Consider the following 64,908-nt stretch of genomic DNA (forward strand, 5'->3'; position numbering starts at 1 on the left):
ATTTGGGAATGTCGTCACATAGACCAATCTTTCTTTCATCCTAAAAGACCCTATAATGGTCAAAATAGGAGAAGTTATCCTAATAGGCAAAGCTCAACTAGAACCCCACCAAAAGTATAAAGACCACCGAAGAACTAAGGACCCTATAAAGCACCTCAAAGCCAAAGACCTTGAAAACCTCAATCATACACAAATTGGTATGAGAACCAAAAGGAAAATGGTAACCAAATGGTTTGGAAACCAAGAGGAATGTATGATACTAACAATTATGGACCCAACTCTCAATGGGGACCAAAATTTTATTGAGTAGCTCTTGTTTTGTAGAGCAACATGAATGGTACAATGACAATGGCTGCTCAAAACATATGACTTCCAACCCAAAGTTGTTCTCCGAGCTCAAGAAGCAAAAAGGAGGATGGGTATCCTTTGGAGACAACAGCAAAGGTAGAATCATCGGAAATGGATCGATCAAGTTTGGAGGTACAGTGATTTTTAACGTCAGTCTAATTGATAACCTCAAGTACAATTTACTTAGTGTAAGTCAACTATGCAACATTGGCTATTATATAAATTTTAATGCCTCTAAATGTGAGATCAAGGATTCAAAAGATAATGTGATTCTTAAGGGTTGTACGAAGAATAATGTGTACACTTGCATATTTAGTGTAAATTCTGTTGATACATGCTTTATTTCTAAATCTGATGATGTTATTTTATGGCATAGGAAGTTGTGACACATTAATTCTAAGACTATTAGATCCCTATCCTCGAAAAATTTGGTGAGAAACCTACCTAAGTTGAACTTTGATAAGCAACACACATGTGGAGCATGTCAAAGAAGTAAACTTACAAAGGTATTTTATAAGGCTATAAATTCTGTTGCTACATCAAGACCTTTGCAACTACTTCACCTTGATTTGTTTGGACCTATCCAAACCACAAGCCTCGGAGGTAAGAAGTATACATTTGTAATTGTAGATGACTACTCTCGTTTCACCTGGACCCTCTTTCTCAAGCATAAAAATGATGCGTTTGAAGAATTTATGTCTCTTTGTAAGAGAGTACAAAATCAGAAGGGTTACATGATTACCTCTATCAAAAGTGATCACGGCGGTGAATTTGACAATATAGATAAATTTGGTGAATTTTGTTGAAAACAAAGTATAACTCATAATTTTTTGGTTCCTAGAACACCACAATCTAATGGTGTGGTTAAAAGGAAGAATAGAACTATCCAAGAAATGGCTAGGACAATGCTCAATGAGTACTCCTTGCCTAAGTATTTTTGGGTCGAAGCTGTTCACACAGCATGTTATGTGTTAAATCGGGTTTTGATAAGACCTATTTTGTTAAAGATCCCCTATGAACTTTTCCATAATAAGCTTCCTAAAGTTGATTACTTTAAAGTGTTTGGTTGTGCTTGTTTTATTCTTAACACTAAGGACAACTTAGGAAAGTTTGAGGAAAAGGCCGATGATGGTATTTTTCTAGGCTACTCCACAAATGATAAAGCTTATAGAGTCTTTAATAAAAGAACACTAGTTGTGGAAGAATCTATGAATGTTAAATTTGATGAATCTATGGCAAAAGAAAGATATAAAGATCTAAAAGAAGATGATGAGGATGAAGTACTTGAAATTAGGAAGAGAGTTGAAAAAGTCACTCGAGATGAACCTAATGATCAAGTACATCAACTTCCCAAAGAAATTAGAACTGTTAAAGACCACCCTCTTGATCTTGTCATTGGAAATCTTGATAAAGGTAACAAACTAGGAGTAAAATCCAAAATGTTTGTTCCAATGTGGCCTTCATTTCTATCATCGAACCCAAGAATATCAAAGAAATACTTTTGGATAGTAATTGGATAATTGCTATGCAAGAAGAGCTCAATCAATTTGAAAGAAATCAAGTTTGGGACTTAGTGCCAAGACCATCTAACACCAAAATATTGGAATTAGATGGGTATTTAGAAATAAACTTAATGAAGATGGTAATATTATTAGAAACAAGGCTAGACTGGTTGCCCAAGGCTATAACCAACAGGAAGGTATTGACTTTGATGAGACATATGCACCTATAGCAAGACTAGAATCTATTAAAATTTTGCTTGTGTTTGCTTGTCATAAGATTTTCAGGTTACATCAAATGGACGTGAAGAGCGCATTTTTAAATGGTTTCATCAATGAAGAAGTACACGTCATTTAACCACCTGGATTCGAAGACCCAAAGCATTTTGACTATGTCTATAAATTGAAGAAAGCTCTCTATGGCTTGAAACAAGCTCCAAGAGCATGGTACGACAGGCTGAGTAAGTTCCTGATAGATTATGGTTTTACTATAGGTAAGATAGATACTACTCTCTTTGTGAAACATAGAAATAAAGATCTAATCCTAGTTCAAATTTATGTAGATGACATAATTTTTGGCTCAACCAATGAATCTCTATGTCATTATTTTAGTAAGAGTATGAGTAGTGAATTTGAAATGAGTCTTATGGGTGAATTGAATTTCTTTTTAGGACTTCAAATAAAATAGACAACTAATGGGATTTTCATTAGTCAAACCAAGTATCTTAAAGAACTATTAAAGAAGTTTGACATCAATGGATAGAAGTCATCCAGTACTCCAATGAGCACATCTGTAACTCTGTCTAAGGTTGAAGATGGAATCCCAGTTGACACAACTAAGTATAGAGGCATGATAGGTAGCTTACTCTACCTAACGGCTAGTAGATCGGACATTATGTTTAGTGTCTGTGCTTGTGCTAGGTTTCAAGCCCAACATATGCAATCTCATTTGAGTACTGTAAAGAGAATCTTTAAGTACTTAAAGGAACTCCAAGCATTGGCTTATGGTACCCTATGGATAATGACTTTGACCTTATTAGCTTCTCTAACTCCGACTTTGCCGGGTGTCATGTTGATCGAAAGAGTATAAGTGGTACCTGTCACTTTCTTGGATCATGCTTAGTTTCATGATTTAGTAAGAAGCAAAATTCAGTCGCTCTATCTACCACCGAAGCTGAATACATCACCGTTGGACGATGTTGTGCATAAGTGTTATGGATGAGGCAAACTCTCCAAGACTATGGAGTTAAGTTTGACACTTCCTCAATCCAATGTGATAACACCAGTGCTATTAATCTCAGTAAAAATCCGATTTTACACTCTCGAGCTAAACATATTGATATCCATCATCACTTCTTACGTGATACTGCTCAAAGAGGTGAAATTTGTCTTGATTATATTGAGACCAAGAAGCAACTTACAGATATCTTCACCAAACCCTTGAGTGAAGAGAGGTTCTGCTCTCTTAGAAGAGACTTAGGGTTATGCAATCCTTTTGATTAAAGTTTGGTTGTTCATGAATTGAAAGTACATTTTGCTTGAAAAATGAATTTTGTTGCTGAAACAGTCGATTCGGCATACCGAATCACTCATAGTGTTTTTTTACTTTCAGATGTAATTACTCTGTTTTATCGGATTCGGCATACCAAATCAGTTTAAATTTCTAGCTGTTTTATAGCCGTTGGCCAGGAAACTGTATACAGGATCCTGATTCGGCATACCGAATCAGGTCCAGTGGTTGTTTTCTAGCCGTTGGCTGACTGTTTTGTGCCTATATATACCCCACTTTTTCACCTCTCTTGGCATTACCTTTCACTATTCATCAATTATTAACCCCAAGCAAGTGTGATTTACTCCAACACTCAAATTTACACACACTCTCTCTCTCATATTCTTCACTATTATTCAATATGAGTCAAAGAGGAAAAGCACCTATGACCGGAGAAGAACCCGCCTCTAAGCGTGGACGGCGAGGGGGAGGACGATTTACTCCTATTCAGGGAGCTTCTTCTCGATCTCAAGGAGCCTCTCATCAAGAAAATCAGCCCGTTCAACACTTTCCTTCTCAAGAGTTTCTTGCTATTTGGCCATTATTCGCTTCAAGGAAAATTGAAGAAGGTCGTTCCATTGACACCACTTCATTTGAAGGTATTCATCTCCAAGATCTATTTCAAGCTCTAGGATGGGAATCTCTTCTTCACCCTCCGGAGATTTGCTACCCTACCCTTCTTCGCTATTTTTATAACAATCTCCGCTTTAGTGGGATGGCCGAAGAGTTGAAACTCACTTCTTTTGTCAATGGCGTCACCATTGAACTTTCACTTGATGATCTTGCTTCTTTGCTTCAAGTTCCTAATACCGGACCTTGCATCTATTGGAATCCAAAGTACTCCAATTTCGGTGAAATAGTCAATCATAAAGACATCTATTCCAACATTCTCACCGAATATCAAGGAAATGAAACTTCTGTTCCAATTGGTCGCCTCAAGATGAATCCTCATGTCATATCTTATAGTATTCAGCATAATCTTATTCCAAGAGGAGGAGACCAAAGCAAGTGCTTGACTCCATAAGCATATATAACTTATTGTGTCTTCACCGGCAATTAAATGTGTTTTCCTTACTTCATGATGCGTTACATGGAATATATTGCCAAGCCATCACGGAAGACCAATCTTCCTTATGGTTGTCTTCTCACTATCATCTTCAATCACTTTGACATTGATCTCTCTCGTGAAGTGCAATCATCCAAAACTTCACAGCCCATCTCTAGAATTTCCTTTCACAATCTCAATATTCCGGATCCTCTTGCGGAATCAGGAGATGAAGAAGATGTTCCACCTAGACGTCCACAACGTCAACAACGCTTTATACCGGATGCGTATCAAGATTGGATCTCCAACATTGATGAGTATATGGATGAAGCAAACACTCGGTTGGTGGAACTTGAAATGGGACAACAACACCTTCAAGCCGATGTTTCCACTCTCCGCCAAGAGATGAAAACCGATTTTGATTCCCTTAATTCTACACAAGCGAGCATACTTACAGCAATTCAATTTTTGTCTCTCAATCTTGGACATCTACCATTTGACACACCGGGAGCTACTCCTCAAGCCGGTGCCTCTCATGGTGTTGCACCTCAAGGAGTTATTCCCTCTATCCCTTCATTTTTGGGGATGTCCTCTCAAGATCCAACTGTCCATCCGGAGTAATCTTTATTGTTATTTCCTCTCTTGTCCCTTTTTGATAATGCCGAAGGGGGAGAGAAATTGGTTTTTGAATTTGAATTTGGATTTACGTTTGACTATGTTTTGCTAATACTATGTAAACCTTTTCATTTCAATTAAGTCAATGCAAGTCTTTATTAATACAAATTGTGTGTTTCTTGATACTATCTTGATATTATAATATTTGGTACTAAGTTATTTGTCATCATCAAAAAGGGGGAGATTGTTGGAGTAAAATCCACACATCACCTTATATGGTTTTGATGATAACAAATAGTTAGTTGAAGTAACTTGTGTTTTACTGTATAGAGACCTTACAAGAAATAAGTATCAAGTAAGGGGGAGCTTTCACAACATTATTGAACCTAGACAAAGTATCAAAGTATGGTGTGAAGAAAAAGACTGAGAGAAGGACTATGTTCAAAGACCATGATCAAGCATCTCAAATACAAGAAATTTTATAAGCATGTGTTCAATGTTTTTGTATTAAGATGTAGTTAAAGTTTAAGTCCATTTGTAATGCACACACTCACGCATGCATACATGTAGAGTGACCCTAGGAAGTGTTTTTACATGGACCTAACCTAAGCTAATGGTCCCACACTTGTCCAAACATGGACTTAGCCATTTTCAGCAAAATCAGCTGATCCGGCATACTGAATCCTAATCCGGCATGCCGAATCCATCTGGACCTATTTGTTTGCAATCTCAGGGTTTGCTTACACAGAGCAACCGAAATGTGCTACATCTAATCCGGCATACCAAATTGAGAATCTGACATACCGAATCAAATCCAGCTTACCGAATTGTAATATGTCTGTTGGGAATTAGCCGTTTGACAACGGATAGATTCCATGATCCGGCATACTGAATTGGGAAACGACATACCGGATTAGAACAGAAGTATATCCTAAAATGGCAATGAACCTTAGATGCTTTGAGCACCTTTGCCTATAAATAGGTAAGCTCATTTGGACTAATTACAATCAATTAAGACTAATCAAAAGCATCACAAAGGCATTCGAACTTGGACATTCAAAGTGTTGAAGCATTCATTCATCAAAGCATTAAAGTTCACTTCTCTCTCTAGCTAATTATATTCACTTAGCATTGAAGCTTCAAAGTGAAAGTTAGCTACACATTCACTAAGGTTGAGGTAATCCTTACTTAATAAAGTTCTCTTTATTATATGTTGTGAGTCCTCTTGCTCAAAATCAAGAGTAGTTAAATGTGTTAAGTCCTCTTGCTCGTCAATCAAGAGTAGTTGGTGGTGTGAGTCATCTTGCTTCTAATCAAGAGTTGTACGAGTTCTCTTGTTCATTCTCAAGATTCTTTTTAGTAGAATTCTCCCTAAGGTGAGAGGAGTGGACGTAAGCATATTTGGCCGAACCACTATAAAACGATTGTGTTAGTTTCGCAATTTATTTGCTTTGTTTTATCAATTATTTTATTTCTGCACTATTTCCACTAGCTTCACCTATTCCCCCCCCCCTCTAGGTGAATTTACATCTTATTAGCCAGGTATATTTCCATGTCAATGTATAGTAAGTCACTCCTTACCTCCTCAACTAAAGCAAGGTACTACCCCCTGTCTACAACCCAACAAACTTTCGCTCGTTTAAGTATCCTTTCTAATTCCTCTTTAGCCCTAACTTTAATACTTTCAAGCCTCGCTATCCTTCTCCTCAACCTAACAACCCAGATCATGTTGTTATTGGATGGTCACCCTTGGTTGGCATGCCCATTCCTGTTATAGGAGAGTTGGGTGTGAGTCAACTAGAGTAGGTTCTAATCAAGAATTCAAATCAGATGTATCCTAATCTGTCAGTGCATAATATAAGAAAATTTTTTACTAGAGAAGCGTGTACAAGTAGATAGTTTAATTAATTATTACTATTATTATTATTATATATATATATTTTTAAATTTGATGTAAAGGCTTATGTTTTAGAATTTATAATATATATATTGTTGGCCTATGCATCTGACTAGTCTCCTATGGTGTTCTTCTAATCCCACTTTATATATATTTTTTATAAGCTCTAAACTTTATTTCTATTACTTCCGCCACTTGTGATTGTAGATAGAGCATCAGGCTCTGATACCAAGCTTTGTCACACCCCGAAACCACCACCTGGGAGGATTCGATGGCTGACCCGAATATCCGAGGTATTCAGACACCTTTAGGATCCAGATGCAGTAAATACAAGTCACAAGCAACCAAAAGATTAAAATATAAACAACTTACATTGTCAGAGTGTGCACAAGGTTCACCGTTTACAGAAAGTTCCAGTACTCCAGACTACTTACTAATCCCTACATTCGGTTACATTTTACACACACTTCCCAAAAGGATATATTACCTATCTAGTATCTACGATGGATTCTCATCCATCAAAAGAATGTAAGGAAAGACAAAAAGAAAACAGAAGAGTCAGTCTACATCCTTAGTCCCTACTCTCTCGGAATACCTTGATCATCCAGATAATAGGGGTCACACCCCTCTCCGTCCAAATCAGCATGCATATCATCACCATAACTCTTCGGCTCGAAACAATCCTCCCCGTCATCATGATATCCACCTACAGTATCATCTAAAAGAAAAAGAAAAATTCCACGGGGGTGAGCTCCATTGAGCCCAGCAAGTAAAGGATAGACCACACACATACAAGCATGAATCCTAAATGCATAGGTTCAATTTTAATCTTAATTTTCACCTAACAAGCAATGCCTAAGTCTCTAGGTCAATGCCACGCCAACAACTCGGGTAACGATCTCAGTTCCTTCCCATTTTCCTGAGACATACCTCAATTATTGTATGGGACCCACATCGGTTGTTGGTATTACATACCTCCCAATGGGTAGACCCCGATAATCATAGTCTGGACCCCACCCCGGCATGTACTCCTCGGGACAAGGGGCTATGATCACCCAACACTTGGACCCCTGTTGGTAAGGGTTATAGCATTAAGGAATGACATCCCTAGCCATATGCAATCTAAATGGCATAGTACGAGGTGCACAGTGTTCCCGCATCCCATACTACGACACACCATACCTCTCGTTTTCAAGCCGATTACGGCATCTATTCTAGCACAAGCATTCATGTTGCATATCATACCACATCGCATTGTTCACATTCATCAGTCATAAGCAACGAAATCAATAAATATCATAAATAAGATAGGAATGTAAATATGCAAGTGATTCCTAGCAAATATATCTAGGAATGAAGCAAACATTCTTATAACATTCAAAGCTTACCCCCACTTACCTTGCTATGTTTGCGTTTGCAAGATTGAAATAGTCCTCAAGACGGTTTTGATGACCAAATGATTATTCCTTATAATTATTAAGTCATACACAAGTATTAGAATATGCTTGAGTGTTGGTAGGATCCTAGGGTAGCCTTAGGGTTAGGTTAGAATAGGTTTAGAATCAAATTTAGGTTTAAGAGTAGTTACAAGAATTTAAAGGAAAAATGAGGTTTTGTAAGAAAATTTTGGATTACTTAGAGACAGAACTGAGTAATGTTTTCTTCTAACAAAATGAAGCCCTATGAGTCCAGTTTAAAATTGGAATTAATGGAACTACGACCCATCGTGCAGTCAACATCGGATGCAGCATCGGATTCAACTTGGCCGTGCCTCCGACCTTAAGTCCGACCCGACCAGAGGTGTAGACAACATCGGATACAACATTGGACTCAACCTGGTCATGCCTCCAACCTTAAAACCGACCCAACCAGAGATGCAAACAACATTGGATGCAACATCGGACTCAACCTGGTCATGCCTCCGACCTTAAATCCGACCTAACCAGAGGTGTAAACAACATCGGATGCATCATTCATATATTTTAAAATCAGAATTGAAGTTAATTCATAGCTTAGGAAGGATTCTTGAGAAGAATTTCATTAATTCTAAAGTTTACTTAGAGTTTGAAAGTAATAGGGATGAGTTCTATAAATCTTGAATTTACTGGGCAATTGAAAGTAAGGGAGATATAGTATGGATTCTACAAGGAATTGCCATGAATCTTGTGATTAAAGAAGAGAGTAAAGTAAAGATGAGGTTATTACCTCAAAACAACAATTTGAAATTTCAAGAGTTCCATCTCTTCCCTTTTTCCACTTTTCCTTCTTCCCTTCGTCTCTGCTTCTCCTTCTTCTTCTTCTTTTTCTCTTTTCTCCTCTTTTCTGTTTCTAAGGTTTACAATAGTAGAGTTAGTAACAGTGAATGGGTTTAATTTGTTTTAGTTAACCCATTAACACATTTAACTAATTTTATTATATTATTAAAAGTTAGTTGATTGTATTTTATTACCCATTATGATTAATACCTTATTGTTTAATAATTCACTCACATGACACCTTACACCATGTGCTAGGTGGTTTAAATCTAAAACAACACTTCACACATTTACACTATAGGCTACCAACTCCTACTAAACCATGTTAACAATTGCTAAGAGATAAGCATTAAGGATTTTCTACCCATCTACCCATTACGTTGACATCTAACACTCCCACCTCCTAACCTTTGCTTGACACCTAAACACTTTGCTAGGTGGCTAGATCCTATAAATACACCTCCTACACCCATTGCCACTACTAACTACTAATGCCACCTCCTATTTCACTATTTCTCTTAACAATTAATTCAATATAACCCCTATGTTATATAAATCAATATATATATATATATATATAAACACTACACCGTAGTACATTATATACTATAAAATTATTATAATTTATATAACTTATATAAAATAAAAATTAATATTATAATACATCTTAATTCATAGTAACATTATTATAATATAACCCAATTGAATAACATATAATAATGTATTAAACAGAATCCTTGAAAGTTCGCATATGATCTGCATCGGATGGGAGGCCGGATCCAAGCCTGGGCGTGAATCTGTGCTTGGATCCGATGTACCCTACTATTCAGCCCACATCGGACTCAAGGCTGGATGCAAGACTCTGCTTGCCTCCGATGCCTCAATCATGGCCTTTTGCTTATGAAATCCTAGGGCTTTTCTCTGGGGATCTTCCCCACCTTCTCTAACACACTCTTGCAAAAAATATTTAAGTTTAAAATATCAAGCACGGCTTATGCTTGTCAGTTAATGGAACTTACCACAATCCGTATATCTGTCGATGGGTCTTGCAACTACACGGGGGAGGTATCCGACGTTTATCGGTAGATGTCGTATTGACGCAAGGATTCGATCTTCCTCTTCTACCCGCTCGAACACCCAACCGACATTCCATAATGAACACGGTGCTACGACCTCGGGTTCTGGACCTACATTCGGATTCGGGTAAAAAATATGCCAAGCTGTAACACACATGAAGGCTCGACAAGTATCCATTTCGAAAGAGATTCTCTGACAGGAAGTCTTGCATTTAAAACACGCCAAAAGAAGATTTTAAATCGAGGATGTAAATTGAGTCTCCAAAAAAATCTCCACCATTGCATAATCATGGGATTAGTCAAATTAGCTGTTGTTATTTGTTTTGCAGCTAATTTGGTAGAGAATTTGTCATTTTTTGAAACAAAACAGTTCCACAGATTATCAAGATTGAAAATATTAATTCGAAGAATATTTGTAACAGAAGGAAAAGCAAAGCAAGACTGTAAGAGAGGCCTATTCCAATTTGTGTCAAGCATAAATTCATTAACATAATTTAAATTAAAATTTTATGAAAGGATTTGTGGTAAGTGGTTACCTGTGTCATCTGGTATCCATAGATCATACCAGCAAAAAGTTGTCTTATCATTCCCAATTTGTCTTCAGACCATATGCTACGGAACTGGGAGAGTTTTGGCAATGCTATTCCAAGTCCACGATCCCTTCTTGGATCCTATTTTTGGGTGGAAAATGGAAAATTTTGAGAAGTATTTTGCCTTAAGCACTCATGCCCAAATGGAAAACGGTTTAGACAGAAGTCTCCACCTTAACTGAAGATAAGGGACAATTGGTCCCAAGTAATTGGATAGACTAAAATAGAATCTTCTAAAGTTGATTTTCTCTTGTATCTATGAGCATAGTTGCCATAGAAAATGGGGAATGAAGGAGCGTTGCAAGAAGCCTGGAATATTTTATCCAAAAAAAAAAGAAGTCAGGAATAGGTTCACAATTACAATTAGAGTTTTTTAATTTAGACTTGATTTGGTATGATTTCTATTTCAATTTTATGGCGTGATTTTTATTTCGAAAATTGATTGATTTGATTTTTGCACCTTATTTCAATTTTATGGAGTGATTTTTACACCTTATTTGATTTCACTCTTGCTCTTTACTGAGCACATGGTTAATTTGATGGGCAAAGTAGTAAGTTCAAGTTAAAAATAAAACACCAGCTGTTAGGTACTTGATCGATACGCCAAAAGCTCCAAAGCTGATGGAACGCGTTAAATCAAGCCCTTTAACTTATCCCATACTAGGCTGGCCCAATCTAGCGTCCATACACTAGAGTGAGCCTCATTAGGCACATAATAGACCACCACGCTTCCGCAACCGTCGTCCTTGGCTGCTTACACTCTAGGTAACTTTCACTCTGATGGTAGGTAGCCCTTTTCCAAATGGGTACACTCTACTCTAGGGTTTCTTCCTTGCAGCAGGTAGCCCTTTCTTAACGGTTTTCACTTTACTCCATGTAGCCCTCTCCGTGATTAGAACCTATGACGTGGTGACTAGCTCTGATACCAAATGTTAGGTACTTAACTGATACGCCAAAAAGCTCCGAAGCTGATTGAACGCGTTAAATCAAGCTCTTTAACCTATCTCATACTAGGCTAACCCAATCTAGCATTCATACACTTGAGTGAGCCCCATTAGGCACATAACACCATCCCCCCTTCTTCTCCTAATGATCTCACCACCACCATGCCACCATCACTGCAACCACCACCACCACTCCCTTCCAAGCCCCACCCTCGCCACAACCACCCTTCCCAAATAAATATAGAGAATTTATTCTCAGAAATTGAACTACCAAATGAATTTCTTTTCTTGAAATATTTCATATCGATACAACAAAAAAAATTCAATTCTTAACCAAAAATCTATTTGTTGACTATTTGATTAAATCAATATGAATTTGAAATAGAAACTATACTAAATCTAGCCTTAATTAAGCCTTTTCTCACTTAACGGGGTCGGTTTCATGATTTTCGTTTCCCCTTCTCATGGGTTCTTAGTACCATGGATTTAGTAATCGGTATCGGATAGGTCGTATTGGTCATTTCATATCAGTATTGATCAACGCTAGTTCGGATTCAATACCAATTTTTATCAATTGCTAATTAATTTTTTATTCCTTTCTACCGCATATCATTACCTATTGACAATATCAGATCGGTATCAACTAGGACCAATACAAATCCTGATATTGATGACTAAATCCATGCTCATGACCCTACAACCTACTTCTCTTACTCTTCTCATGTGAATTGTGGAGGAAAGGCTATCGACTCTCATTCAAAATTTTCCATTCGTTAGCGGGAAAGATATGTGGAATGGAATTAATAAGGTGGTAGAGTTGTTCCACGGGAAAGATCTGTGGTCATGAAAGAGGAATCAAGTGGAATAGAATTGATGAGGTGGTAGAGCTGTGGGAACACTTGTTTGTTCCATATTTTGGACCTTATTTCTATGGAACAATATGCTAAGATTGAAACATGGAAGAATGGAAGAATTGAAATCTTAGATCATTACTTAATTTTTATTAAATAAATAATAATAAAATAATTCAATAGTTTCTTTTTTATTATATTTAAATTTATATTTTAGTATATTTAGAATAGTTATAATCAATTTAGAATTATATTTTTGTTCTAATACTAATATTATAATTTGTTTTTTTTTTTATTAAAATTCTATCAGTATATAGAATCCGTGTGGATACGAGACCAAAATTGCATTTCTTGGAGATCATTATGTTTGACAAAGTCGAAAGCGGGAGCTACTAAAAAAACACACACAGAGGATCTTAATTGGTCGGTTTGGACCCATTTTTAATTGTTATTGGGCCAACCTGAAACCAAATAGTTATGGAAGTTTTCGTTTTTAATTCCAAACTGATTTGGTCCAGTTTCTTATCAATTTTGTTATTGGTATGTAATCGGCTATTATCATGCATGGTCTAGTCCGGTTTCAATTTCTTATTGGGTTACTATCAGCCCAGTCTTGGATTTTTATTGGGTTCCGTCCTGTTTTTGGCTTTGGTCAGTCTTTTTCACCGATTTCATAAAATCACAATCCGAAACCAAATCAATAAGGGTTAGTTCGATGCAGTCCATGTTGAACCGGTCAGTCCGACTGATTCGGGCTGAACTTGACACCCTTAGAGCATTTATATGATACAAAATTGTTGAGTTTTTTTTTTGGTGCATTGAAATTGTTGAGTTTGGTCTTCTAAGAGAGGAGAGATATTGATATGGGCTCACTCTTATTTGCTGCGTGGTAGAGATATTGATAGATCATTACACTGTGGTCAAGAGTTTAAGAATCATTTATTGTTGGTGAAAGGTTATGTGCACAACTAGCTCGGTCATGTACCAAACTGTTGGATGGGCATGACTATGTAGGGTTCATGATCTTTCATCCTCATCCAATGATTGGTGCACAAAGATTTACCATGCATGGTCGTGCACAAAACCTCTCCCTTTTATTTTTTATAGGAAATGTTTTTCTTCACATATGGTCAAGGATCACCCACAAATCTAAAATTATCATTACTTTCCTCCTCTACCCTCCTCTATGTGTTGAAGGTTTGAAATGCCTTTCACTCTTTCTTGATGCTCATCCAAGCACAATGATGGCCACTAAAGGAAAACTTAACACTTTCTGTTATATTAGGCATATACTGTAAGACAAAGCAGATATACAGAAATAGAGAAATACCTGTTATCGCACACCAGTTGCAGAGTGAAACGAACCAGAAGGAAGAAGCACGGACAATCGAGTTGAGTCGTATCTGTAAGATACTTTCCTTAAGGATTTAGATGCCCCCTCTTCTGCAACGGGGTTGACCTTGCACCTTACCCTCCAAGATAAATACAACTCCTAAACGTATAAGTTGCGAACCTAATACGAGTACCGGGGATATCAAACGGCTATACAACCCTCTTATTACTTAAACAAAAATACAGATTCGCTCTGGAACGGATCTGCTAGGGACAATACGTCTCGCTTTTCTATATCAAAAACAGGCATGACATGGTGTATATATATAATACTCGAGTACCCTTTCATGAAGGGATATATCCGTATGAATACGGGTGATATACGTACAGGGGTGTAACCCTTACATGGGAGGTGTGACCGATGTATACCTCCACGTACACGGAGGGGTGTAACTATTCATATATATGTACGAATAGACAAGTGTGGTTCAACCGTATAGATGAACCACGGGTGAACCAAATCGAGTTTTAAACAAAACATTAAAACTCCTATAAGGTTTTGGTTACACCCACACCCACACCCCGACCCCGACCCCGACCCCGACCCCGACCTCGGCCACGGCCCGGCCCGACTCGGCTCTGTTTTCTATATCAAAAACAGCATGACATGGTGTATATATATATATCGAGTACCCTTTCATGAAGGGATACATCCGTATGAATACAGGTGATATACGTACAGGGGTGTAACCCTTACATGGGAGGTGTGACCGTATGTATACCTCCACGTACACGGAGGGGGTGTAACTATTCATATATATGTACGAATAGACAAGTGTGGTTCAACCGTATAGATGAACCACGGGTGAACCAAATCGAGTTTTAAACAAAACATTAAAAATCCTATAAGGTTTTGGTTACACCCACACCCCGACCCCGACCCCGACCCCGACCCCGACCCCGACCTCGGCCACGGCCACGGCCCGGCCCGACTCGGCTCTATTTTCTATATCAAAAACAGGCATGACATGGTGTATATATATAATACTGGAGTACCCTTTCATGAAGGGATACATCCGCATGAATACAGGTGATATACGTACAGGGGTGTAACCCTTACATGGGAGGTGTGACCGTATGTATACCTCCCCGTACAGGGAGGGGGTGTAACTATTCATATATATGTACGAATAGACAAGTGTGGTTCAACCGTATAGATGAACCACGGGTGAACCAAATCGAGTTTTAAACAAAACATTAAAACTCCTATAAGGTTTTGGTTACACCCACACCCACACCCACACCCACACCCCGACCCCGACCCCGACCCCGACCTCGGCCACGGCCCGGCCCGGCTCGGCTCGGCGCGCGCGCGCGCGATTCAAAAGCACCCCAAGGACCCCCCACACACTAGAGAGTAGGGTGTCTTCCTCTCCAAAAGGCTCACACCTTAAGGAAACAATCCTATATATATACCCCTCAAGTAACTCTCCCACAACCAATGTGGGACTATTCTTGAGCTCAATTCTAGCCTCTTGCACACAAGAGAGTACAACCAATTTCAAACAAAATAGAGGAGGGAAACAAAAAAGGAGGGAATGAAACAAAACACAATTTTGAAACTTTGACACACACTTGAAAAAGTGCTTTTTGAAACAAGTGCTTTGACCCAAAGTGCTTCTATAAAATAATAATACAACACTTTCTTATATTACTTTGTGTGTGCACACTAGGGCTAAGTTATGTCACCGGTCACCGGTCACTCTCCTTCAGACCTAGACATCCCTAATGGTGTAATCCAATTGTTGTGAATTGATCTCCAATATAAATCAGCTTTATAGGTCTTTCCAATAATTGTTGCACTCAATTATGGAGCCACATCAGACACACTTGGTTTGTGCTCAATCGATGATAGAAGTAAACTTTGAAGGCTTCTCAAAACAATAAAACAAATGAAAAAAAAAACTAGAGAGCGAGAGAGAAGAGGTGGAGGACCCTTAGGACGATTAAGATGTTCTCTATAAACCAGTATTTATAGAGAAGAGATGTCTCTTGTGTTAAGAAAACAACGTCCAGGAGTAGCGATTTGCAGAAGAAAACGAAAAAGAGAAATCACACAACGCACAACACCAAAATTTACGTGGTTCACTCTCAAAAATGAGAAGCTACGTCTACGGCCGAGCAACAGAATAGATTTCACTATCTTTGAATGTTACAAAACTCTCATACAATCCTCTTAGAGATAAAAATATTATATAGAGAAGTCCTAATCCAAAAAAGTACAGAAATACCCCTAGACCCAAAAAAGCTAAACAAGATAATATCGAACCAAAACATAATATATGTCTTATATCGATTCGAAAATCTCGACGAGTCCAACACAATTCACCTCCTCTGATAGTGATGTATCCATTTTTTAGGCCATCTGAGCTCATTTCGAGGCCAAAATGACCCTCCAAAAATACTAACTATACTTTTTGAATCGAAATCAAACTTCACCAATAACATCTTGCCTGTCTAAGAAGTCTCATAAGATGTGTCTATCATAGAAAGGAATAAACTAGCCATTGACGGTCGACCATTCCCCCTAAGTCGCAAAAACCATGTTCTCAGAGAAGCTTCCTTCGGCTTCAGTCAGTCAACCCTATCATATATGGCTGATCAACTGTCTCCCCCTGTATGCGAGTCAATTCACGCACATGAAGTGTATGAGCTGGCCAAATTCTGAGAGACAACATTTTTGAGCGAATAACAAGTAGGTAAGAACTAATAAGAAGGTATTTGAAATCTTTATTTATTTATTTATTTTTATTTAAAACAGCACAATATAACTCAATGGAAAAGAGACTGGAATTTTAATGTGTGTAAGCTTCTTAATCTCATATCTTCGGATGTAACGATTTCGATTCTCTCGTACTGAGAGAATGTCTTTAGATTTGCTGACTTGGATTGGCCGGCCAATTCCGTTAATCTATCCGATCCTGATTCCTTGAACCCTTCTCCTTCTGCCATTGGATTTTATAGAAAAACGTCCAGGTTCGGGTCCAAGTCCAACCAGTGAGCCCTTTGGGCCGGCAGTAACTTTTGTAAGATCGGCAGCAACTCGGCACTCCCTTATGTCTCGAGCTGTTTAAGTGCTCTTTAGCTTAAAAAGCAAAAAAAGCAAGAAAGCAAATCTTTACCAAAAAATATAAATTAATTAATAGTCATTTGGGGATTCGTAGAAATTGTTGTATTTTTGTATTGAGTAAATTACTTGTACCTCCTCTAGAACGGATCATTATTATCTCTTATTCTCTGTCTGGTACAATGGTTCAGTTCCTCTCATAAGAGTGGGAAATGACGATCTAACCCTCTGCCCGAACACACTGCCCGAGGAAGGTTAAAACGTCATTTCCGCCTCCCTATGAGAGGAACTGGACCACTGTAGTGAATAGGGAACATGACAGGAAAAACATTCCCTCTAGAATTAACCCGTAACTCGTAAGTTACGTTTTGGGGGAAAAAAAAAAAATACACATACTTCATCCACTCTAACAAATAAATATTAGAGTGTTGGTCAATGTTAAGTGATGTTGTCAACATGTAAGATTCTTTTTTTTTTTGGGTGTTGGATATCTCACGTATGATATATTAGGTTTATGTACCTCACGTTTTATAAATATTAGGTTTGAAATATATTATATTTATGGGTAATTTACGAAAAACCTCCTAAAAATGAAACGATACTCAAATCACCCCCCTCTTATTTGAAAGTACTCATTCGTCCCCCTCTACAGTAACGATAATATCTTAAGTCAAACCAAAAAATGAAAAGACATTTTAACCTCAACCAAAATAAGATTAACAATGACAATTGAAGTACTCAACATTTGTAGAAAATGCACTTTAGATACCCAAAGCTTGTAAATTATATTTAGGATACCAATTTTGATATGTCCAATTATACCTTAGATCACCACCACCACTACAACCACCATTGCCCTAGTCACCACCACCACCATTACCGCCGTGCAGTCCCATCCCACACCATCCTCTTTCAGCGCAATCATCACGTTCCCCTCCCCCTCTCTCTCTCTACTCCTATTTTGATTTATACCACCATTGATGTGATCTGCAAATTCCATTCTGCACTGTGAACCATTCATTCCAAATTCCCCTTTATTTCATAGCTTTTAATGAACAAATTTTATTGCCCAAATTTGAAAAAAAAGTCGAAGGTTGTGCTTCCGTCCTTGCTTTGCTACTTCCCTACTACATCGCCTAGTTGACTTGGCATCTTTTCAAGCCATCTAGGAGTTTGGGAGATCACCACTTGACAATAAACTGTTCTCATAAGATCATATATAATCAAGCACGATGGCAGGACCTAAATGAAAATCCCATCAAAATTAGAAGAACCAATGAATCAGAGATAAAACCCATTCAGCACAACCTTCGATTGTCGAAACCCTTTTTCCCAGAAGAAACCATAACCCTAAATGCCATATTTGCAGAGACTAAAGCCTAAGAAGCCATTGAACAAGCCATCGAACTGGCCGAGCTTCTGGTTCAAAGACAAAACTCACAAGCATATGGTTATGAAGATGCAGTTGGATTCAGGCAAATTAGTTACTGCTGCAAGAGACCACAATGGTGGTTGTTAAAACCCTAACTCCATTCGATTTAGTAATTTGGGGAAGAAGGAGAGAGAATATTCCCTTTTCGATTCTTTGTTTTAATTAAAAAAAAAATACATGTTGGGTTTTTTAGATCCAAAGATAAAATAGTAATTATACACTGATCAAGGGTAGTTTAGGATTTTAAATAAATTTAACTAGCTGACTTCATCAGTTAACAATGTAAAACTAACAATAGAGATTAATCTGTAATATAGGACTCTAATGCAGGGGGTATTCTGAGTATTTTCAAATAAGAGGAGGTGACTTGAGTATCATTCCATTTTCAGGGGATGTTTCGTAATTTATCCTATTTTTATTAATATTATATATTTTTTTGGTAATATATTAATATTACATTTGAGTATTTTTTTTTAATATTTTAAATTTTATCTACCGATATTATGATTGGTAATACATTTTTTCCCTCAATTTTTGATAAATCGGTCGTGACACCTACTCTTAGTGGGAAAGACAGTGATATAACGGAAAGACAATATTTCAAGTCAGTACCTTAATGTATCATTTTTCTTGGTCAAACTATCCTCTCATTGGGGAAAATATTTCTAGAGCTGATGGTACAAAGTTGAAAATGTGGAAAAAAATAACACACTCCAAAGTCTAAACATTACAGGGAACGTTTTCCTTGATTGCAGGGTCAAGGAAGAATTCCTTCAACCACTTTTTAGTATCCGTTAGATTGAAATTATTAAATCTAGACCATTGAATATGAACCGATATGTTGAATCATACAATATATTTTCATCTAAGCATATAGTACATGTCATATATAAATATACATACAAAACTAATTCTACATATATAATAATATGAATATTACAATACAAGGAAAAATTCAAATCTCTTACATACATATTTAAACGGAATTGTTTTAAAATTTATGAAAACCTAAAAATTAGAAATACAAGTCAACTTGTTGTCAAAAAACCAGATAACATTTGAATGAGATATAATTTATCTTTTTATTTTTGGAAAAGGAATGCCATCAGGTTGAACAGGCTATAGTGTGATGTATACTTGTGCTCAGACACAACCATGTGTGAAATGATCGGCACACCCATGGAAAGGTAGAAAAGATGAGGGTGTGTTGGTCATTTCATGCGCTGCTGTGTCCGGGCAGAACACGCCTAGCTGTGAGACGAGGTGGCGTTATCTTTTCCTTTTATCTTTTTATTCTTATTTTTTATAAATATCTGAAGAAATATATTTAAGCCATGCGAGACGAAAACTGAGCTCAATGAACCTCCAGAAAATAAAATAAGGATTCCGAAAAACCTTAAAAAGAATAATTCGAAGCATATTACGTATTCCTATGGGTAAGCAAATTCTATATTCTACAAAACGACTTGTATGACATTCTGATGTCCACTTAGGAACTGAAGCAAAGGGTTTAGTTTTAAATATACGAAGAGAAAATGGATTAATGGAAGCATCCGTCGAGGAGGTGGAGATAAGATTGTTTAAATAGCTAATCATGTAATTTTCTCTTGTTTAAATGAGTTTGAATTCTCAAACTAGCATTTTTATAGGTCAAGAGTCAAGACTCGAGAGGAATATACCATTCTACGAAAACAATTTCTCAGTAAGCTCCACTCCTATTTAATTCCGTGTTTCATTATTGCTAAAATATATTTTTACATTTTCTTTTTGCTTTCTCTTTTTTTTTTTTTTGGGTTTGGTGAGCGGATTACCAGCTGCCGTTTGTTGACTTCTGTTAGATAATGGGGTGCCTGTTCTCCCGAGGACTATCAAGTCTGGTTTCTGGTTTCTTTTTAAAAACTGTCGTATGGGGAATTATCTGGGCTGGATATGAGTTCTCAAAATCCAACCAGGAAGATAAAAGGTGAGATTTTCTTTTCATACTTTCACCACAGAACAGAATTTTGAAGACTACTTTGAACTTTGGATGTTTTATTGGTTTAACTTAAAATTGGGTTGTGAACAAGGATACTTTTTATTGCGTCTCAAGGTAATTCATCTGAAATTAGGTTTTGTAGTAGGCACAGGAAATAAATTGTGATTGATAGGATTTTTGGTAGAAGAAGTCCATATCTGCGGAGAGTTGGGGAGAGGGCATGACTTTTCATAGTAAGAACCCAAATGAGGTCTTGGGGTGGTGTCAGTCTAGCATATAATTTTTTAGAGTGATTGATTTAATGGAGAAGCCCTTGAGAGGGGATTCTCGGGGAGTTGGAGATGGGTTTTACGTAATTTCAGAAACCCATTTATTTGGAATTTGGATTTATGAAAAAGGTAGGTGTTCTTCATGAACTGTTCCTGAATTATGATGGGCTTTGCCTGAGAAGGAGATAGAATTGATTGTTTTCGAGTTAAGTGATTTTTCGATTTAGTTGGGGTCTTAGGGAAATAAGCTTTTCTTTGATGTGATATGATGGTTCAGCTTCTTCATGGGTTAATCTAGATTTTATGGTTTATATGTTTTGCTTGAGTAGTCTTTGGAGGTTTATTTTCCTTTTCTATTTCAATTTCACATTGTTTCTTTGTCTATTTTATCAATTAGAGTTCTTTGAGTTCATTAGTTCATTTTCAGATTTCATACTGGCATGATTTTGAGGCTCTCTCTCTTTTGTACTATGCAGAGAGGAAATTAGTGTACTAGTATTTTTGGTGGTGGGCTATGAAGTGCTTCACTTTCTCCAATGGGGAGAAGAAGGATGAACTGAAGACCACAAAGTCCACCTCAGTTCGGTCCTGGGCATCCTCATCCAGTGGTCTTGAGCTGAGGAGATCAGGGTCTGAGTTCAATTCACAAAATGTCTCGGAGATGAGCACAGAATCTATTGGTCGCTCTCCATTTCCAAGTTTTTCTCAGAAACCCAACAATCTTAGAGTGTTCGTTTACTCAGAGTTGAAGACAGCCACCAGAAACTTCAACAGGTCACTTATGATCGGGGAGGGAGGGTTTGGGTGTGTTTACAGGGGTGTGATCAAAAGTTCAGAAGACCCACAGAACAGGATAGACGTCGCTGTTAAACAGCTAAGCAGGAGAGGATTGCAGGCAAGATTTCTTCCTCCTGATTTTTTTGTGCTAAAGTACTAAAAAATCTAAATATTCATTTATCAGTCCATGTATTTCATAATATGTAAAAGTTGCCTTATTTATAATCGTCTCTGGAAGAACCTAGAATAACAAAATCTGGCGGAAGTAAACTGTAATCTATCCAATTTATTTTTTCAACTCATGTAATGATTAATATAACCTTTAAGGTAGGGAAATGGGAATGGATTTACAGCTAGATGTGATGAAGTGAATCAACAAAGGCAACAGAGGTGCCAATACTTGAAGGAGCTCAAATGTTTCTGTGGGTGAATGAGCATACAAATGTTAGTGGCCGGGTTCATCACTATAAGGTGGCCATGGTTTGCCCTTTAGATTCCATTACATTAATAAAGGATGAACATCACGATAGTCGTACCTGCAAATTGTTGGCATACCGTTATGTTGGTTATTTATTAGGTTGCTTGCACTCGGTAGAGTGGGAAGCTGTAGATTTCACACTCAGGAATCCTGGGTAGAGTTTGGGCATCACAAAATTGTCGATCCTGTAAGAAAACTAACGTGTTTGCTTTATGCACTATACTGGTATATTAAAAAGGGCAAGAAATCCAAGAGACACTTCCTACAGGTGTCTGATGTTTACAGTCATTCAGTTCTGGATATCCTTTCCATTACCTGGAAGGTCTTTTGGATGAGGTCCATCCAATGGTGGCTCTCTTATGGTCTTTGTTAAGTTATGGTCCTATAGGGGTCGTGGACCCTTATTGGACCCATTGGTGTTTGCGCTAGTAGAGTTAGGAAACTCTCATGATAGGGGGCATGTATAGTTGTAGTTGTCTTTGATTAGTTAGTTTCCTTTCTGTTTTTGGTTTCCTTATCTGGTTATACTTCTAGTGCTGTATATCACACATTATAAATAGAACTTGATTGCCCAGCTGTAATACACAGATTCTCTCCATCTCTATCGTCTCCTTCTCTCCTTCTCTCCTTCTCTCAGTTTCTCTTCTTCTTCTTTCTCTGGTTTGCATTCTGGTTATATCATGTTACATGGTGTCAGAGCAATCTGATCAGTACTAGCATCCTCTCCACCAGTATTTTGATAGGCTCTACGTAGATTTCTCTTTTCAGGTGTGCAGCCACCCTGGCTGCAATTAATTGTTATGGAAGTCTAGTTTTATATCAATGAAAAACTAGGTATTGTTTCGATTGGAATCATTACTACCTACTGCTGGCTCTTCATGAATGATCTCATCCACAAGAATTGGTCTCTATTCATATAAAGCTTATCACCTCTGTTTTTCTGGTTGTTCTCTATCATGGTAGCAGAATTACTGTTTCCTAATGGTTTAGGGCTTTTATTGACCATATTGATTAGCACCTTCGACTCTGATCGGGAGTTGATCAGAGTTCCAGATTATCTACTATCAATTGACTCCACTAGAAAGGGAGATACTCTGTTTTTTCAGATTTTCATCAAGATCTATTTCTCGTATTGTCCCTGATCTGACCAGCGGATGTCATTCAATTTTCAAGAGATTATTACCCTCATCTAATAGGAGATTCGATTGCTTTTTGGGGCTCATCTGGCCCCATGATCAGGTGCTATTGAAAATCACCCAATTTCTGGGTTCAATAATGACTTATTTGAAGATATCTGCTGCTTTTATCAGATCTCTTTACAGATCAGTGTCATACTTTGGGGTTTGTTTACTCTATTACTGTTCTTCACATATATTTACTGGTTTATGTGAGACCCATACTGTTTAAGAATCATTCGACCAAATTATGGAGTTCTTTTGCCTCCAGCCATTGCTGATTTCTCAGATCTGAGTTTTATCTTCTTAAATTTTAAGGTTGATTATTGCTGCTACTACTGGTCTTCCTGTGGATTGTTCATACAAATTTCTTTTCTGGCCAGAAGTGTTGTAACCTGACTATTTTATTATTTTCTATTCTGCACGATGGCTGATCCTAAGTCTTCTTCGGAAAACATTAATGTCCAGATCACCACTATAAAACTTAATGGAGTCGACAACTACTTTTTATGGGTTCAGGCAGTCAAAGTATACATCAATGCAAAAGGGAGGTTGAAATGCCTTACATCTGACCCACCCTCTGCTGATTCCAAAGATCCTACTGAGATGAAAGCCTATGAGGAGTGGATGCATGAGAATGACACCCTCCTTATATGGTTGTGGAACAGTATGTATCAGGCTATTGCAGCCAATGTAATGTTCCACCCCACTGCTAAAGGAGTGTGGGATGAGGTGAAGCGAACCTTCTTCCAAGAAAAGAATATCACTCGTATCTATGATTTATATGACAAATTGTTTTCATTCACATAGGGGGACAGATTGTTGAATGAGTAATTCAATGCTTTTGCGGGTATGAGTGAGGAACTCAATATTCATCAGCCTATTACTACTGGTCTGGAACAGTTAAAACGTCAGCGGGAACAGTTTTTATGTTGCAAAATTTATGGCCAGCTTACATCCAGATTATCAGTCTGTCAAGAGTTAGTTACTTGCTGAGGAAAGTGCACCTTCTCTTAATGTGTCATTTGCACCTCTTTAGCATATTGTTGCTCCTTCCCAGGCTGTTACCTCACCCTCTCCTAAAGACAATTCTGTTTGTGTTGTCGGCCGTGGTCGAGGATTCTCTGGGAGAGGACGTGGCTCATGGGGTGGTCATGGCCATGGTGGCAAAAGTACAGGTGGACAGCATAGTGATCGTCCCTCTAGATAGTGTACTTTTTGTGGGAAGCTCAACCATACCATTGATACATGTTGGGCTAAACATGGTCGACCAGAGTAGGCTCCGTCTTTAGCTAATACTGCTGTGTCTAAAGGTACTGCCGCAAAGGTGTCTTCTAGTGACACCAATCTTGCTTCTTCATCTGGAGCTCCTTCATCAGGGTCTGTGTCTCGAAATGACTATAATCATTTGGTTAAACTTCTCCAGAACCTGTAGCCATCTACCGATGCCTTTTCATCCACAGCTACTCTGGCCCACACAAGTACATCAGTGTTCCTTGCACCTACCTCTTTCACTCCGCGGATCATTGATTCTGGTGCATCTACCCAGATGACTAGTACTCTGATATATTTACTTCATTGTCTGAATTGTCTAACTCTACACCATATGGCTGGTTAGTCAGAATTATTATTGTTAAAGTTACCAATTTATGTTGTAAGGGGTACATGACCCATATGTACCGTGGGGGTGCATATGAGTCATGTACACTGCTGGTGGTAGCTTGCTCTACTGTCTTTCTTCTTTTATTAGTCTTCTAGGTAGTTTATGCTTCTATTTCCATGTTTCTATTAGTTTCCTATTGTAACTAGGATAGGAAGCTTCTAGTTATTCTATGAGCTGTAACCTCACATTATTTAAGTCAACAAGGGGTGGAGCTAACACCTCACAGTTTCTGTTTTTCCTAAACAGAAATTCTCTTCTTACTTATTTTATAGACTGCTGGTTTATTATATTAGATATTGTTACATGGTATCAGAGCTCTCATAAACCAGTAATTGATCCCAAGGTTTAAAGTATTGGGTATCGTATCGGAAGGGTGATTTTAAGAGACGTATCATACTGGAGATACGTATCGTATTGTATCAGATACACATGGAAATGGTCAAGATACACATGGAAATACACTTTTGGAGTGGAAAAAAAATAAAATTATAAGTAAGCAATATATAACATGTATCATGCATAAACACTAAAATGGAGAACAACGTATAACGAAACAAGAGACTTTCATCGATTTGAGTACAAATCCTTGCAATGATCAAGTTCGATGTATCAACAAACTTAGTTTTATCTAAATTTATCGATTTATAGCATAAAAAAGGATTAAAAATCATGATTTAAACACAAAGATCAGGTTTTTCTGAAACCTACCTTTTTCTGTGAAATCTCGTTTAATCTCTGATCTCAAAAACAAAATCATTGTCTAATAGTCACATGGGCCTTTTAATGGCCGTATCGACGTGTATCGGTTTGTATCAAACCGTATTGGCCGAATACCGATACATATTGATACTCTCACAGAACCCTTTAAAACCATGATTTAAACACAAAATCAGGTTTTTCTTTGAAGGAAGGTTCTGTTTTTATTGCTAGCCAAGGACCATGGGTTTTCGAGAGGCCGTGGTCGTGGTACAGGTGGCCAAGATACAAGTGGCCAGTATCCTGACAAGTCTACCGTCAGTGTTCCTTTTACGGCACACTATTGATACTTGTTGGGCTAAACACGGTCCTTGCTTTGCCCTATACAACTGATCCTGCTGAGGTTACTCTTCCTCACTTACCAGTTGCTCTCCGCCAAGGTACTCGTACTTGCACCAAAAAGTCCATGACTACCTATCCTATAAAAAATTATATTTCTATCTCTCACCTTCCATCTCCATGGCTTAATTTTTCCTTCTCCTTATCCGCTCATTCCATTCCGAAAAATCATCATGAAGCCTTATCTCAATATGGTGGAAAGTGGCTATGGATACAAAGATGGATGCTCTATTATCCCATTAGACATGGACTCTAGTGGGTTTGCCTCCAGGTAGGGATCCAATGCGATGTTGCTGGGTGTACACCATCAACGACAATCCAAATGGCTCCGTTGCACGACACAAGGCCTGACAAGTTGCCTAGGGGCAAATTCAGACATATGGTGTAAACTACTTTGAGACTTTCTTCCCTGTTGCTCGATTAATTCTGTTCGTGTACTCATTTCTATTGCTGTGAATTTAGATTGGCCACTTCATGAGATGGATATAAAAAATGCCTTTCTTTATGGTGATCTTGATGAGGAGGTGTACATGAAGCAACTTCTAGGGTATGTTGCTCAGGGGGAGAATTCTGCCTGAGGTTGCAAGCTACATAAGGCCATCTATGGATATAAAAAATGCCTTTCTTTATAGTTACTCGTTGTGGGTTTTCACAATGGTATTTTGATCATTTTGTATTTGTTCGACGCTAAGGATTTAAGGTGGTTGTATTAATTGTTTATGTTGATGATATCATAATATCTAGAAATGATGCATCCGGAATTGCAGAAGTAAAAGCTTAACTACATCAATATTTTCAGATGAAAGATTAGAGTATCCTTAAGCATTTTTTGGGTATTGAAGTACTACGGAGTAAGAAAGGAATCAGTCTATCACGGCGGAAGTATGTGTTAGACCTATTATCTGAAATTAGCATGCTTGCCTCCAAACCAGTTGATTCTCTTATGGATCTGCTTCGGAAATTTGGCACTATTATTGGGGAAGACTTCGATGATCCACACTGGTACAGAAGATTGGTGGGGAAGTTGATTTATTTGACTATTACTCGATCTTACATATCCTTTGCAATTGGGGTTATTAGCTAGTGTATGTAGTCATCGAAAATGGTCTATTGAGAGGAAGCTTGTCGGATCTTGAGATATTAGAAGGGGGGCTCCAAGCAAGGGGCTTGTTGATCGTCCTCATCAGAGCGTTGGTTTTTTTTTTTCTTCCGAATATAAATTGGGACCCGGGCCAGCCCCTAAAACTTTATTAATGTCAAAACTTTGAAAAAGAATACAAGGGGGGGATGTACCGCCTTACCCTAACCCAAAGGAGCAATACTCTCAACTAAAACTTGGGCCCAAACCCATACAAACATGACAAGGAAAAACAAAAGCCTATTTTCTGAGGACAGGCAAACAGCACTGTCCTTCCGAAGAATACGCTGCAGATCCCCTGGTGGCTGGCTGCCATAGTGGAAAATGATAGAGAAACCTGTATCACAAGCTAAATTGGCAAGCCAATCAGCTGCCCTGTTACTTTCCCTATAAGCAAAGGATACAAAAGGCCGTGTAGAACAAATTAATGCCATGCACTCCTGGAACCAGTACCATCCCCTCCATAAGTTACTCCTCTTGAGGTTAATCATTCTTACTGTAGTAGCAGAGTCAGAATTTACCACAAAATCTGTGAGGCCTAAATCATGGCACAACTTCAAACCATCTCTCAAAGCTCTTAACTCTGCAACTGAATTTGTGCATTCACCATAGTATCTTGAGAAGGCCGCCAAAACAACACCCTCCTTGTCTCTAATGACCCCTCCACCCCCTCCTACACCCGGATTACCTCTACGAGCACCATCCACATTAAGCTTCACCGAGGCGAAAGGCGGACACCAATAAACAGGGAGAGGATGCTTCAGCCGAGTAGGAGGAGCCGATAATCCAAAACACTGAAGAATTAACATTTCCCTAGTGGAAGCCGAGTGCCTAATCTTGGGGGGATACGGGATGTCTTTCACCCAAACTTTAATGTTCTCAATAATAGAACCTGTAGATCGCATGCTTTCCCCGTGTCTTCTGTTGTTCCTTTCCTTCCAAAGCTCCCAAAGAACCAGGGAAGGTAACAACCCTGTAACATAGGCACTAAGGCTTTTACAACTCGCCGCCTCATGCCAAAGAAAAATACGACTTCTGGCGTCTTGTGAGGGAATCACATCAATATCAAAGACACGTGAAAAATAGTTCCAAACCTTGGTCGCAGTGCCTCCTGCAATCAGGCAATGAGCTGTTGTATCCCTCTTGGGGCTCCCGCAACAGTTGCACTTGGAAGCCAGGGGAATACCAACAAACATCAAAGACTCATCTGTGGGTATTTTTCCATTGAGGAGCTGCCATGTAAAAAATGCTACTTTCGTGGGCAGAGATTTGTTCCAGACCCATCTAGCATAGGAAACCTTAGGCGACCAACACCGCACTTCATTCCAGGCTGATTTAGTTGTGAAATGACCATCACCAGATGGAGTCCAAACCAGAACATCATCCTTGTCCGTAATAGTGAAATTACCACTTGTAATGCTTTGCCTTACCCCTGCCAAGTCAATCTGGTTCAAAATGACCTGCTTCCACATGCCATCCTCCTCTAAGGCATCCTTGACTCGCAAAGTCGTGTCAACCTGAAGGGCGTTGTCCATATAATCAATTAAAGGACCAACCCCTAACCAATTATCTAACCAGAAATATATATTGCCAGAGCCAATTAACCATCTTGACTTGGCCAGCATGAAGTCCTTATGCGCCAGAGCATTTCTCCAAGACTTTGAGCCTATCCCGCTCGACCCTACCAAAGCAATGTGATTATTTTAAAAAATTTAGCCCTGAAGAACTCACTCCACAGCGAGTGGTCAGATAGAATCCTCCATAAACCTTTTAGCCTTAGAGAGAGGCCGAAATCCTCCAGCAGCCTGACCCCCAACCTCCCTTCCTTAAGTAGCTTGCAAACCTTTTGCCAATTCACCCAGTGCCGGCGCTTTCCCCAGTCCGAGCTTCCCCATAATAAGTCAGCGAAAATTCCATAGATCCTACCTAGGACTGCCTTAGGCAGATCCAATGTGGCAAGCACATGGATGAGGATAGAGGCGAGAACATGTTTTAAAAGCATAACACGTCCCTCAGTTGATAAAAGCTTTCCTTTCCAATCCGCCACCTTATTTCTTATTTTTCCAACTAGATCATCAAAGAAACAAATTTTAAGTCTTCCAACATGGATAGGGGGCCCCAAATAAGTTATCAGGAGAGCTTTTCTAGTGAACCCTGTAACGGTCCCCACCATTCGAGCTCTAGCCACAGAGATCTTGTCACCCAACATAAAACAACTTTTTTTGTTTGTTTACCAACTACCCCGAGAAGCCTTCATACCTGCTAATGAAACCCAAAATTTGTTTTAGAGAGCTCTTCAAACACTTAGTAAAGATAATGGTGTCATCTGAAAACAAACAATGAGATATCGGGACACCCCCTGGGAAGCTGGAAATATGATGCACACCCTTCCACAAACAAATTTTTAATGATCCTGCTAAGAACTTCCGCCAAAATAAACAAAGCAGGAGATAAGGGATCCCCTTGTCTCAAGCCCCTAATCGACTTGAAGAAACCCGAAGAGCTACCCCCCATGACTATAGAAAACCAACAATTCTCCGTAGTTTTCCTAATTAAATTAATCCAATCATCGGAGAACCCAAATTTTGAGAGGACCAAATAGAGGAACTTCCAGTCCAAGCGGTCATAAGCCTTCGCCATATCCAACTTTAGAATCACATTGCCTCCTCGAGTCTTCCTGTTTAAATCCTAAACGACCTCTTAGACAATGGAAATATAATCATGGATATACCCGCCCTGAACAAAAGTGCCCTGCTCTTCCGCTATCGTGGTAGGGAGCAACACAGTCAACCTAGAAACAATAATTTTGGCAATAATTTTATAGGAAAAATTACAAAGATTAATGGGCCGAAAATCAGACACTACCTCAAGGTTGTCCTTTTTTGGAATAAGCACCAGGTTGGTAGAGGTGAAGCTTCTAGGAAGAAAACCCCCATCAAAAAAATCTTTCACTGCCGCCCAGACATCACTTTCAACAACGTCCCAGCATGCTGTGAAAAAATATCCAGGAAAACCATCAGGGCCCAGAGCGCTGTCGCTTGACAAGGAGAAAACCGCCCATTTCACTTCCTCTAAAGAGGGGGAATCCAAGAGAGAAACATTATCTTCCTTCGTCACAATCTGGGGAATATGAGTAAGCAACTCCTCATCAACCAAACACCCTTGAGAGGCAAAAATGTCTGAGAAATGTCTCACCGCCGTTGCCTGCACCCCCTCCTGGTTAGTAATCCACTCACCATCTCCGTACTTGATTTTGTGGATACCACTCTGCTTTCTTCTGACATTAACCATGGAATGAAAAAATTTAGTATTCCGATCCCCTTCCTTTAACCAGGTAACTCTACGCTAGCAAGCATGTCACAGGCCACCTCCGCCCTGCTAACCGAATCCTCTACATCCCTGACTTTCTGGTGTATATTACCAAACACCTCCCCATTCCACGTTCGAAGAGCACTACGAAGATGTTTAAGATGAACATCACAAAGAGAGGCGAGCCAAAAATAGGCATCTCCCACTAGCTCTTAATAAAATATTGAAAGTTCAGGTGCAATAACCACATTTGTTGGAACTTAAATGTTCAAAAGGAATGGTTACCAGTTTCTGAAGCAGCGAGCCAAAGTGGTGCATGACCCGAGCAGGTTCTGTTTAAATGGGTTACCTCACACTTGGGAAAAGCAGCTAACTAGGCAGAGCTCACCAGAAACCGGTCCAACCTAGCCATGACCTTTCCCGCACCGTTCTGGTTATTCGACCAGGTGAAAATATTACCTACATACCCCGCATCAATGAGGGCAGCACTACTCACAAAGTTACCAAAGTCATCCATTGACAACGAGCAAGCCGGCCTGCCACCTATTTTTTCCAAGGAGGACACAACAACGTTAAAATCACCCCCTACAGTCCAGGGAAGGGTGGTAGGCCTAGAGAACTGATCTAACGCCTCCCACATTTCCCTCCTCTCAACCACTGAGCAAAGCCCATGGACAAAAGTGATATGAAAATTAACCGCATTGGCAGCCAGGCATTCCAGCGTGACAAATTGGCGATGTTCCTCCACCACTTTAACCTGCATCGTATCTCTCCAATAAATCCAAATTCTCTCCATAGTATACACCACATCCAAACCAATCCTTTTCATCACCACTCGCGCCTTAGAGGATTGTGCTTTTGGCTCTGCAATAGCCACAATGTCAACTTTTTGCAATTTAACCATCGCTTTCAGCCGCCTAGAAGTAGGCTTGTTCCCAATTCCCCGAGCATTCCAGAATAAACAATTCATTTGGAGCCAATAAAAAAAGTATCCACCGGTCCCATCGACCTTGTTATTCGCCTTTAGATCCCCCCCTTAGAAGGACGTGCACGCTTCAATTTCTTTCTCTTGTACACCTGGGTAACGCTGAAGGCTACAAACTTAGTGGACAAACGTTTCATCAGAGTGTTGATTTGTTAGGATATTTTGATGCTGATTGAGCTAGTGTTGATGGTGACAGAAGCAGACCACTGTGGCTAGATCTAGTGTTGAGGCTGAGTATAGAGCTATGACTCATATTGCAGCTGAACTGATGTAGTTAAGATCTCTATTCCAAGAGTTGGATTTTGCAGTCACTCAACCTATGAAGATGTTCTGTGATAACCAAGCTGCTATCTACTTCCCTAACAACCTGGTGTTTCATGAGAGGACAAAACACATTAAGGTTGATTGTCATTTTGTATGGAGTGCCATTATGAAGAAGCTCATTGTTACACCTTTTGTTTCCTTTGCTGATCAACTTGGTAATATGTTTACCAAGCCTTTATTTGGACCTACTTTCCATAAGAATTGTTCCAAGTTGGGCATGGGTAACCTATATGCTCCTTGTAAGGGGTATATGACCCATATGTACTGTGGAGGACATATGAATCATGTACATAGTTGGCGGTAGCTTGCTCTACTATCTTTCTTCTTTAATTAGTCTTCTAAATAGTTTATATTTTTATTTCTATGTTTCTATTAGTTTCCTTTTGTAACTAGGATAGGAAGCTTCTAGTTATTCTATGAGCTGTAACCTCACATTATTTAAGTCAACAAGGGGTGGAGCTAACACCTCACGGTTTTTGTTTTTCCTACACAAAAACTCTCTTCTTCCTTTTTTGCTATACTACTGGTGTATTAGATTTGATATTTTTACAATTATCAACCCATATGATTGTTTTGACCCAAGTACGTCCCTATTGACTTACCAGTGGCTCTTCACAAAGGTATCCGTTTTTACACTAAGAAATCCTTGACTGCTTATCCAATTAAAAACTTTGTTTCTATATCTCACCTTCCATATCCTTTACATAGTCTTACTTTAACTTTGTCTACTAATTCTATTCTTATGAATCCTTATGAGGCTTTATCTCATCTTGGGTGAAAAGTGACTATGGAAACTGAAATGAATGCCTTAATTTCTCGACAGACATGGACTCAGGTGGATTTACCTCCTGGCAAGGATCTTGTGTGGTGTCACTGGGTGTATACAATTAAGTACAATCCAGATGGTTTCGTTGAACGGCTTAAGGCCCGTTTAGTTGCGAAGGGTTATATTCAAATGTATGGTGTGTATTACTTTGAGACCTTTTCACCAGTCAAAGGGCGTACCTAGTGCACGAGGCTTCCGCCACTGCGGGGTTTAGGGAGGGTCATAATGTACGCAGCCTTATCCTTGCTTTCGCAGAGAGGCTGTTTCCAGACTCGAACCCGAGACCTTTTCTTGCTCATCTTAATTCGGTTTGTGTTTTTATATCATTAGCTGTCAATCTGGACTGGGTTCTTTAACAGTTAGATATTAAGAATGCTTTTTTATATTGTGATTTGCATGAGGAGCTGTATATGGAGCAACCTCTAGGGTATATTGCTCAGGGGGAGAATTCACAGAGTATGTAAGCTACACAAGGCTAGTTATGGTTTGAAATAGTCACCTAGAGCCTAGTTTGAAAAATTCAGCTCGATTGTTACTATGTGTGGTTTCTCACAATGTTATTCTAATCACTCGGTCTTTGTTTGTCATGAGGGTTCTAAGGTGGTTGTGCTAGTTGTTTAAATTGATGACATTATTGTATCTGGTGATGATGCATCTGATATTGCAAAGGTGAAATCTTTTCTCCATCAACATTTTTCGATGGAAGACTTGGGTTTCCTCAACTATTTCCTTGCTATTGAAGTACCACAAAGCAAGAAAGTAATTAGTCTATCACAATGGAAATGTCTTGGATCTTTTGTCAGAAAGTGGTATGATAGCATGTAAACTAATTAATCCTCTTATGGATCCACATCAGAAGTTTGGCACAGATGATGGTGAAGTTTTTTATGATATACACCAGTACAAGAGATTAGTTGGAAAGCTTATTTATATAACTGTTACTAGACCTGACATTTCCTTTGTTGTGGGTATTATTAGTCAATTTATGCAGTCGCCAAAGAAAGTTCACTGGGAAGCAGCTTGTCGCATCTTAAGGTACCTAAAGGGGGCTCCAGGGAAAGGGCTCATTTATTGTTCACATCAGAATGTTGATCTGGTACGGTTTTTTGATGCTGATTATGTCGGTGCTGATGGTGATAGGAGATCTACCACAAGTTGTTGCACGTTTATTGGTGGCAATCTTGTCTCGTGGTATAATAAGAAACAGACAATTGTGGCTAAATCCAATGTTCTGCTGAATATAGGGCTATGGCTCATACTACAGCTGAGTTAATGTGTTTGAAATCTCTTCTTCATGAGTTGGGTTTTCCTATTACTCAACCTATGAAGATGTTTTGTGATAATCAAGCTGCAAACTACATTGCTAGCAACCCGGTGTTCCAGAAAAAGGACCAAACATATTGAGGTTGACTGCCACTTTGTGAGGGATGCTGTTATGAAGATGCTGATTGTTACTCCATTCGTGTCATTTGCTGACCAGTTGGTTATTCTATTTACCAAGTCGCCTTTTGGTCCTGCCTTCCGGAAGTACCATTCCAAGTTGAGCATGGGAGATTATATCCTCCAGCTTGAGGGGTAGTGTTAAGTTATGGTCCTATAGGGGTTATGCCTTCGTGGACCCCTATTGAATCCCTATTGGACCCATTGGTGTTTGGCGGTAGTAGAGTTAGGAAACTCTCACGATAGGGGAAGTGTATAGTTGTAGTTGTCTTTGATTAGTTAGTTTCCTTTCTGTTTTTGGATTCCTTATTTGGTTATACTTCTATTGATGTATATCACACATTATAAATAGAAGTTGATAACCCAGTGATAATACACACACAAAACTATCGCGGATTTTATTCTCTCCATCTCCCTATCGTCTCCTTCTTTCTCTGGTTTGCATTCTGGTTTTATCTTGTTACTGTCTAAACCATATCATTCGTCCAAGTACAATGTTACAGCTAAGTCTTCACAAAGTGAAATTTACCATCAAAACCATGGTTCAAGACTCCAGTCGAAACTACCAAAATCTCACAAAATATTTCGGTTTTGACCTTGGTTGAAATGAAACTGCATGCGACTCTATAAGCATGCAATGTTTTGACTGAAACGTTCAAGTTTCAGTTGAAATTTTGTACCGTTTTGGCATTTCGGTTCCGTACCGCTAAAATGGCACGTTCATTTGATTTAAATACCAAATTGTGGTTGAAATGGGTCGCTTTTTGACTGAAACCTGTAAATTTGACTCCAACCCCTTGCTTTTGAGTTCTTTTGGCCATTCCACTTGCAAATCTTGGTGGAACAACGTGTTAGGCTTCAACAACATATCTACAGTGAAGATTTGGTGCATTTGAGCTAAATTTTTTTGAAGATTCACAGTTTGAAGGTATACTATTTTCCTCTAAAGTTAATTTTTGCAAAAAATATGGTAGAAAATGTAGTGGTTAGGCTTCAATTTTTTTATATGTTTGATATTATAAGCTGATCTACAACTTCACGAAGTTGGATTTAATTTTTTTGTTTAAAAAATTGATTTTCTTGCAACAAATTTTTGAAAAAAAATATAGGGTTAATTCTTATTGGTTGATTGTTCACTTATGAAGTTATAGTTGTATTACTCGTACACTTTGACATTTTATAATATTAAGTGATTTTTCTCCATTTGTAAATTGCAATTGCATATTTTAGTTGTTTTTCCTTTATTTTTGTATGTTATAGTACTAAATTATGTGTAGCATAGGCTATATTTAAGAAATATACAACCATGGTATGCCATACACTGCCAACCTTGGATACGAAACCCAACTAACATTTTTAGTGTATTTTTTTAACAATCTAGAGCTTCCATTGTGTTTAGGGAATAGGGATGCTTAATTAGGGTCTTCATGAAGTTTCGGGACAAAATATGATTATTTGGCCTCTGAAATGTGCAGGGTTTCAACCAACATTTGGTGGTTTCAATCAAGGTTGAAGCCGACTTCTTGAACCCTAGTAAAAACATAAATGAGGTTACAACTTAGTATCACAATTGTAGCAAGTGAATCCCTAGAACTGGTTCATATGTGTTATCATTATGAACCAGATTTTTAACATTATGGACAATCTCATGAGTTTCATGCAAAAGCATTGACAAATGACAACTTTAAGCAGTCATAACTGGGTATGTTAATGGAAGTGCTTTTTAGCTATCAAGATTTTCTACTGAAATCCTTCGTATTGTTGAAACTAACTGATATGCAATCCATCTTTTCACTGGTATACTGCTGCTTTTGAATTTTCATTTTTCTGTCACTACAAGAAGATTTTATTTTCACTAGAAGAGGCTTTTGAATAAACATGCCAGAACTATGGTTTATTGGGTCACACTATTTAATAAAATTCAGTTATCACTTTCAAAGCCCGGGAACTTTTGTGCTAATGTAATTGCCTTCTTTCCTATGAAGTCTGCTTAAATATTTTATTTACATAATTAATCTTGTTTATGTATGTTTTATATTTATTATCTAACAGGGGCACAAGGAATGGGTGACGGAAGTAAATGTCCTTGGTGTGGTTGAACATCCAAACCTTGTCAAACTAGTCGGATATTGTGCTGAAGATGATGAAAGGGGAATCCAGCGTCTTCTGGTTTACGAATATATGCCCAACAGGAGTGTTGAGGACCATCTATCACCTCGGTCACCGGCTGCACTTCCTTGGGCCATGAGACTGAAAATTGCTCAAGATGCAGCTCGTGGCTTGGCATACCTCCATGAGAAAATGGAATTTCAGGTATGTTCATTTTCCTGTACCCTGCCATCTTGTACTTTATCTGGCTTTAGATTATCCTATTTTTATTGGATGTTAGTAGTTTTCTTTTATTTTTTCTTGATATGAATTCATCTTATTAAGTTAAAATGAGGATTATGATATTATGGTTCATATTTCCTTCATGACATTAATATATTCAGAATGTTGAATGCTCTGGGACATTGTTGTCGGTTATTCAGAGAACGGTGGTGGGACCTCTAGAGTTGCCATAGGTCAAAATCCGCCTGTACAGAGTGTAACCTTCTGCTCAGTTACGTTCTTTAAGTGGTTGAAAATGTTGAAGGGTGTGGTTACAAGGTCACAGCGAGTGAATAGTGCAGAACAAGGAGAACTCCAAACTGTGACTGGTGGGTCAAATATGTCCACCTGTCCTCGGGCATCTGTGTCCCATCTAGGACTGATACAATTGGAATGCAAGAGTCTTGCCAATTTTGCACAGTGATTTTGTAGCTGATATCTGTTATTTGTTGAGTACTTGTGAAAGCCAAGCCTGGATACTCATGCATTCAGTCGGGTTGGAACCTGGAATTGGGAGAATTCTTCCCACCCCCCTTTTCTATTTTTTTATTTTCATTCTTTTGTTTTGTTGGGGGGGGGGGAGACGAGGGTGGGTATTGCTGGTGGCAGTCCGAAGGGCATCTTTGCCGTGACAATAAAAGAAAAACCAATTAATATGTTTTGGAGGATTCTACTGAGAAGTACGGAGTTGGAGTAATCTGTAACTGCTTCTTTGAGATTTGTCATTGTAATTTGTAATGCCACCTCATTCAGATTTAAAGCCGTATTCTCTTGGATGAACCTAGTCAGCAGTGAAGATCTGTACTAGTCTGTAATTGCATGATATATTGATATATGATCCAAATTTTGTCCATCCAATTGGTCTTCGTAATCCTGCCTTGTCATAAACATGACATCTTTGCTTGAACAGATAATATTCAGGGATTTTAAAGCTTCTAACATTCTGTTAGATGACCAATGGAATGCAAAGCTGTCAGACTTTGGATTGGCAAGGCAAGGCCCTTCAGAAGGCTTAAGTCACGTCTCAACAGCGGTATGTATATGCTCATTGTGTATGAATACATTGCACGATTTATAATCCAAATTTTAAACTAGCACTAATCACTCGGTAGTAGATACCCCAAGGAAAAGGTACATTATTAATATGCTACTGTAATGATGCATGTGGCTTGCTAATGTCAATGGAAACACCAATGATCTGATTGTTTTCACCTAAGATATCTCCTGACTTCTCCTGGTTCACATCCTAAGCATTAAATTTATGGATATAGTCAATGTCTTTATAATTAACCCCTGGCTCTTTTGAGGTGGCATGGCCATGTTCAACAGAGGCCTTTGGATGCTCTAGTACGGAGGAGGAGTGATTTGATTCTGATTAAAGGACCTAAAAGAGCCAGGGGCAGACCTAAAATGACCTTAGGAGAAATGGTGAGGAAAGAATTGCATAGCTTAGGCCTTGTATCAAGTATGACCTTAAATAGAGTGGATTGGAGGGCAAGGATCCATGTAGCCGACCCCATTTAGTTGGGATAACTGGATAAGACTGAGTTGTTGTTTGCTTGGGCCCAACAGTTGATGTCCTTCAACAGTCTCTAAAAAACATGGATCTGTTCTCCTTCACAATTTGGTATTATTTTCTTTTCAACGACAAAAGATGGTGTGATTCTGGGTTTGAAAAACCTTGTTTGGGTTCGCTATGGCCCCACACGAAGAGTAGAACAGTTATATCAAAGATTGTTGGCAAAACAGTAAGTAAACTGAAGTTTATAAGAGATCGGCAGAACTGTAAATATTGTTAGAGTTGTTAGAAGTTATGTATTGAGGATAGTTTAGGAACTAGCCTTTTGTCTATTTGCCTTATTGTGTATTTTCTTCTTTTTATTCTATTTTACTTTTTACCTCCCTAGGGAGGTGGATGTAATATTCTCTTCTTATTATTGAAGCAATAGAGTTGTGTGGAGAAGCATCTCCAACACAAGTCATTAACCACCGAAATATTCTCTTCTCCTTCCCTCTTGTCTTCTTCTTCCTCTCCTCTCTGCCTCTTCCTTCTTCAACCTCTCTCCCTTCTCTTTCTAGTATTCCTAACCTAAAATCCAACTTGGTATTAGAGCGTTAGGTTTGAGAGTCGTATTCAGTCCTTTTCCTATTCTTTTTCTTCTCTTTGAAATCTTAGGACACAAAAGGTTTCAAGGAGAAGACTCCTATGTAAAAAACTTGTTGAAGGAGCATGTAATAGGTTCTATATAACCTGTTTTTACTGTTTGAAGGTGCCATTCGGGTTGAAGCTCCCTTGAAGGATTGAAGCCTCCAAAGCTGCTGCTAGGGTTTCCGCCAGTTGTAACTTACATATTCTGTTTCTCTCTCTGGCCTGGGTTTGCACCTTGGAATGGACCATTAGAATCGCCTATGGGTGCTTATTTTGCCCCACATGATCCTCCTTGCTGATTGAAGGACCTGTTGGCACCGTGGTACAAAATTTCGCGAAATATCGCCGAAATTTCGGTAATTTCGACACTACCGAGACGAGATGGGCTTCCGAAATGAAAAAAGTTCAAATTTCGGCAAAATTTTGGTAAATTTCGGCGAAATATCGGTATATTTCGGTATATCTCGGTATATTTCGGTATATTTCGTAGAAATACTGTGTATTGAGCAGTATATTCCGGTAAATTTCGGTAAATTTCGGTAAATTTCGTAAAAATACTTTGTGTAAGTATTAAACTATTGACTATTATGAAGTTTATGAGTTATGACTTATGCACTTATGACTTTATGAGTTTAAACTTTAAAGTTTAAACTAAAGGCTATATTTGACTTTATTTTTGTTTCATTATTTTGTTTAAATTTCTTATTATGTCTTTTAGTACTTAAACAATATGTATTTAACTATTTTATACAATAGGGTCCGACCGTATACAGTCAATCAAGGGAACAAACTCAAAACACCACTTTGAGTTCATTTTTTTTGCAATATGAAGGTTTAAATGTGTTTATTTAGCTTAAATAAGGGTGTCCATAAAGTATCAGGCCTAGATATAGCCAAATACCCACCGAGATGGACTCCCGAAATATTGCAGAAAAAATGCAATATTTCGGTGAAATTTCGCCAAATTTCGGATATTTCGGATATCTCGGTAGGCCCGAGATACCGATATATCGCGAGATATAGTACTATGGTTGGCACACAACCTTCTTTCGTGGGGTCCCATTTTCTACTCAGGTAAAACCGAGAATGCTGTCTTCTATTTTTACTTGCATTTGGAATGCTATAAGTTCCTTCCTTGGTTGAGAAATGAGTATGAACAGCTTGGTGTGTAGTATTTGAGCTTATTTCAGTTGATGTTACTCCTTAGAGAGTGTTAGGGTGAAGCTTTTTTGTCAAGGTGTTACTCATTTCTTTCTTGCTGAAATCTGGTTATTGTGTTGGGTTCCATATTTGGGTTGAGTGTGTACTCCCCACTTGTCTTTGGTGTTCTTGTTTATGGTCAAGTGCTGTTTCCCTGACAATATGGTTGATTCGGATACATCTGGGCTTGGTTCGGCTGATTCACAGCCCACTCTAACACCAACAGCTCCTCAGTTTGTTTATGAGAACCCACACCCACAGATTTCCATCGTGAAGCTTGATAACACTAATTACTTGGACTGGTCACATTCAGTGAAGCTTTCCCTTACGAGCAAAGGGAAACTTGGGTATGTTACAGGTGCTATTAAAGCCCCAGAGGCTGGCTCTCCTGCTTATGAGAAATGGGAGACCGAAAATTCTATAGTTATGACATGGCTAATCTTCTCCATGAAGCCCGAGATTGGGAGAAGGTTTATACAAAAAGAAACTGCCAAGGCAATTTGGGACAGTGTCTCCTAAACATTTGATAGAGTGGGTGACTCTGCCAAGGTCTGTCAGCTTTACCAAAAAATTATTGCAATGAGGCAGGGTGACAGGACCATTTCTGAGTACTACAATGCTTATATTAGCCTTTTGGAGGAGTATGACCACTACAGCGATCTTCAACTGACCAACCCAGAGGATGAAGCAAAGGTGTATTGTTCTCTTGAAAAGGAGCGTATCTTCATTTTACTTGGTGGTTTCAACCTTGGTTATGAACCAATCAGGCTCCAGATATTAGGCCGGTCTCCTCTTCCATCTCTTGATGAGGTTTGTAGCTACTTACAGAGTGAGTAGACTCGGCTTGTTGCTATGGAACCAGCACCAACATCATCTCTTGAGAGGTCAGCTCTCAATTCTAGCTCTTTTTGAGACACCCATGGAGGTGGTAGAGGCCAAGGGCCTAACCGTAGGGAAGACAGTGTAGTGGAGACAGGTGGTACTAGTGGACCTGGTAGAGATAGGTTTAGATGTGATCATTATGGGAGATCTGGACATACCAAGGATCGATGTTGGACTCTTCATGGTCGTCCTCCTGGTACATGAGGTGGTGCTAGTGGTACTCGTGGTGGCTGTAGAGGGGGAGCTCAAGCACACTCTGTGATGACTGAGGCAGATGCTAGAGAGTTCCCACCTAGTACACAGGATGACTCCACTTTGGTAGATGCAGTGGTTCGCAAGGTCATGTCACAACTGAGCACATCTCCTACACCTACAGTGGTCAACTCATCTTCATCCTCTGTAACAGAACAGACCCTAGGTCTGACCAGCAGTGAAGAACAAAGAAGAAGAAGATGGAGAAGAGAAGAGAAGAGAGAGATTGATTGAGAGAAAATAAACTCCCTCACGATTTCTGTGTGTGTAAATCGTGAGGGGGGCAATCTGATTTAAAAGTTATAACTTCAGCATTAATGAATTACAAATAAACTCCCCAAATACCCTTAAGGCAATAGAATAAACTAGAAATATAAATAAGACTAAAACACCCCCAGAAACCCTGTAAACTCTAATCGACAATCCTTAACACTCCCCCTCAAGCTGGAGCGTAGACATCACCAAGATCTAGCTTGGAACAACCACTCAAGAACTGAGGTCGAAACAAAGCCTTCGTAAACATTTCTCCAAGCTGAAACTGGGAACGAACAAAGGGAGTAGTAATTAGCTTCTTCTGAATAGCATCTCGAACAAAATGATAGTCAACTTCAATGTGCTTGGTCCGTTCATAAAAAACAGGGTTATTGGCAATATAAATGGCAGTTTGGTTATCACAGTACATCTCCATGGGCTGATCACTAGAATAACCAAGTTCACGAGCAAAAGAACGAACCCACATCAACTCTGCAGCTGTATGAGCCATAGCTCTGTACTTAGCTTCAGCACTAGAACGAGCAACAGAGGTCTGTTTCTTGTTCTTCCAGGTAACGAAATTACCTCCAAAGAAAGTGCAATAACCTGTAGTCGATCTTCTATCGCCATCAGAACCAGCCCAATCAGCATCAGAGAACCCAATAATGCTGGTGTGACCATGGCGACGGTAAACCAGCCCCTTGCCTGGAGCACCCTTGAGGTAGCGTAAAATACGACAAGCAGCATCCCAATGTACTTGCTTAGGTGTCTGCATGAACTGACTAACAACACCCACAACAAAGGAGATATCGGGACGAGTAACAGTAAGGTAGATAAGTTTACCGACCAGGCGTCGATACTGATGTGGGTCACTAAATTCCTTATCACCAGAAGTACCAAACTTGACATGTGGATCCATAGGAGTATCAATAGGTTTGCAACTCAACATTCCTGTCTCAGCAAGTAAATCAACATACTTCCTTTGGGACAGGCTAAGACCTCGAGAACTGCGAACAACCTCAATACCAAGAAAGTACTTGAGGCTACCCAAATCCTTGATCTGGAAGTTATCATGCAAATATGTCTTCACCTGTGCAATCCCAGAAGCGTCATTACCAGTAACAATAATGTCATCGACATAAACTGCTAAGATGACCACATTAGACCCCTGACGTCTAACAAAAATAGAGTGATCAGAATAGCACTGAGAGAACCCACAACTAGCCATAACACTGCTGAATTTGTCAAACCACGCACGGGGAGACTGTTTCAGTCCATAAATGGCCTTATGAAGGTGACACACCCGAACACTATCCTCCCCCTGAGCAACATAACTAGGAGGTTGCTCCATGTACACCTCCTCCTGGAGATCACCATATAAGAAGGCATTCTTCACATCCATCTGAAAGAGAGGCCAATCAAGATTTACTGCCAAGGAAAGCAAAATGCGGACAGAATTCAACCTCGCAACAGGGGAGAGGGTCTCGAAGCAGTTGACCCCATATGTCTGTGTAAACCCCTTGGCAACTAAACAGGCCTTGAGCTGCTCCACAGTGCCATCTGGATTGTACTTAACCGTGTACACCCAACGACATTTAACAAGATCCTTACCAGGCGGTAAGTCAACCAATAACCAAGTTTTACGAGAGACCAAGGCATCCATCTCCACATCCATAGCATATTTCCACCCAGGGTGGGATAAGACAATCTTATAAGAGTGGGGAACAAAAGTAGAATGTAAAGCAGCAACAAAAACACGATGATGAAGTGGGAGATGAGAAACAGAAACATAATTGGCTAATGGGTAAAGGGGGGTCTGTGTACAAGTGCGAGTACCTTTCCTTTTTGCAATAGGGAGATCATCAATGTCTAAAACGGGATCCGCAGGCAAGGAGTCAGCTGGTGGCGGTGGAGAGGCAGCCTTAATAGGTGGAGGTGGCAGTGGCAGCGGCTGCGGCTGTTGTTGGGTATGACGGGTATAGACCTTCACCTGCGTGGGATCAGGATTGGCAGCCAATGGGATAGGAGGAGGAACAGGTTCAGCCACAATACGATCAACCTCACCAGTATCAAGAACAAGATCCACATTAATGGAAGAATCAGCAAAATAAGGAGAGTTTTCGAAGAAGGTAACATCAGCGGAAACAAACTGTTGGCGAGAGATGGGATCAAAACACCTATAACCCTTTTGGGTACGAGAATAGCCAAGAAACAAACACTTGATGGCCCTAGGAGATAGTTTATCAAGACCAGGGCGAAGCACATGAACAAAACATTGGCAACCAAAGACACGAGGTGGGAGAGAGAAAACAACTCGATCAGGAAAAACAATATTAGATGGAATTTAATTATTAAGAACAGAGGAAGGCATACGATTAATCAAGAAACAAGAGGTTAAAAGGGCATCAGCCCAATACAGTTTAGGAACATTCATATGAAGCATAAAAGTGATGTCTGTGCTGCATTTCAGAATTTTTATCAGATGATTCTAACTCAGTTTGATACTAGAATCAAAATTGTTTGGTCTGATAAAGGGGGGGAATAGCTGTTTAGTGGCCTCCAAACATTCTTTGCTACTAATGGCATTATCCATCAGCTATTGTGTGTTGACACACCCCCAACAAAATGGGTTTACTCAGAGGAAAAATCGTCATTTATTAGAGGTCAACCGTAGTCTCTTGTTTAGCATGCATGTTCCCAAGACCTTCTGGTCTGAAGCTCTTCTTACTGCTTCCTTTCTCATAAATTGTATGCCTACTTTTGTTCTCCTTCCTCTACCTATCTCTCCATAGGTTTCTACTTTTTCTCTTCCTCCCAAAGTCTTTTGTTGTGTTTGTTATGTATATATTAACAAACCCAATCGGACTAAACTTGATCTGAAAGCTCTCAAGTGTCTCTTTCTTGGTATTCTGCTAATACTAAGGGCTACAAGTGCTATCACCCTTCTTCTCATCGGTGTCTTCTTTCCAAAGATGTCACCTTCCTCGAATCTGTCCTATTCTTTACCCCTTCTCAGCATCCTCTTCAGGGGGAGAATTGTGGAAGTGAACATTCTGCTGATATTCCATTTCATTCTCTACCTATCTCTCCTTTTATGCTTGACATTGGAAAACACAGAACTATGGATGTGGTTGATACTGATGATCAATCAGGTGTGGTTGATAACAATGCAAAAGAGGTGAATGCTTGAAAGGAAAGAAGACCTGCCAAGAGTCCTCTTTGGATCCACATCCTGAGATCCATTCTCCTCAGTCAGGTGACATCCCTTCTCTTACCTCTGATTTAGACCTTCCTATTGCTGTTAGGAAAGGCAAAAGAGCTTGTACTAATTCTATAGCCCACTTTGTTTCCTATAATGCTCTTTCTCCTACAGGTCTTGCCTTTAATGCTCTCTCTCCTCTGTTTCTATTCTCAAGAATGTTACAGAGGCTATGTCTGACCCAAAGTGGAAACAAGCTATGGCCGAGGAGATGATGGCACTTGAGAAAAATGGTACTTGGTAATTGGTGGATCTTCCCAGGGGACGAGTCCAAGTTGGATGCAGATGGGTCTACACAGTCAAGTATCAATCTGATGGCACAGTTGAAAGGTACTAGGCAAGATTGTTGGCCAAGGGGTACAATCAAGTCTATGGAATTGATTACCAGGAAACTGTTGGTCCTGTGGCTAAGCATAACTCTATCCAAGTCCTATTATCATTGGTAGCCAATACAGATTGGCCATTATATCAGTTACATGTGAAGAATGCCTTCCTTCATGGTGACTTGGAAGAAGAAGTATACATGCAAACTCCACCAAGTTTCAAAATACCTTTAGCTGAAAGGAAAGTGTGTCTTCTCAAGAAGGCGTTGTATGGTCTCAAACAGTCACCAAAGGCATGGTTTGAGCGCTTCCCAGAGCATGTGAAGAATGCCTTCCTTCATGGTGACTTGGAAGAAGAAGTATACATGCAAAGTCCACCAGGTTTCAAAATACCTTCAGCTGAAAGGAAAGTGTGTCTTCTCAAGAAGGCGTTGTATGGTCTCAAACAGTCACCAAAGGCATGGTTTGAGCGCTTCCCAGAGCCCAGCTAACCACACTCTCTTTTCCAAGCGGGCAATGGTATCATCACAGCCCTTATTGTCTATGTTGATGATATTGTGGTCATTGGAGATGACACAATTGAGATGGATAAACTAAAGACTTGGCTCAACAGTTTAAAATCAAAGATTTGGGTCACTTGAAGTATTTCTTAGGAATTCAAGTATCAAGGTCCAAGAGAGGAATTGACATATGTCCAACATATGTCCAACGAAAGTTTGTTTTTTATTTGTTGACAGAGACAGGGATGTTAGGCTGCAAACCAACAAATTCTCCTATTGAGCAGAACCACAAACTAGGAGAAGATTGTAGTCCCTCCCTTATTGATGTGGGAAAGTACTAGAGGCTAGTAGGGAAGCTTATCTATCTTTCTATAACACGCCCATATATTTCCTATGCAGTGGGAGTGGTGAGTCAATTTATGCATGCCCCCAAGAGTGGCCACTTGGATGTCGTGTATCGTATTCTCAGATATTTGAAGTCCTCTCCAGGAAAAGGACTGTTATATGTCAAGCACAACCACTTGAGAGTGGAAGGCTTCACTGATGCAGATTGGGCTGGATCCATCACAGACAGGAGTTCTACCTCCGGATATTGTACCTTTGTGGGAAGTAATTTAGTCACATGGAGAAGCAGGAAACAGCCTGTTGTAGCTAGATCTAGTGCAGAGGCATAATTTAGAGCTATGGCTCATGGAGTGTGTCAACTCATATGGTTGAAAAGACTGGTTGAAGAATTGGGGTTTGACACTGAAGGCCCTATGAGACTCTATTGTGATAACAAGGCAGTCATCAACATTGCTCACAATCCAGTGCAAAATGATAGAACAAAGCACATTGAAGTGGATCGACATTTCAACAAGGAGAAGATTGACTCCGGCTGCATTTGTACCCCTTTCGTGAAGACTGGTGATAAACTGGCGGACATCTTCTCCAAGGGCTTACTTCTCTTCAGTTTAGTACCCTATTATGCAAGCTGGGAATGCACGACATTTATTCTCCAGCTTCAGGGGGAGTGTTAAGAGTTGTTAGAAGTTATGTATTGAGGGTAGTTTAAGAGCTAGCCTTTTGTCTAGTTGCCTTATTATGTATTTTCTCCTTTTTATTTTTTTTTTACCTTTTACCTTCCTAGGGAGGTGGATGTAATATTCTCTTCTTATAATTGAAGCAATATAGTTGTATGGAGAAGCCTCTCCAACACAAGTCATTAACCACTGAAATATTCTCTTCTCCTTCCCTCTTGTGTTCTTTTCCTCTCCTGTCTTCCTCTTCCTTCTTCAACCTCTCTCCCTTCTCTTTCTAGTATTCCTAACCTAAAATCCAACTAATATAGGGAATCATAAATGACTATTAAAGAATAAAGGAAGATAGGATATAAGGGGGATTATAAATTAAAGAGGGGGAATAGACTTGGAATAAAGTTAAAATAAATGATACAGGGTAATAAGGGGGTAAAGGGGAGGGTATTTTGGGGAATCTAATTTAGATTCTTAATATCGTGAAGGGGGTAAGAAGAAGACAGGTGGTACCTGTGATGAGGAGGGAGATTGGGAATGAGTAACAACAATCGATCAGCAGGCCACACACAGGTCACCAGCATATGCAACTCAACTTAATATCATTCCGTTATTCATATCTATTCACTGTTGTTTAATACAAGCATATATATAAAAGAAATAACATAACTACCCTATTCAAACTCAATTACCGAAGTAGAATTTGTAGCAAACTCCACAACACTATCCTACAAGGTTACAACTCAATCAACCTAAAATAATAGAAGAAATAACCCAAAGAAATAAATAACTGCTACCAACCTTGTTGGTCCAAAAACCAGGATTGGACCGGTTTTGTTTGGACTTGGGTTTCCAAACCCGGTCGTATCAGTATTAACCACTCTCGAGCCACTGCATTAACTCTCGTCCTCTGAAACGATCCTGCTGTCTGCTGAAGCTTGCTTGTTGAGATGTCTTTAGCTGGAAGAAGTTTCTTCTCGAGTTCACTGTGCTTTTAGGAATAAGTGTTCTCATGAATACAATATTATACCTTCTTATCAAATAACCACAGTCGCCTGAGGAGGATGTTGCACACCTTCAAGGGTAGGACATTACATTGCACGGTATCATTCAACCCACCAGTAGAGTATATGAGCAAACACCGATCGTTGACCTTAAGATTCGTGTTATTCACCACATGTTGAGGTGGAGAATAAGGACGATTCAGCCGTGAGGATGCCCGATGCAGTTGCCTTAGCCTGGCTCGACCAGAATGACCCTCTTTGGAGACCTAAGCCGAGATGCAACCGGACCAACCTAGTTTTCTGGTCTAACGAGGGCTGGTAGTTGACATAAGATGCAATCTTTAAGTTTATTTTATTTTATTTGGGTGGGTAGATGAGGTAGGAGTTATTTGGTAGTTTTTTTATTTGAGATATTACCAAGTTTGTTAGTTTCTTATTTTGAGTTGGTTTCCATTGCTATGTTAAGCCTTTTTTCTATATTGAGAATGTAAGACGATGGAAGATAGAATAGATTGAATTGAAGGTTTGAGTTGCAATGGAGTGTTGAGTGGCCTGTTGGCTGGTTGCGTGTTCTTCCCTTTCTCTATGCCCTCTCCCTTCCTATTCCTAGGTACGACATATTTTTCTGTTTCTTCCTTCTTCTCTTGCTGGTAGCCCTTATATGTCTGGGTACACTTTGCTGTACATGACTGAACCCATTGTCTTCTGTTCTTCTTCTACTTTTGTTCTCCTTCCTCTACTTCTGTTATTCTCTTTCTGTTTTTCAGTTCCCCTTTATATATATAACTAGGACACCCCCTAGACTATGGCCATTTTGCTTACTATCACCAACGTTTCAAACAATTACTTGACACCCCCTGAAACCTGACGGTGTTAGTCTGCTGTTAGTGTTTAATTGGAAATGTCCATGTTACCCTTATGAGTTATTTAACTTAAACTTATGAAGTTCAATGACCAACTTACCCTTCTTCTTCTCCTTCTTTCTTCTTTAACTATTTCTTCTTGCGGTGCCAGACCAGCCGATCACCGGCTCCCAAACTGATGGCGAATGACGGTGAGTTACCGGCGATAAAAAGGGTTTAGAATTGGTTCTTCTGATAAGCTTCACCCTCCCTCCCCAAAAAAAAGTCACTTGGTAGCATGGATTTCTGGGCTAAAATTTTCTCAAGTAACATTTTTTCTGTACTACGAATTTGATGGAATTTTGGCGTTTTCGTTGTAGTTCGTTTGGTTTAGTCTTCGTTTTATGGCTCTTTTTTTTCCTTGAGACTTTCCTTTCGTTTGATCTTCCAGTTTTTTTCTAGAAGTTCTTCTCCCAATCTGAAATCTGAATTAACTTCGTAATGACCAATGTTCTGCTTTGTTCACTCAAATTTCCTCCACTGTCATTGATGGAATTCTTGCATTTCCCTTTTGATTTTAAAATTTGAAAACTTTAGATGAAGAATCTCTTGCTTATGTTTTTTACGCTTGACTGACTTTAGAGGAGTAGAAGCATGGCCCTCCTGCAACTCAACGGCAGCTTTATTCCTTTTTTTTTTTTTTTGGTTCTTTAATCTGCGGCAAGCCATGAATGGAGAGGGCAAAGACCATCGCCGAAATGCCATTCCCTGCTCCTGGTGTACCATCACCGGCCAAGGTTTGGCTGGAAATCCTTTCCCCCACCAACTGATAACTAAAACCGATCCCCTTTTTATCTTTCGTATATTCAGTAGATTTTCACTATGGGGCTTAACAAATTGATTTCTTCACTGTTTTTGTTTTCTTCAGTTTTGAGAAGACGATGCTTCATCCCTAATGGGGGTAAAAATATAATACCATTTCATCCCAAAATGAAATCAATTAAGGGTTTTGGGTTATTTTGATTGAAATTTGTTTAAGAAAAGAGAATTTTTTCTGAAATCGATTAGGGTTTGAATCTGAAATCGGTGGGTTGCAGGAAGAAGAGAAAAAGAAGAATGAGGAAGAGGGTACAAGGGTAAAACGGTCACTTCACTACCCTTTAAGGGTAGTTTAGTCATTACAAAAAATTTAACCGATGACATCATCACTTAAACTAACGGACAAGACCTACTTGAAAGAAATGGTAAAATACAGGGGGTGTTCAAGTAATTGTTTGAAAAGTTAGGGAGAATAAGTAATTAGGCCATAGTACAGGGGGTGTCCAAGTAATTTTCTCATATAACTAAACATATTCTGTTCATACTGTTTCTGGTTTGCTCTGTTCTTTGGAGAAAACAGTCCCAACTCTTGACCCCCACTTGTTATAGAACTCCATCAACGTGGACTGATACTTGAGGGCTTGCTTCCCCACCTTAGGGCGACCCAGGCTGCAGAGTTTGAGAGCTTCAGACTTAATAAACAGAGCTGCAAACTGAAACTCAGGATCTGCCCCCTTGACTCACAGCAAGACCTAGGTTGCAGAATTTTCTCTCCCTTATCCTTAGACCTTCAGGACCGTGGTTGGCTGGAATCAAGAGACTTTAGAGTCAATTACCTTCTCCTACAATCTTGGCTTAGCTGGACTCTTGTGTGATGAACTGGGATCATCACAAGCTCCCACTACCAGCCTTTTCTGCTGGTTCTGTTGTGATCGAAGGTTGAAGACGACTTCAAACACCATCCATGATATTGCCTCTTGAAGTTGGTTGCCTATATTGCCCCTACTTTCTCTCCTTTATTATACTTTGTCCATTTATTTGTGTTTATTCCTTGTTTATCCCTAGTTAATGACTATAAATTCCCCTTGTGTCCTAGTCCTTGATCTATCAAGTGACCCTCTTGTATTTAGTTGCCACTCCCCCTTGAAAACTTGATATATTTACAGAACTGCCACTATCTCTTGTTATTGACACATTTAGAGTTTGGGTGGGCCCATAGTGAACCCAAATAGGGTTTTCAACCCCAGGATTGCACCAATGCCATTGAGGAACCACTAGCCTGTGCTTTTTAGACGACTTCTCTAGCTAGGAAGGCTTCTTTCTTCTGCAATCACTTTGGGAGAAAGTGTCTGTAAAAATCTTCCAAGTGTAGGGCTTCTTCAAACTCTCTTCTACCTGATATGCCACCTATACAACGTCCTCCATCGTAGGTAGTTTGCTAGTGCAACACTGATATGAGGTTGCAATCCATTACAAAATTGTGCCACCAATACTTCTTCACTCAAAATCAGTTTGAGTGCCTAAGTAATAAAATCTGGCCACATACTCCTCAATTGTCATGCTATCTTGTTTCAGTTGTGCGAACTTGAGGTGCATGCACTGCTTGTAATCGGTAGGCAGGAATCTTTGGTTCAGTGCTTCACTCATCTCTGCTCAAGTAGTGACTAACCAGATGCCTTAAGTCCGATTCTGTTGCTAGTGTTTGATCCACCTTACTTGAGTAGTGCCCGTCAGTTTAGCCTCTGCAAATAGAATCTTTCTGGCCTCAGTCAACCAGTACCATCTGAAGAAGATCTTCAAACTGTGAACCCAATCCAAATATTTTTCAAGGATATCCCCATGTGGCTCCTCTTTTAGGTCCATAGGGAACATCTTCAAAAGGTTGGCCAGCCTCATATGGTGCAAGTGGTAATGGTGGTGGTGGTGGTGTATAATGTGGCGGTGGTGGTTTATGATTTGGTGGCAGTGTAACAGGAAGAATCCCTAGACTGCATGGGACTCTTTCCTTTATTTGAAGCCACCACCAGTCAGTCAATAGAAGCTTGCATGGATGCCATCATAGTCTAGAAGAAACCGACAGTTATGTTGAGGATATCAACACGATCTATGAGGCTGGCAATGTCTGTCTTGCTTTCTTCTTTATAGGAGTTAAGCTGTTGGAGAACCTCACTATTGGCCACCATGGTTAAGATATAGAGGACTTTCGGCTTTGATACCAATTTAATGCGATCACAGGTTCGATTCGAAAACCCTGTTTGGGTTTATTATGGACCCACACGAAGAGTTGAACACTCAAATGAAAGGATTAGTAGCAAAACAGTAAATAAACTGAAGTTCATAAGAGAGTGGCAGAACTGTAAATATAAGGAATGTTAAATGACTGTTAAGGGATAAAGGAGAAAGGATATAAGTGGGATTATAAATTAAAGATAAAGTTAAAATAAAGAACAAAGGGGAATAAGGGGAATAAGGGGTGAAGGGGAGGGTATTTTGGGGAATCTAATTTAAACTCATAATATTGTGAAGGGGGAGAAGAAGGAAGAGAGATGGTACATGCGATGAGGAGGGAGTATGGGAAAGAGGAACAACAGTCGATCAGCAGGCCGCACATAACGTTCACCTGTGTATGCAACTCAACTAAATATGATTCCATTATTCAAATCTATTCACTGTTGTTGAGTAGAAGCATAAATAAAGGAAATAACATAACACTGCCCTATTCAAACTCAATGATGAAGTAGAGTTTGTAGCAAACTCCACAATCCTATTCTATGACTCTTTCAACATAAAATAATAAAATAAAATAACCCAAAGAAATAAATCACTAGTACCAACCCTTGTTAGTCCAAAAACCTGGGTTGGGCTGGTTTCATTTGGGCTTGGGTTTCCAAACCAGTTCGTATCACTCCAACTACTCTAGAGCCACTGCATCAAAAAAGGATGGATGAGCTTTGGTGAATAAAACAAGAATTGGTAGAAATTCTTTAGGTGAAGCAAATCAAACCATTTTCAGACAAAGAAAATAACTAAACAAAACTTTAGTATACAGTAGGCTAGAATATCAAATTTATGCTAGTAGTGTTGAATATTGGTCTGAAAGAATTTTTGGGTAGAATTTATTAAAAGATGGTCCAAGGTTCCTAAATGTTTTCCTATTTATCGAGTCTATACCTGTCCATTTGCTTTTCTCATGTGTTTCATCGTTCTGGCTATTTCTTGTGGTAGATCATCTGAATGCTGTGTGTTGAGCAAAAGTCTGGACTGTCTCATAGTACAAAATTGGAATTGACCTTATTGGTAGACAGGTTGTAGGAACCATTGGTTATGCGGCTCCAGAATACGTTCGAACTGGACGCCTCACAGTCAAGAGTGATGTTTGGAGCTATGGAGTCTTCCTCTATGAATTAATCACAGGTAGGCGTCCGTTGGACCGAAACCGCCCCAAGAGTGAACAGAATCTCTTGGAATGGGTGAAGCCATACCTGTCAGACGTTAAGAAATTCCAGCTTATATTGGATCCAAGGCTTGAAGGGAAGTACTCCCTTAAGTCTGTACAGAAGCTTGCAGCTGTTGCAAACCGATGCTTGGTGCGGTATCCAAAAGCCCGCCCCAAGATGAGCGAGGTGTTGGTGATGGTGGACCAGATTGTGGCAGCAACAGATGTTGGAAGCCCTCTAGCATCAATTAGGAGTTTGTCACCAACAGATGCTGGAAGCCCTCAATCATCAATTAGGAGTTTATCACCAATAGGTACCCCAGAATCCAAAAGAGGAAAAGAATCCAGCTCGAATAGAAGGAGTATAGATTTAAAAATTTGTGAAGGTGCCGTGTCGGTTTGGCGTAGGTGGACACCAAAGCTCATAAGAACAAGCTGATTGGTACAATGTTAGCAAATAAAAGGTCCTCCATACATTGGTGATGGCACTTCTGTGAGGTAAGATGAGAGTTCCATCCATGATTATCAGTATTGCTGGTGACAGATATCATGTTCATGTGAGGCATGCTGTGGGAACTTTGAGTTGATAATGGAGGCTGTTCATTTGAAACCGAAGTTGGTTCCTGCTTGAACTATCTTATAGCTTCAAGTACCCAATTGTCATTTGATGGGATTTTGTTACAGTTGTGGATGTACAACGAGTGATTGTTTGGAAAGTAAAGGATCACAATGTAGCAACTGCCAAGCAAGGTATTGTCATGAAAGCAAATTTAAGTGGCTTATATTTGTTTGGGAAAACCTGTAAAAAAAGGAATTACTTCTAAAAACCCCATGTCCAATTCTTTTATCCTTTGAACTTCTTCGATGCGAACCCTGTTAACATTTTTGTTGTTGGATATTTCGAAATAAATTGAAGAGTTAAAAATACCCATAAAAAATGTAACACTAATTTTTTCTTACAATTCGTTTGTACTTGAAATATGTTTTTGACAAATAGCGCGCTGCCTGTAGTAGCCTTAGCGGCGCACAAACAGGGCGTGCTGTAATAACTGCATTACCCCTGTCTGAGTGCCTTGCCCGAGCGGGTAAGGCAGCGCACAAATAAGGCATGCTGCAATGACTGCCTTATCCTTACCTGAGTGCCTTGCCAGAGTGGGGGTAAGACGGTCATTGTGCTGTGCCCTATTTATCGCCGATACGGGCAGTGCATCATAGACAAACGGGATCCACAACTAGAAGAGGATCCTCTCCAATGACCTTTTCCTAGTGTCACTTTTCTTATCAAATCACGGAGACTTAACTCCATTTCTCCTTTTTTTTTGTTAGGAATCTGATTGATTTGTCCAGGAATCAAATCCCAAGGATGGTGAGGAAATTATTGTCAGAGTGCTTACTAATGTCGAGAGCCAGTGCACGGTGTCGGATTGGGTATTGGTCACTTGCATCGGATTGGGTATCAGTCACCTGTAAAACTGATACGATATCGATAGTGCATCGACACTAATTGGTTGTATCGGATAAGTTTACCCCTTGTTTTCTTTTTAAAACATAGGTTTTTTACTATTTTACCCTTTGTCTATACCATGTCATCAATACAATAGTAGCACAATATCGGGATCATGTTTGGAAGAATCAGTATTGGATTGGATGATTCGCATTAGTATCGGTTGAGACCAATATCGATTCTTGATCGATCCCAACTCGGTGGACCAGTATAGACAAGGGTAAAATTTTAAATTAAAAAATCTATTTTTTTTTTAAAAGGAAATAGGGATAAACCTAACCGATCTGGATTAGTAGAGATCAATATCGATTACTAAAACCCATGGTTTTAGTGCATGGTATTGGATCAGGTATCGGCACTTGCAAAACCAATATGATACCGCTATGGTATCGACAAGGATCAATTGAATCTAACAAAATTGCCCCCAATTTCCCTTTAAAAGAGGATATTTTATTATTTTACCCTTTGTTCCTATAAAATAGGATAGCGCCATATTTAGGCAAACCCACCCCTTCTCGTTCTGTTATTCTGCTACAACAAATAGGATAGCGCCATGTGGCTGACGATGCCAATAAAGATAAAAATAAAAATAAAATACTGGTAAAAAATTGGTATGTCCCCAATCAATACCGATACTGATTGTCTAATTCGGACGATCCAATACCAATATTGTGCTCCGCCTCAACCTCTCTTTTGCAAGCCCAACCCCTCTAGCTCCATTTCTTCCCTGCAACCCTGTCCCTATAAATTTACGTGTCACTTCGCTCGCATAAGGTGTTCGACCTTACAATTTTACCATACGCAAACAAATGAGCATGCATATTTATGGGACGGGAATTAAAACAATTCAAATAATAGATCTTATTAAATTGCAATGGGATTTAACTAAAATAATTAAAACAAATCAAACAATAGATATTAAAAAACTAAAAGTGAGATTAAATAATAAATGAGAGACAGAAGAAAGGTTGGACACCTTGTGAATCGGGTTTAATAAATGGAGGTAGGAAAAGGAGGTAACAGGTTAGTGGAATACCATGTGGCAGGCAATAAGGCCACATGGACAGCAACTCATGTCCTTGTACAAGGACAAGATCCGGACTCATGTCGACGATGCTGATTAACCCTGATCAGGCTCAACCCAGCCCAATCCGGCCCTAATTGACCCTGATTTTTGTCAAGGGCCAAGTATAGACCTTGATTTTTTCCCGAGTGACCCTGACTAGCACTGTGTTTTTTTACCAGTTTGTGTCCTCCTATGCATTAAAAAAAAAACTTAAGACACTTGTGATTGGGTATTGGTTTATTTCATATTCAATCGATTATTAGAATTTTCTTTAGGTTACAAAAACTTGGTCAAAAACTTAAAATCTTAATTACTTTCGTTCAATAGATTATTAGACTTTGTTTTGGTAATCAATAGATAATTAGATACTAAGCAAAAATTGAAAAGTATATACACTAAATTGTAAAGCATAACCTAACACACAACCGGGCTTAGCCCGAGGCCTTAACCTTGGCCCGGCCCGATCTCGAGGCCTAGAAATTTTAACCCTAATTCACCCTCAGGGTTTGAAAAAATCCAGCCCAGGCCCCATTCGGGCTTGAACTAACTAAGCCAAACTTACATCCCTAACTAGACACTCTCCACACATCTGGAGCTGATCTGGGCTCCTTGGATGACATGACGGAGGTCTAGTTCTACTATAATTTATGGAAAAAAGTTCTTAGTAGGGGGAGTGTGTTCCCTGTGCCCAAGACAAAAATGATTGCCCCACTCCTCATGAATGGCAATAATGATCGTCCTGTTGATATTCTTGCACGCTCTCCCACAGAGAACTCTTGCCCATTATTTTTTTAACGTTCTGTAAGTTCCATTCTGCAATCTTCACGCATGCAATTGAAAATGCTTTTATTTATTTATCAATATATTAATTCCTCTTTGAGTTATGTGAACCATGATTATGTTGGAATTTTGGATTATTGATTTCTCGAATATAGATATAGGAATCGAATATATAATTTTTATTATGAATGAAAATCCCTAAATTTAGACTAAAGAGTGGAGTCTAGAGTTTGAAGAGAGCGGTGTTGCAGTTTTACTGTCTACATTGAGGGGCGAAGAACAGGAGAAGATAAAATTTAAGATGACGCGAAGATGAAACGTTGAAGCTTACATAAATATCCTCATGAATCCCTTTTTCTTCCATTTAATTTCCTATTTAATTACTTCTAAACTAGTGTAAATTAATAAGGGTATTTTAGTAATATAAAATATTAATCATGAAATTAATATGGGCAAGAGATCGTTGTTGCCTGGTTGTGTGGCCATGCACAAGTGCGAGGGCCAATAGGAGCGCATAAAGGGGCATCAACATGGATGAGATTTTTTATTTCATAGGAGGAGGGGTGGCAATTTCACATGCTCTTGTGTTTGGGTGCAGGTGCCACGCAACCAAACAGATTTTTTTCCCCAATTAATATTTAATTATGTTTTTATAATTAGATTTAAACGGATTGGATAGTATCTGATTCGAAATTGAAATATCGGTAAAAACATCTAATTGTCTTCCAAAATGGATTCAAATAGTTTTCAAAAACCGTTTTTTTCAAAACGGATTCTACTACATGGATGCGAACACAAATGGAATTTAGATTCGCTTTACATCCCTATTGATAAGTATATTTTAGTATTATAAAATATAATGGCAAAAGGTTTTATACACGGTTGTGTAAATATACGATCATGCGTTCAACCGTTGGATAAGGAGAAAGCGGATATGTAATTATAGTTTTGCCCTCACCCCCATCCAACAATTGTAAGACATGATCATGTACATACACGACCATACATAAAAATTGTGTCCAAATTTTACTTATAAAGCTTTTATTTAAACATATATTTATAATCAGACCTAAACGAATTAGATAGTATATGATTTAAAATTGAAATATCGGTATCTACATCGATTAGCTTTCAAATCGATTCAAATAGTTTTTGGAAATCGATATTTCGAATACGGATTCCCCTAAATGGATATGAACATGAATCAAATATGGATTTTTTACTATTCATTTTTTATAAGAATTTTCAACTATTCATTCACATTCCTAATAGTAGCATTTTACATGGTAAGTCAATAGGGAGAAGAGCAGGAGTGCATTTTGGTTGTATATAGGAGGCCCACATGATTAATAAAGAAAGAGAATGTCAGTGAGGAAGAGGAGAGAGAAAGAGTATCATGATTGTGAGAGAGTGAATACTGCAAGTAGTGTGCCTTTTCTTTTCCCTATAATTAAAGGTGCATCTTGTTGCCCAAGTGGTGAATTGAGAAGCTGAAATCCTCTTTTAATTGTCTGTTGTCTTATTCTCAAAAATTCTTTGAATGAGAGTTCAAAAAAAAAAAAAAAAAAAAGAAGGTAAAGGCTAGGCACTCCAATAGGCTACACAGCCATGTGTCTGTCTCTCTACCCAACCCCTGCGAAATGATGCCCTACCTAGCCCATCTAGCGGTCCCCATTGATGCATTCCGCTAGCTTGCGGAAAGTGAATGGTGTGCCCAATCTTTGCCCAAAAAAAGATTTTGAAAATGACTTACCATTAATATATTTTTTTTGTAGAAACTTACCAATATCATTATCTTGCATGTCTTTCAAGTACACATGTGAAATGCCACAATTTTTTCACAAAAAATAATGTCTCAATTTTACCCTCATTGAGAAGTGTATTATACTAGGTTATGTCTCCAATGCAAGAAAAGAAAAGAAACAAACAGAATAAAACAAAATTAATGATGAGGTAAGTGTCTTTCTCTCTTCCTTTTTTCAAATAATTTTTTTCTTAAAAAAAAAAAATGAAATTACAATTTCTTTTTCACCAACTTTGGTTATAAAAATTTTTCCATATAATTATAGTTATTCATGGGTTTATATTTTATCTTTTGGTTTCTTATTTCAATTCTATCCTCTAAACAAATAGTATGCATTACTATTTAGAAAAATATCGACTATGTTATAATTTAAAGTTACCTAACATTTGGTATCGGAGCTAGGCACCACGTCATTGGTTCGAGTCATGGAAATGGCTACATATGAGAAGGCTACGTGGAGTAGAGTGAAAGCCGTCAAGACAGGGTTACTTGCCGCTAGGCAAAAATCCTGAAGCAGAGTGGAGTCGCTTGGAAAGGGCTACCTACCGCCAGAGTGAAAGCTGCCTAGAGTGAGACCCACCGAGAATGACGGCTGCAGAAGCGTGGTGGTTTGTTATGTGCCTAATGGGGCCCACTCTAGTGTATGGGAGCTAGATTGGGCCAACCTAGTTAAAGGGTTTGATTTAATGCGTTCCATTAGCTCTGGAGTTTTTGACGTAGCAGTTAAGTACCTAACATTTGGTATCAGAGCTGGATACCATGTCATTGGTTCGAATCACATAAAGGGCTACCTAGGAGAGGGTTACCTGGAGTAGAGTGAAAGCCATCAAGAAAGGGTTACTTGCCGTCAGGCAAAAACCCTAGAGCAAAGTGGAGCTGCTTGAAAAGGGCTACCTACTGCCAGAGGAAAAGCTGCCTAGAGTAAGGGCCGCTGAGGAGGACGGCTGCGAAAGCGTGGTGGTCTGTTATGTGCCTAACGGGGCCCACTCTAGTGTATGGGTGCTAGATTGGGCCAGCCTAGTATATGATAGGTTAAAGGGCTTGATTTAACGCATTCCACCAGCTCTGAAGCTTTTGGCGTATTAGTCAAATACCTAACATTTGGTTACACGCGAAAGAGAGAGAGAGAGAGAGAGAGAGAGAGAGAGAGAGAGAGAGAAAATAGGTGGGAGAAGAGAAGAGATAACATAGGATAGTATGATTGTGTTGGTTTTACGAGTGAAGCCATGATGCCTTAGCTTTACTGAGAAAGTTGGTCCTCCTTTCTCAGAGAGAAAACATAGGAGCCAATTACATTCAACGTTTACTTTCCATTCCATCTCCTACCTATTTAATAGAATTTAAAACAGTTACAAACACTATAACTCCTTCAACCCATGTATACCACTACTAACACTATCTCATTTAACTCCACAAATTAATAGTTAACTACATATTTATTTATCTAAATACACTAATTAATTATTATATAAATTAAACAACTTTCCTAAATACTTGTACGTAACATTATAATTGAGATTATAACACAATATGCAATATTCGGATAGACGTGGATAGGTCCATGAAACAAACTTTCAATTCTATTTTGGCCGAAATGTGACATGTCAACAGGGGACCTTGAGGTCTACCTATCCACAAACTAGAGAGTCGCTGGTCCGAATATATTGGAAAAACTTATCCAATCATAAGATTACAAGAATGTTATTTTACCATAATCTAATCTAATTGTATTTTAACAGGATGGTCGTACCATAATCTAATCTAATTGTATTTTAACAGGATGGTCGTACTGTTGTTCTGTGGGATTACTTTGGCGCTTTTATTGTAGCAAAGTGCAAAGCATGTTTAAGTGTCTCTTCTTAAGCAGAAGCAGTCTGGGATGTTGTTCTCCAAGCCAGGAGCTTCTCTATCACCTCATTGGTGATTATCTGTGACTGCTCGCCTATTGTGTGTGCGCTACATTGTGAGGTGTCATCGCTGGATTGGGTGGCTCACACAATTATTTTTTTTCTTAATTTCATTGTTCTCATGATGTTGTTTCTAAGACTCATGTCTTGGTCTTTGTTGCTTGTAAATCTGTAGTTTCGCATGTTTGGTAGGTTCAACCATCGCCTTTTCTTATTTTTGTACCTTGAAGTAGAAGGTTTTCTTTTAATAAAACTTTCAGACTCTTGACTCAAAAAAAAAATTAATTGTATTTTTATAATTTTATAATCATATTTTTTGCGTGTGCTTAAAGTTAACCAATATGACCGGTGTTGTTTTATGCTTATTCATTGCATTGTGAGTAAATGTGCCAAGTCTCATTGTATGGGTTAGAGAAAGTTTTGAAACTTCCCTGTAGTTCCCTATCCGGCTGCATAGTGTACGTTAGCGCCTCCATGTCTTCTCCCTTTCTATTCCCATAGTAAGGGATAGATATGTCACTTCATAAGAGGGGAGAAACATAAGGAGGCGCTAGCATATGCTACACATCCTGGCAGTGTTCTTTCTCCCATACTTAAAATCCCACATGAAATACTTCTTTTCTGATTTTCCAATAAGAGAATTTTCGCATCTCTAATATTTTAAAAGGAGAGGGATAGGCACACCGCCCGTGTGCGGTAAGCTAGTGGGTAGCACCTATGAGTGCATGGGACGGAACATCATACAAGAGGGGCAATGAGTCATTTGAAAGGAGAAAGAGACAAACAAGTACATATGGAGCTAGACTATGATACATCGGTGGTGTGCCCAACCTTTTCCCTATTTTAAAACACCCACAGTAGCTTCTCTATTGGACAATTCAATTGGGTTTTGCATTTCCCTACTTGGACTGCTAACCTAAGATATGATCTAGTCAAATGAACCAAATCATGTTGATGTTTGACCCAAACCCAAAAATTAAAAAAAATACCAAAAAGAAAGTATGAGAGAGAGAGAGAGAGAGAGAGAGAGAGAGAGAGAGAGAGAGAGAGAGATTTCAACAATAAAAGGTGCAAAAGAGCTTTCTTACATATGTTGTTTGGCATGCCAAAAATTACCTGGTTATGAACCCTATCAGTTGGCACCCTAATAGAATATAACCTTATACAATTAATGGAGCAGAGAACGTGATATACATAAAAATAGCATGTCAATAGACAGGTGGCACGTGGATAGAAACCTATCAGCATAGGAGGTTGGAACGCAACAGGAAAGGACATGGAGAGGGTTACTTGGACATGATGACCCCCAACAACCCTAATCCCGTACACTAACAGACTCCAACGACGGATGGGCCCCACCACAGGGAATGTTCCTCGAATCAAGGGGACACGATCTCCACTCAGACACGTGCCAAGACTACATGTCCTAGGAAAGACGCTAATCATCAAGGATACTCAATAACCGCTTCGATAACCGCTCCAAGTATAGATAGTGAATGAGAGACCCATATATGAGGATCTAACAACTCATAATTTCTTATTGCTCTCTCCGTACCCCATTTACCAGAACTTATCTGTGCACCGGATTTACTTAGGCATCAGAGAGTCCCTCCTCGGAATCCGTTCTAGGCCTCTTCTGTGTCCTTCTCCCTTTTGCAAGTCGTCCACGTCACCAAGAGAATTTTCGGCAGCAACAGAACACATAGTTTTGACCTTGATAGCGTCCAAGTAGACTTCTCTATAGATCCCCACACATATCTCAAATCCGCCCCTGCCTCTCCAGGATCCTATTTTAAGGCCTCAAGAATGCATGTTAACCTTTTATAATAGTTCAATATGTAATAAAAATCACAAATGGAAGTTATGATATTGGCGATGGTGTATAGTAATTTTGATTCCAAGTGGAAACCAACAAGAAGCATGGATCGGATAGGACAATCTTCTTCTGTTCTAGAAGCCAAATTGTTGCTCCCTACTCGGGAAGGGTAGGGGAGGGTTTGAGGAAGGAAGTGGGGGAGGGAGGGTGGGGAGGGAAGGGGGGAAAGGGGAGGGTCAGCGGGGGGAGGGTGCGGTGGAGGGGAGGGAGCCATGGTAGGGAGTCACGTCCAGGGTTGGGTGGAAATGGTGAAGGGGAGGTGGAGGTGGTATTGGTGGTTTTTGTGGTGAAGGGAAATATGGTCTCATCAAAGCGGACATGGCGAGAGATGTAGGTGCGGTGGGTAATGAGATCCATACATCGGTAGCCAACATGGGATGGACAATAACCTAAGAAAACACATGGTGATAAGCATGGGTCCATCTTTTGAGCATTATAAGGGCATAGCCAAGGACATAAAAGGCATAAAAAACACGTAAAAATGACTAGTCAGGAGGGCGATTATTAACTACCTGATAAGGATAGATGTTATTGGTAATAGGAGAGGGCATTTGATTGATAAGGTACACCGCTGCCTCAATTGCATAATCCCAATACGAGTGGGAAACTGAACCATGAGAGAGTAAAGTGAGGCCGGTTTCAGCAATGTGACGATTACGACGTTCAACGGTTCCCTATTGCTCATGAGTGTGAGGACAAGAGACACGATGTTCAATGCCCAAGGTGGTGAAAAGAGAGGAGAGCGAATGGTATTCGCCTCCCTAGTCAGTTTGAATTGATTTTATTTTACGAGAAAATTTGCGCTCAACTAGGGCCTGAAAGGATTTGAAAATGAAAAATACATCAGATTTTAATTTGAGAAGATAAAACCAAATGTATTTACTAAATTCATCGACAAATATAACAAAGTGACGACTGCCTTCAAAAGAGACAATGGGGGAAGGACCCCATACATCACTAAAAATCAAATCCAAAGGAAAATTACTACGAGAAGTAGAACTACAAAGAGAGAGGCAACAAGCTTTGCCCATTTGATAAGGAGGGCATAACTTAGGAGACTTGGGTAGCCAGAGTCCAGGTATCATCAAGCGAAGAACGCGATCATGAGGATGACTTAAGCAGTGAAGCCAATGATCATAAGACACTAGAGTAGGAAATTTCGCAGAAGTAGAAGAGGAGGAGGAGGAGATGGAATAGAGTCCATTCCTACTAGGGCCCGAAAGTAGAATTTGCTTGGTAACATGATCATTGACAAAAAAAAAAAAGAGTGAAATTTAAAGAAGACATTATTGTCAAGACAAAATTTTTGAACAGAAAATAAGGAATTAGTATGAGTAAGAACGTGTAAAACATTAGAAAGAAGGAAAGAGTTAGAAGAAGAAGAGAGAGAAGTTGTACCAGTGTGTGAAATAGGAAGCCCATTACCATTACCAACATGACAACATGGAGTTGGTTGTTACTTGTATAGGAATCAAATGTGGAGAGTGAATGGAGGTCCGGCGTGGCTCCAATGTCAGGTAGTCATATAGTGTTTAAGGGTTGAGATGGAAATTGGGGTTGGGGATTAGGGTAAGATGGGTTTGGGTTGTTAGGATAGAATGGTTGAGATGGGTTAGGTGCAGCCGAATGGGGTTGGGGGTGCTAGCGTAGTAGGCCGTAGGATTGGGGGGGGGGGGAGGACAGTTTTGAGGGTGGAAAGGGGTGGGCAGGAGTGGTAGTTGTGAGAATTGGGAGCGGTGATAGTAGGTGGCAGCTTGGTGGTTTGTGCGACCGCAAATAGTACATGGGTTGTGGGCAAATGCATTAGATCCGTCAAATCTGCGTGCTCGTCCATAGGTATGTATGGCCACGACAAATGCATTACCACCCATTTTTCTCCAATGGATTTGGACTTGGTAAAAAATGATGTCTTTGCATGTGTTGCTGAAAATTTTCAAACATGTCATATACCAATGGAGCTAAATCGAACTCTCATTTGCCTTATTCTGAAAGTGATCGCCCCGGAGTCAATAGATCAATTCCGCCTCATTAGTCTTTGTAATGTCATCTTTGTATAGCAGATCGCTTGCATGGTGCTTTGAATCACATCATTTCACCAACACAGTCCGCCTTTATCCCTACGTGTTATCTAATATGGTGTTTAATTTGAATCACATCATTTCCACAGTCCGCCTCTATCACTACTTGTCTCATATTAGATAGCATTATGGTGCGCATGAGATGTTTCATTTGAATGAAATTGTTAGTGTTGTAACTATGGAAGGAAATATGACAGTATAAATGACATATAGCTGCCATGACTCACATTAATGGATATGCTCATTCGAGGTATTATGTTGTAAAACCAGTGAATGTGGTGTTTTTTTTATTTGTGGCACCACAATATGTTATTTCAAAATTATGAGGATCTAAGTAGTTTTGTTTTACAAATAAAAGTTTTTCAAAATCTTTTCAAAGAAGATTGTCTGAGATAATTATAATGTGGTTATATAGTCCAAGTGGGAGATTTTCGAGATTTTCTACCCATTTGAATTATGGTTCCTACCTTAATGGGAGGAAGGCCTAATTGTTATTTATAGGACTGTGGTTCCCTCTCTATCAAACCGTTGCTTATGAGCCCTATTGAGTGAAGTGCATCAGAGGTGACGAAAGGGAGAGAAACTACAGTTATATTGGTTGCTGCAGAGAAAAAGTCATTGTTGGTTCAAGTCAGGGGATCGACTCATCTTAAACATTGTTGAACGGTATGTAACGTTGCTCTTTTGTTTGTAATTCAAGGATGCATAGACAAGATCCTATCTTTATGTTTGTATGGGGATAATTCAATGACATCCAATATTATGTGTATTAGCAAATGTTGAATGAGTCTTCTCATTGTACATGGAGAGTAGGAGTGTCAAAAAATCAGCCTAATTAACTAGTTGGATAGATTGGAATCGATCAAAAAATCCAATTGAATCAGACTAATGCCTCATCTTTTTTTATTTATTTTTTGGTAGAAAGACTAATGCCTTATCAGCCGTGTTAGTTTTTAGGTTTTTGGGAACCGATGTAGAATCAAAACAAACGAAATGACCATTAAGTCTAATCGTAATCGAAATCGAAAGAAAACTGGAAAAACTGATAAAAATTATGTACTTTTTTTTATGGGAAAATAGGTCGCTATGCGACTCCTTATACATATGCAACACCCTCTCTCACACAGTATCTATTTTCTCATTATAAATACTGTGAGCCCCCTATATTCATTCTAAAATTCATTGAAAACAATGATTTTCTCTCTAACTTTCTTTTCATTGATGAATAAAATAAAGATAATTTAAATAAGAAGTGAAAATACATTGTCTAATGTTCCAGAAACAAAAACAAATGACTTGACTTGACTCGACTCCCCTTTAGAGCTACCTTATTAAAAAAAGAAGGATAAATTATAAAACACCTCCTGAAAATAGAATGAATCTCTGGTCACCCCTTCTTATCTGAAAATACTCATCTATACCCTTTTATACTAACGGTGTTATCTTAAGTCAAATCAAAAAGTGAAATTTCAAATTGAACCTTAAGTCCTTAACCCATCCCTTTGTAACCCAACCCAACCCTAACTATAGTTTCAAACCCAACTCTCCATCTCTCTCTTGTAACTCTCGGAGATGGCA

The 64,908-nt window shown here is 39.1% G+C and overlaps 1 protein-coding gene and 1 long non-coding RNA gene across 2 annotated transcripts; both read left to right on the forward strand.

The window, feature by feature from the left end:
• Positions 1–20,628: 20,628 nt before the first annotated feature.
• LOC122655125 (serine/threonine-protein kinase PCRK1-like) lies at positions 20,629–52,622 on the forward strand (the record flags this gene model as incomplete). The annotated part of the gene is made up of 5 exons (XM_043849358.1): positions 20,629–20,649; positions 21,281–21,699; positions 36,067–36,327; positions 37,295–37,417; positions 52,185–52,622. Coding segments are annotated over exons 2-5 (1,203 nt in total), but the record flags the coding sequence as incomplete, so codon positions are not given.
• Positions 52,623–52,626: 4 nt separating this feature from the next.
• Positions 52,627–57,452, forward strand: LOC122654663. The gene is made up of 3 exons (XR_006331946.1): positions 52,627–52,974; positions 53,946–53,950; positions 57,441–57,452. It is a non-coding gene; the product is annotated as an uncharacterized LOC122654663 (long non-coding RNA).
• The last annotated feature ends 7,456 nt before the right edge of the window (positions 57,453–64,908 follow it).

Source organism: Telopea speciosissima, chromosome 3 (genome assembly GCF_018873765.1).
Source record: "Telopea speciosissima isolate NSW1024214 ecotype Mountain lineage chromosome 3, Tspe_v1, whole genome shotgun sequence".
In the NCBI taxonomy this organism is placed as follows: domain Eukaryota; kingdom Viridiplantae; phylum Streptophyta; class Magnoliopsida; order Proteales; family Proteaceae; genus Telopea; species Telopea speciosissima.